The sequence below is a fragment of the Bidens hawaiensis genome, unplaced genomic scaffold (genome assembly GCF_021521415.1).
Source record: "Bidens hawaiensis isolate Kalapana, Puna unplaced genomic scaffold, B.hawaiensis_p1.1 tig00008893_1, whole genome shotgun sequence".
Lineage (NCBI taxonomy): Eukaryota > Viridiplantae > Streptophyta > Magnoliopsida > Asterales > Asteraceae > Bidens > Bidens hawaiensis.
This window is the reverse complement of record NW_027491644.1, coordinates 177,943-250,031: the sequence shown is the minus strand read 5'-3', so window position 1 is coordinate 250,031 and position 72,089 is coordinate 177,943. Positions and strand designations below refer to the sequence as shown.

General features: G+C 36.3%; 3 protein-coding genes and 2 pseudogenes across 4 annotated transcripts; 3 read left to right on the top strand and 2 right to left on the bottom strand.

Annotated features, from left to right (window-relative positions):
• The first annotated feature begins 14,486 nt into the window (after positions 1–14,486).
• LOC143530303 (DNA damage-binding protein 1b-like) lies at positions 14,487–20,576 on the top strand. The gene is made up of 14 exons (XM_077025870.1): positions 14,487–14,771; positions 14,835–14,928; positions 14,995–15,106; positions 15,181–15,268; positions 15,410–15,564; positions 16,216–18,136; positions 18,231–18,541; positions 18,620–18,908; positions 18,975–19,130; positions 19,216–19,357; positions 19,453–19,529; positions 19,868–20,010; positions 20,092–20,200; positions 20,287–20,576. The coding sequence occupies exons 1-14, from the start codon at positions 14,487–14,489 to the stop codon at positions 20,482–20,484; spliced, it is 4,080 nt and encodes a 1,359-aa protein (XP_076881985.1). The 3' UTR covers positions 20,485–20,576.
• A 3,041-nt stretch (positions 20,577–23,617) lies between these two features.
• LOC143530290 (lipid phosphate phosphatase delta-like) lies at positions 23,618–25,633 on the bottom strand. The gene is made up of 8 exons (XM_077025862.1): positions 25,469–25,633; positions 25,249–25,344; positions 25,079–25,153; positions 24,855–24,985; positions 24,645–24,748; positions 24,431–24,559; positions 24,189–24,304; positions 23,618–24,041 (listed from the first exon to the last, which is right to left on the bottom strand). The coding sequence occupies exons 1-8, from the start codon at positions 25,631–25,633 to the stop codon at positions 23,628–23,630; spliced, it is 1,230 nt and encodes a 409-aa protein (XP_076881977.1). The 3' UTR covers positions 23,618–23,627.
• Positions 25,634–36,375: 10,742 nt separating this feature from the next.
• LOC143530289 (myb-related protein 1-like) lies at positions 36,376–38,494 on the top strand (annotated as a pseudogene).
• Positions 38,495–55,459: 16,965 nt separating this feature from the next.
• On the top strand, positions 55,460–61,979 carry LOC143530316 (uncharacterized). Of its 2 annotated transcripts, none has more exons than XM_077025880.1 (15): positions 55,460–55,624; positions 55,690–55,821; positions 57,717–57,833; positions 57,935–57,985; positions 58,153–58,242; positions 58,355–58,501; positions 58,593–58,703; positions 58,805–58,873; positions 59,014–59,592; positions 59,676–59,840; positions 59,928–60,081; positions 60,727–61,109; positions 61,214–61,348; positions 61,455–61,636; positions 61,735–61,979. In XM_077025880.1, the coding sequence occupies exons 1-15, from the start codon at positions 55,532–55,534 to the stop codon at positions 61,799–61,801; spliced, it is 2,475 nt and encodes an 824-aa protein (XP_076881995.1). In that variant the 5' UTR covers positions 55,460–55,531; the 3' UTR covers positions 61,802–61,979. The 2 variants fall into 2 exon arrangements, with proteins under 2 accessions (XP_076881995.1, XP_076881994.1); XM_077025879.1 differs by having other exon boundaries at positions 57,696–57,833.
• Positions 61,980–63,604: 1,625 nt separating this feature from the next.
• On the bottom strand, positions 63,605–69,222 carry LOC143530301 (pentatricopeptide repeat-containing protein At4g13650 pseudogene; annotated as a pseudogene).
• Between the last annotated feature and the right edge of the window lie 2,867 nt (positions 69,223–72,089).

Genomic DNA, 72,089 nt, shown 5'->3' with positions numbered 1-72,089 from the left:
TTGGATCACCATTTCGAGATAAGTTTTACATCGGTCGACCTGTATCCTTCTTCCGATCAAAAGTCCTAAAACATCGATTTGAAACTAGGAAAAAACTTAACGACGTTAAGTATTTTTTAACGAAGGACCATCGTGACAAAAATAGTTGAAAGGTGGGACCATTGGTAGTGATTTTTAAATGTGAGATTATTATCTGCCAATACACAAAAGGTGAGATTATTTATTTCCAATTTGCCTTTAATTAAACTATCACACCCCGATCAATGAAGACGGAAACATCGAGGCGCGACAAGATTGTTCATTGCACAACAACACCATAAAGTGAAAATATTTAAACAACTCATTTAAATCCATATCATCATAAATAACACAACAATTATTCATACAAAATGCCAAATAGATAGATAAACAAATAACTTGTTCTTTCATTTTCTAATATCCTAAAGCCAAGATGATAAGTTTCTTCAAGTAATCCAATGAAGCTAACATCAAACCTGTAACATTGCATAAAATAGAGTTTGTCAACACAAAGGTTGGTGAGCAATTTTCATAGTTTTGGACAATAAGTATATAGTATGAAATCCACAACTAGTTCATGAAAACAATAAATAATAGCAACAATTTAGATAATAAAACCGTCAATAAGAATACATTGACGACAATAATGAAATCGTCAATAAGAATACATTGACGACACCTCTCTATATGAGGATACCATATATACTTAGAATTAACGTATGATCATACTTTGATGAGGCTACCCGCCTTAGCATTCAAAAGTTTGCACATAATCATGTAAAGCATATAACAACAAATCGAGCATTTATTTAAGCAAACATATACAATAAGTGTGTGGTTTAAGACTCAAGTATAAATCATTTGAATTTGAATAAGTATGCAATGTCACCCCCAAAATGAAAGATGGAAAACGGGGGATGAAAGAGTACTCACATTAACAAGTAACTTGAAAGATAGTGTCGTGAATAATCGGAGAGATCGGTTTAAAGAGCAAGACCTATATTAAACGAGTCTTGTGTTAGTAGGTAATCTTGGAAGGGTTTAAAATAAAATACATGACAAATAAAGTAAATAAATAAAGTTTAGGGTTTAAAATGTAAATATTTGAGAAATTAAATAAACGAGTTTGTAAAATAAGTTTAATCGAAACCGGGTCTCGGTATTCTATTTGTTAGTTTTTTTTTTACTCAACCTATGTTAAGTAATAATGTGGGTTAAAATGCAATATTGCAAAACCCTTGGTTATAGGAATACCAAAACGAGGTTTAAACGAGTGTTCGGGTTTGTCGGTTCGAGACTTGATAATTGACTAAGCTTAAAGTTAACTTCCCAAAATAATAAATGTTATGAGATAACTCAATAAAATCAAAATAGACTTAACCAAGTATGTAGTTCTATTGTGAAGAACCTTAACGTTCGTTAAGTGAGTATACGACTTTATAGGTCCGAACTTGTTATAAGATCAAGTTGGTTACCGACATGCCAAGTATGTTTAGAAATAAAATTGTTTTAAAATATAATCTTGAATAAAAATATGAGTTTTGGTGGCTAACAACACACTTGTGTGTCTTAAGCGAGTGAACTCGGTTTAGTTCGGTTTTTGGTTCGGTCCTTGACTCGGAATAAGACCGAGGATGGTTACCACATACCCAATTACCATGGAACTGGTAAAATAACTTATAAATAATAATACTCAAGTTTTACATTCAAAAAGTTAACAATAAAGCTTTTAAATAAAAGTTCGGTTTTTGGTTCGGTTCTCAACTCGGGATGAAACCGAGGCTAGTCACCACATACCCAATACCATGGAACTTGACAAATATGAACAATAAACTAAAATATGTAGAAGTTAAGCAAGTATAACAAGTTATATGGTTAAATTTGTTAAATATATAAACAAGGACTACAAAGTCCTCCATGTAACCTTGCCTTACTAGCACGATATTTCAACCGGCCGAGATCGGAGAAATGAAAGGCCGAAGGTAAACAAGGAGTGTATATTATATATATGTTATATATGTTGTAGCATCAAGCTTTAAGTATCGAGAAGTTAGTTAAAATGAAAGATTAGCTTAGTTTGACCTTGAGAGTCAAACTATGAAGAACAACCTTAGAATTCAAGAATTTGAGAGAGAAATGAGGAAATGAGCAAGCACAAATGAAGAAGATGGGTGTGTATATATAGAGTAAGTTGAATAGGTATTTCATAAAGGGCATTGCATGAAAATGGGTTGGTTATAGACCCAAGAAAACACAAACTACAAATGGGTCTTTCAAGTCTTCATTTTGGTAGTTTTAGTCTCTGGATTCGTTTTGAGCGTTTTCGGGGCATTTTAAGAACCGAAAATGTGGTTTTTTTAGATCCGACAACTATAAAACAAATATGTAACATAAAATTCATCATTTTGATAATATCGAAAAGTTTGGGATACAAAACGGGTCGGGTTTACATTAAGAATACAAGCATAAAATAACCCGAAATTGACAAATGTCACATAACCCCCCCCCCCGGTCAAACAAATATAAATTAATAAGTTATGTCTGTAATTGAGTCTAATTAGCTAATAAACGTAATTTAGAGAGTCTCGTGGGTTCGATATCCCGGACTTACTTAGCTTTACTAGAGTCGATCGGTTTACTTGCCGGGTAGTAGTTTTAGTCGAGTTAAGAGTCTAGAATTATTATTTAGTGTCTAAATTAGCGTAATTTTAGTAAATAAATTTATAAATACTTTAACACATCAAATACACAATGACATTTTTTTTAAATGTCGAATGAAAAAGCTATAGACGTTTTAAAATGATTAGGGAATTGACATGTGTGTGACTAGAGAAAATACGTGTTTTTTCTTTTATACATTTTCTCCTTTGATCCCCACTTAACACATGACAATAAATTATGACTTTATATCATTCTCATTTTTGTTAACTCTTTGTAGAATAACTCAACCATTGTACCTAAGTGGGCGAAAATAACTTTAAATGGCACACATACAAACAAAAGATATAAAATACAGCATGCAAATAAACCTATATACGTCATTGTCATTATTGTTACAAATAATTCTTTATTTTAATATGATACAAACACAACTACTTCTCTAATTTCTTTTTATTTTCGTTTTATTTTTCTGTGTAACCTGCCCACATGAACGCCATGGTTCTTACACTTCCCGACTCAATAGAATATCATGTATCAATGGATACTTAAAAGCACCACTCTCTTAGACATTGTTTGAACTGGATTGTTATCATTATTTTTGACTTTATGTTAGGATTTGTAGTTGTGTATGATGTTTCTTGAAAGTATTTACCTTTTTAGGTTTATATTATATATGGTTTTGGTAGAATATAAACATGCGGGATTTAAACTTAATCCATCTGCTAATCTAAAAGTTGTATAATAATAAAAATTACGTCATGATCAGATGCTAAAATTTAAAATACGATTATGCTGCGTGTAAACTTATGAAAATTATTTTAGATGCCATATACGAATACATAGATCAAAAAGTTTAAGTATGTAAATAAACCTAAAATCTTCATTAGAGCTAAGAACAATTATTTAATCCTATATATTTATATAAGAAACATAACCATTTCTCTAGTTTATTAAAATTTTCCCATTTTTTTAAATTTCCACACAAGTGTCATAGTTTATACTGGTTTTAATAGCAGTGAATGCTTACCATTTTTAAGTTTATACCGTATTTGGTTTTGATCGATAAATCCACACACACTCTAAATCTACACCACTTTTCCATGACGGGACTAGAGAATGGGAATTCATTAGGCCAAATCTAATTTGTGAATAATAATACGGATTTTCTAGGGACACAGCCTCATTTGCTAAAACACCGGCCTATACGCCGCGTACAGACCTATACGCGGCGTATAAGTTGGTGTTTCTAGAAAACACCACAAATTTTGTCTTATTATGTTTTTTTTTTATTTTTTTTCTTTGTTATTTTGTTATTATTATTATTATTATTATTATCATTATATATTAATTATTTATTTAATATTTAACATTATTTCGGTGAAAAACAGTTAACACATATATATTTCAAAAATCATTATAATATCTGTACAAATAAAAGAAAATACGACAACTAGAACATAAAAATCTACATGAAGTCGTTGATGTTCATGCTCATGTCGTCGTCGTGGCCGCCGAGCCCCCCGAACGCGTCGCCAACGTCGGCGTCGTCCTCTCTCCTGCGCCTCGGCCCCGAACCGTCCGCGACATCCACGTCGTCGCCCCGTCCGCATCTCACGCCAGACGTGCTCGCCTCGTGGTCAAAACTGGGAGGGGGTGGTGGTGGCACGCTGTAGGGCTGTCCAGACAGCTCCGCTACCCGACTGCTAACAAGCCAGTCGATCTGGCGTGACATTGGCCCCATCCCTAACTCAAGGGCCTGCAACCTGGCGTCAGTGGTGGGACCTAGACGCACCGCGCGATATGTGCGTGGAACGTGCTGCGTCGGCCCATAACAACAAAACAACAGAAATACGTTTAATACGTGTGGACGAATTAAAAGAAACGATAAAACGATAATATTAAAACGTAACTGAGATGCGCCCGGATCCTCAAGTCCGTCACTACAATCGTTTGAATCCCCACCGGCCCCCTCCCCCGCGTCGACAGGCTCATGGACAAGCTCCACCTCCGGTGCCGCGCCCATGGGGGGCTCGACTAAAGGCACCAGGACGTAAGGCGCACGTGCCCCCGCCCTGGCCACCAGTCGGTCGTGCGGTCCGTTGGATCCGGGGAACAAACGCACAATATGCATGCCGCTGCAACGGAGGCGATCCAGCTCGCTCGGAGGGGTCGGAGCGATACGCAGGCCGTCCACCAGGGCTCCATGGCCCAGAGATATCGCAAGCTGGGTGACGTACCCGCCACCCATCAAGGACCCTCGTCCATGCCTGAACTGGTAGCCGACAAAATAGTCTGCAAACCCCCTAGCGAGGTTGCAGTGTGTGTGAGTCAGCAGACACCTAAAAAAACAGGTCGCGCAGGCTGCAGTGCTCCGCGCCCTGGTTGCGACCCGCGATGGACATCGCAATCAGCCTGTGAAGGTACCTGTGTAATATAAGATAATAAAATTTATTAACAATAATAATAATAATATAATGTTATATTGTATTATATTATACTATATTATAATGTAATATAATATAATATAATATACTTTATTTAATTATCATTATTATTTATTATTTATTATTTATTATTATTCTTATTATTATTTTTGTCATTATTTTTATTTTATATTATTAGTTATTAATATTAATATTAATTTTTTATTTAATTATTATTATTTAATATTTATTTATTATTATTATTATTATTATAGACTTTCATCCATTGATACATTGTCTTCTATAAGGTGTCTAGATCTACGTAAGAGGGTTCACTTCGCCAGCCCGTGCGTATCTGTTTGTACTCCTCCATACGTTGTCCGTACAGTGTTTTCCATTCGAGGGCCGCCGGTACGGCGCTTCTTTCTCAATTAAGGTTCGGCGTAGGCATTGGGAAATCTCCTACTAGTTTGATATATATCCCAGTTAGCAATGCCTATAACCACTGGATCCGGAATCAAGTCAGGACCGATTATCAATGGGAAGTAAGATTCGGTCTGATTGACAGCTAGGTTAACTAACACACACTCGTATATCTGAGCAGCCACGTGCCCGTGACCGGGTACGCTGAACCAACGACTCGACGGCGCCGGTTTGACCGTGTTGGAGTACGAAATGCTGGAATGAACCCAGCCGTACAATCTTTCATCCTCTTTGCTGAACATCGCCCTCCACCACCCTTCGTTCGTTTCCAGCTCGTTCTGCATTGCCCGCCTAATATCCGGCCAGTGTTTCTCATGTATCCCCAAACCCACGGCGATTGATCGGAAACCGTAGTTACCGTTTGGGCGTACGTTTTTGATGTCTGTGACGAACGGCTGGGCCCAGCCAGGAATGACGCTCCTAAACATTTCTATCGCCGGTACTTGCGCTGGCGAAACCATCAAAGGAAACCCGAGGTGAGCTCCAGTAGGTTTTGATGTCTTAGGTCGTCCCCGATGAATATTAAACCGCGACGCTGACCAGGACAACGAACGAGACAGCGAGGATGGGGTGGGGGTTTCGTTGTTGGGCACCTGTGGCGAGAATGGGGTGTAGGAGCTGTGTCTGGGGAGATCTGGAGCGGGGGTGTAGGAGCTGTGTCTCGGGGGATCTGGTTTTTTGGGACGCCCCCGAGGATCCTCTCTTTTTTCGGGTGACTTCTTTTTAGATCTCCCTGGAATAGCAGATATGAGCTTCGCGAAAAAACTTTTATTTTGATTAGGGTCATTTATGGACGACAGCGTATCGTTGATTTCACGCATACCTGCTTCGTAGTCTGGCTCTTCGTTTGGCGGATAGGCTGGATCAAAATTAAGCCTCCTCCAGAACGGGTCATCATCCTTTATTGGGATACACGTGTCGTTAACTATGTATCCCTCAATCCGACAAGAACATGGCAGCCCCGAAGACGAATACAAATGGTGGTCGCATGAAGCCCCGCCGTTACGCAACTTGTGTATCAACTCATACTTGTTCACAAGTAGACCCAGAGTGTGAGTCGACACCCAGTTTATTAATTTCTTCAACCAGACGTGCTGTCAATGTCCTTCCATGACCTTGGAACGGGATTCGTGAAAAGATTTACCGATCTCTTTCATCTGCGAGTCGACCATTTTAAGGATGTGCCTGGCAATTGTGTCGAGCGAGTTGTTACTTCCACTGAGGTACCTTTTGTCACACCCTGACCAAAGGCGACGGAACATGCCGAGGTGTAACGATTGTCCATAGCACATGACACTAATTAAAGTGACAGTATTTAATAAACTTATTTCATTTCACAATATCGAAAATGTCACATAACAAATTATCCATAAAATAACCATAAACAAGATATCACAAAATATGGCAAATTTGACATTGTTCATTTTTTTTACTAATATCCTAAGGTCTTTGATGTCGTTTTCTTCACAATCATAAATCAACCAAGATGCAAACCTGCAACATTTCATAAAATAAAGTTTGTCAACACAAAGGTCGGTGAACAATTCATAAGTTTAATCATATCAGTATATAATAAAGATAGCCACAAAACTTGCATACGAAACGATAAATAAAAGTGGTAATTTGGATAAATAGATATCGCTAAACACATTAGCGACACCTAGCTATAAGGGGATGCCAAATAGTCTAGGATTTTATAGTTATCGTTAATTGCATTACGTTAACGACACCTTGCTATAAGGGGATGCCAAATAGTCTAGGATTTTATAGTTCCACCAACCAAAAGCGATAAACACATAGGCATATAAGCATAGAACACCAAATCGAGCAATTATTTAGGTAAAGTATACAACTACGTTTGTGGTTTAAGATTCAAATATAAAGCATTTTGTTGAATAAGTATGAAATGTCACCCCAAAATAAAAGATGGAAAATGGGGTATGAAGTACTCACCTTCAAGTAGTAAACTTGAAAGATGATAATTTGGAGATTTGTCGGAACGACGAGTTTAACGCACAATGCCTAAAAAGAAAAGAAGTCTTGAATTTAGAAAGGTTGTCTTGAAGGTCTTTAAACAAAATAAATGTTGAGAAATGTAAATAATTAAAGTTTCAAGGTTTAAAATGTGACTATTTAAGAATTTATAATAATAACCCTTTAAAAATGTAAGTTTGCTCGAAACCGGGTTAAAGTATCTAACCTTAATATTTACTCAACCTATGTTAAGTAATAAGGTGGGTAAAATGCAAGAATCCAAATCCCTTTGGAATAAAGATGCTAAAACTGGTTTTTTTTATCGAGTGTTCGGGTTGTCGGTTCGGGTCTTGATAATTGGTCAAACCCAAAGTCAACTTTCCAAAATATTGAATGTTATGAGATAACTCAATAACATTTAATAAGACTTAACCAAGTATGTAGTTCCATTGTTTTAGAACTAACAACGCACGTTTTGTCGGTCCAAACTTTGTTCTGAGATCAAGTTGGATCCAACATTTCCAAGTACTTAAGAAAATATTTAAAAATCAATTTGTAACTATTTTTAAAGAAATATACAAGTCTTGATGGCTAAAAAAAAACACACTTGTGTGTCTTAAGCGAGCAAGAATCGGTTTGGTTCGGTTTCCATCTCACAACAAGTTCATAGATGGTTTCTACATGTCCAAACACTAAAGAACTTGTATAATAATGTACAAATAGAAAAAAAATACCAAAAGTTAAAAATAAAGTCTTTAAACAAAAGTTTGGTTTTCGGTTCGGATCGTGTTTCGGGTTAAGACCGAGGTAAGATTCTACAAACCCATAACCATAGAATTTGTAAAAATGATTTTAAGATCTAACACTAAGTATGTTTAAACAAACAAAAACTAGTAACAAAGTTCGGTTTACGGTTTAGAGCTATTTACGGTTAAACCGAAGCATAGACTCTTAAAAACCCATAACCATGGAACTTGTAAACATGACCAACAAACTAAAATAAGCAAGATTAATATGTATGAACAAGTTATATAGATGTATATATATCAAGGACACGAAGTCCTCCATGAAGCCTTGCCTTATGGGGTCCGAAACCTCACCGACCGGAATCGGAGAAGTAACTACCAAAGGTAAACAAGGGGTGTATATTATATATATGTTGCACAACCATAAACAAGTATTAATAAGGCTACATAAACTAATTAAGATGAAAGACCAAAATCCTTCAAGAACACTTAAGAAGATAACCTTGAATCTTTGATGTTTGAGAGAGTTTTTTTTTTTTTTTTGGAGTTGTAGCAAGGGAAAATGAAGAGGAAATGTGGTGTATATATAGGGTAATGTTGGTGGTCAAATATGGGTGTGAGACACAAGAGTTTTCATGCAAAATGGATCAAGACAAAAACACAAAACAACAAAAAAAAAAAATAAATAAATAATAAATAAATAAAAATAAAAATAGGATGTTTTCAAGACCCAACAAGTGTGAAACAATATTGTAACATAAATCCATCATTTTGATTATAACATAAGCTTCGGTTTACAAATCGGGTCGGTTTACATAATAAACAGATACAAAAACGAATACAAACAAGACCCGAAATTGACGAATGTCACACCTTTTCAGATTTGCGTGCTGGCTCTCAACTCGGTTCGTCGTAGTTTCGGCATTCGTCGATCCAGCATGCTACAAACTTGTGTCTGTATGGATCTAGCCAGCTGGTGCGAATGTATTGCCAGACCTCTGAAAGATAAAGGGAAACGTTATTAACACGTATGTTTAGGCTATTAAAAACTGTCATCTGGTTCGAAGGACTCACTGCTCTATCGTCCTGTATCAAATGACGCTCCATGTTGATGCGACGGTTGTCGTAATCTTGTATCGTCGGATACTGATACAGGACCTTCCACCAGTACGCAAAGTCCGTCCCCATATCCGTCTTATATAGGCCCTTATTTTTTCTCCTTATATTCTCGGATATATGCCACCTGCATAAATTTTTGGTGGCATTAGGGAAGTTTGCGTCGCAGGCGTTCATGAGGGCCTGGTCCGCGTCAGTCAGGATCACGCGTGGCTCCATGCAGTCATCGAGCATTTGTTTAAGTTTCTCTAGAGCCCAGGTGAAGTTCCTCTCCCGTTCCCTGATAACAAACGCGGTGGCGATACAAAACGACTTTGATGTCGACGTCACACTGATAAACTGAACTAACGGCCAATCGTACATGTTAGTGTTGTACGTCGTGCCAATCATCAACACCTCGGGGAACGCACGCCACATCTTATGTGACTTATTATGACAGAAGAAAATTTCCTCCGTCCTGTCGTCGGTATCACAATCCTGGGTATAGAACGTGAAACCGTTGCCTGCGAGAAAGTTTTCCAACGCCTGCATTGGATGAAATAAAAGTTTAGTAAATATTACAATTACGGCAAGTACACATTAAAACGACAAATGTTTTGAACTACCTTCATAGGGGTGTTGCCTAGTAGCCCATCCCTCCTAATCTTGGCGGTGTGGTTGTATATATCTTTTATTACAGGTTGCACACCGGGAAACTTTTCGCGGAGGGCTACTTCGATTTGTTGCGGCTTAACGCCGGTCCTGTGTAAACTCTCAACCATATCCAGCTGGTCGCTGTTCATTTTTCTAAAAGACGCACACCTCTCCTCGAATTCAACGGGATCGTGGTTGTGAGTCTCGTTTACCACTTGAATCCTCCAACAGGCACCCATCGAGTCGTACTTGCCCAGGATCTTAAACGGACAACATTTTTTTATGCTGCCGGTACGTCTTATCGTCGCCTTTATTTTGGGTTCGCCCCCACGATTGCATGCAAGGTCCACAGCGTTTTTCCTTAATCGCTGGACCACAACAACAAACCTATACTCCCGTCCTCTAATTTTTACCCATTTCTCCAGCTCCTCGCGGCTCTAAAAAATTTGAAACAGTTTTACGCTATTTATTAGGCCGTTTATTAAATAACATACAAATAAATAATATTAACTTAAACAAAACACACGGTGTCTTACAGCATATGTTTTATACGAAACCTTCACTTCGCGTATGTAGTCGTCATCGTACTCATCTTCGTTATTTGGGTTTGGTCCGGCATGAACTTTTCGCCCGTGGTGCGATGAAGACTCGGTTCCATAAAAAGGATCATTTGCTACCGGTGGCTGGTACGATGATGAAGCCTGACCTCCATAATCCGACCAGGTGACAGGTAACGGGTACGCCGGCTGAATACCGTAATCCGACATGAATTACTCCTACAATACATAAATTAGAAATTCAAACAACAGTGCTAGTGATAATAATAAATAATAATAACAGCTATAACGAAACCGGGTTCAAGTTTGGCAAGCCCGGCGAGCCAGTGTTACCATAAAACTGTTCAGGCTAACAATAAGGTTGTTGGGGCTGGGTATCATACCCGACATACTCCTGACAAAACGTAATGTAGCATGTGTTAGTAAAAAAAAACTACCAAATTCATACTAAATAAATATATACCGAAACCTGGTTCAAGTCGGGTAACCACGACGTGCCAGGCTGATCGTTAGCGGCGTAACCCGGCTCCTCCTTCGAAAATAAATGGTTAAACCAAGACATTCTGTTTTAATACAAATGTTATATTGTTTTTTGGTTGAATGTCGATCAAACACGCATTCTTTATAATAGAGAAACGAAAGGAGGGGAAGGGAGGGGAGCCGGGCTCCAATAATTCAGCAAAAGTAATACGCCGCGTATAGACCTATACGCGGCGTATAAGGTACGAGTTGACAACCTAGCCTAGCTTTTGCAGGGCAGGTTGTAATCACACTAATACGCCGCGTATAGACCTATACGCGACGTATTATTCAAACCAATACGCCGCGTATAGGTCTATACGCGGCGTATAAGGGAGCTTTTCTAGAAAAACCCACCAGTTTGTCTTGTTATGTTTTTTGTTTTTTTTTCTTATCTTTTTTTTTGTTATTTATGATAATTATAATTAATATTATTTTAATTATGAATAATATATTATTATTCACAATTCGGCAAAGCGTGTTCGGTAGCAGGCCTTATATGGGAAAATTGACATTGCAAAATGACCTTTAATTTATTGGCTGCTATCGTTATGGACATCTTGAATCAGTTACGGTGATTACCTTGGGAAAAACTGACAGTGCCAAACGAACCCTTTCTTGGATGCTCTCGGTATCGGCATCTCAAATCTGCCTCTTCGATATCTTCAAACTCCAACGGTCTTGACCTTCGGCCACCACCGGAACCGTAGTTGTGTTCACTCAAACACATATCAGTCGTCACTAAGCTTAAGCTTAGGCTTGTTATTAGTTTTATTTTTAGTTGTGGGTATTCTAAGTTGGTCATGTTGCGTATATTAAAGAATTATCGGCGTATATATATACGTATACATATATAGTAGATGTGCGTTATAAGAATTCATTGCGCCTACATAACCAGCACCAGATCGAGACGCTAGTTTGATGAGTTTCAATCTCTCGGATCCGCGGTATCCGTTAATGGCAGCGAGAACGTGAGCCCATACTTTGGACAGATAAGTGGAAATTGCTCCAGCTCCACGAGCACCAGACTGAGATATTAGCCAGGACTTACCTGAACCGGTTGACACGTATGCTGACGTGGATTTAGGCTCCGTGTTGGCGCTGATATTAACACGTTTGCATAATACACAATGAAAGCACAAACTCAAACAACAATTCATACAATAGTAATTCTCTTCAACGACCAGTCAAACAAGAAGAAGAGAAAAATAACAAAGACAATTGCTCTTGTATGGATTGTTGTTTGAGTTTGTGCTTTCATTGTGTATTATGCAAACGTGTCAACGAATGCTGTAAACAAACGTGTTAATATCCGGGTCAACACCGAACCTAAATCCACGTCTGCATACATGTCAACCGGTTCAGCTAAGTGCGAACTAATAGCTCAATCTGGTGCTCGTTATGTTGGAGCAATGACCGAATTTCCACCTATCTCTCCAAAGTAGGGGCTCCCGTTCTCGCTGCCGTTAGCGGATACCGCGGATCCGAGAGATTCAAACTCATCAAACTAGCATCTCGATCTGGTGCTGGTTATGTCGACGCAATGAATTCTTATACCGCACATCTGCTCTATATATATACGTATATATATAAGCCGATAATTCTTTAATATACGCAACATGAATAACTTAGAATACCCCCAACTAAAAATAAAACTAATAACAAGCCTAAGCTTAAGCTTGGTGACGACTGATATGTATTCGAGTGAACACAACTACGGTTGTCAGTGGTGACCGGCGGTCAAGGCCGTTGGAGTTCGAAGAAATCGAAGAGCCAGATTTGAGATGTCGATAACGAAAGCGGCCAAGAAATTGAAAGTTCGTTTGGAAATGCCAGTTTTCCCAAGTAAGCCACTGTAACTGATTGAAGATGCCCATAACGAAACCAGTCAATACTTTAAAAGTTTGTTTCGCACTGTCAATTTTCCCAAATAAGTCCTGCTACTGAACGCCCTTTATCGAATTTCCAATAATAATATGTTATTGATAATTAAATAATATTAATATTAATAATAATCATAAATAACATTAATAATAACAAAAGAAAAGAAAAGAAATAAAAAAAGAAAAAAAACCATAATAAGACAACACTGGTGGGCTTTTCTAGAAAAACTCACTAACATAATCAGCACCCGTTTGATATAATACAATATAACATAATATAATATAATAATAAAATATTACATTATATTATATTATATTATATTATACAATACAGTATACGAACGTACCTCCAAACGTCTTGCGTCGCCGCCTAACCCCGACATCTGAATCTCTGGCGTACATCACGTGCCTAATAATAATAATATTTTAGTACTAATAATAATATAAAAATTAATACTTTAATACTAACAACTATATGTTTAGAATAAAAATAATAATAATATAATAATTAATATTATAATAATATTTTAATATTATTATTTTAATAATAATAATAGTATTTTAATAGATACAATAATAGTATTTTATTTTATTAACAATAAAATTTTCATACAACAATATCTTAATCATAATATTAATATTTTAATAGTAATAATATAATAAAAATTTTAACAACAACGGTAACAGTACGGGATATCTATTTTAAGTTTGGGAGGCCCGGCAAACTAGGGTTACCATAAAACGGTCGATGCCTAGACAAATTTAAAAGTAAACCATTCACCAAATCTCTGTCCTAATATCTACAACTATGTCCTAACATGTACTAAATAAAGATAAAAAGAAACCTGGTTTACTCCGACTGACCGTTGGCACCGTCCGGCATCTCCTCGTCCGACTCCGGAAACATATATGGTTGTTGGTGTTGGTTGAATGAAGAGGGTAAGGGTGAGGAAAAAATAAAAAAAAAAGGAAAAGAAATGGTGGAGAGGGAGGGGAGGGGAGGGAGCCTGGCTCCAATAATAAACAAAACCCAATACGCGGGTGTTTAGGATACGATCCGACAACCCTATAATAGAGCTAGGCTAGGACATCAAATCGTACCCTAATACGCCACGTATAAGCCTATACACGACGTATACATGGGTGTGAAGGGTGTCCCTAACCGTACTTGTGGCGTATATGGGCGTATTGTGGGTGTTTAGAATACCCAAAACTAAACACGAGAAGATACTAAAAACAATAAAATGAATTATTATTATTATTATTATTATTATTATTATTACTGTGGGGGCTACACATGACAGTACTCTTGTTTGTTGTTCATCCATCCCAAACCCGTCTTCGTCAAAACCTGTTTGCTGTTATTGAATCAATCAACCAAAATTCAATCAATCGTCAACATTTTGTAATCAGATATATATAATAAATAACAATTCATCTTAATTTCCAATTATCTCGTCAAGTAACCCTAACATGGCGGTTTCCGAAGAGGAATCATCTACGGTGATCCCTCACGGCGCCACTAACTACATCGCCAAACGTGTCCTCAAAGGCAGCGCCGTCCTCCAGGTCGTCTACGGCCGCATCCGATCCCATTCCTCCATGGATATCGTCTTCGCAAAGGAAACATCATTGGAGATGGTCATCATAGATGACAATGGAGTTTTGCAGTCTTTGTGTGACCAGCCTATTTTTGGGACTATTAAAGATATCGCCGTGCTTCCCTGGAATCAACGCTTTCGGAGAGCAATCCCTCAGGTACTATCTTGGACCTTATAAACCCTAATTATTATGCATTTCACTTGCTGTATGTTTCTGCAGTTACAAGGAAAGGATCTTTTGCTTGTCACTTCGGATTCTGGAAAACTTTCGGTTCTCTCATTCCACACTGAGATGCACAGGTTTATTTTCTTAGGCTTGCTATTACGCGAATATGTAGCCATTACCTAGGTTTGTTTGGCTGCTATATGTTTTCTGATAGCTGATGACATTCCTTTCTTGCTTAGGTTTTTCGCGTTGTGTCATCCGCCACTATCTAGCTCAGGTGGAAGCCTAAGGCATCAAATCGGAAGGATGTTGACTGTCGATACCAAGTAACTTGCAATTTTGACTATTTTGTTTTGTAACTAAGGACCTTATTCTAACTGTTTTGATATTCGTTTTTCAGTGGCTGTTTCATTGCTAGCAGTGCATTTGAGGGCCATCTGGCTCTGCTCAAAGTTTCTAGCTCCACCAGTGCTGACATCATCGATAAGGTTAACTAATGCCTAATCGTCTGCTATTATTGTGGGTTCTAAATGACACATGAGTTGGATTCTTTAAGTAAACAACTAAACAAGATTATACTCGTGCGTGCTGATCATGAATTATGACGCCTGATTACTCTTTGGCTGCAGAAAATATTTTGTCCTTCTGATAATGAGAAGAGTATAAGCACAGGCATGGGAGTTTCTGGTATACATGGTACTATATGGAGCATGTGTTTTATCTCGAAAGATATGAATCTATTTAGCGAGGAGCACGACCCTTTGTTAGCCGTTCTTCTAAACAGGTATGGTATTGCATTTTGTCTACTTGTAGATTTGTTAAGCAGATTGAGTAATAGTAGATTTGCGTTTTGGAAATAACATCTGTTTATTGTGTCTTGAAACAAATTATCAGTTTTATGCTAAGTGCAATAAAAACGAATATCTTAAGGGTAAATAAAGCTAAATGTTCATTTCTTATTTAACCTAATTTGAGAGGAAATTATTTTCCTTTTAGTTATTTAGAACACACCTTGTTCTTTTCTGCAAAAAAAGTGTCTTTTTTGGTCATTTCATAAGGTTACATATTTGTTTCTTAATTAAAATGTAATTTGAGAGGATTTTTTACTCTCAGTTAAGTTATTTAATGACGCGCCTTGTTCGTTTCGCAAAAAAGTGTCTTTTTTGGTTATTTCATAAGGTTACATATTTCTTTCGTAATTTAATCTAATTTGAGAGGATTTTACTCTCAGTTCAGTTATTTAACGACGCGCCTTGTTCGTTTTTGCAAAAAAACATCTTTTTAGGTTGTTTCATGTATGAAGTTCTTAAATAACCAGAATTTGTCAAAGACTTTGACATATGATTATTGAGTTATTACTTGTTACTACTTCAAAAGTTCAAATAACATAAGCACATTGAAGAACTATAGTTAATATTTGCTTTTTATTTTGCAGAAAGGGGTCACTACTTAACGAGCTTTTGTTATTAGAGTGGAATACTAAGGACAATTGTGTCAATGTACTTTCTCAATACGCTGAGCTTGGGCCACTAGCACTTGATATAGTTGAAGTTCCATATTCTTATGGTTATGCATTCCTCTTTAGAGTTAGTGATGCTCTTTTAATGGATCTTAGGGACCCACACAGCCCTTCATGTGTATATAGAACAAGCCTAAACTTTTTACCCTCGGCATTGGATGATCATACTTTCATTTTGGAATCATATAGGAATAATGATGTTGATGAAGAAGGTAATATTTGCAATGTTGCTGCATCTGCTCTTTTGGAGCTAAAAGACATAATTAAAGATGATGACCCCATGAATATAGATGATGATAATGCTTATTCATCAAAGTCAACATCCAATCGTGTTTGCTCATGGTGTTGGGAACCTGGAAATTTTGTAAACCCGAGAATGATTTTTTGTGTGGATACCAGGGAGCTTTTTATGGTCGAGATTTATTCAGAGTCAAACGGTCTTAAAGTCAACCTCTCTGATTGTCTTTATAAAGGTTCACCATTCAAAGAGCTTTTATGGACTGAAAATGGTTATGTGACAGCACTTGCAGAAATGAGTGATGGTATGATATTAGAATTTGAAGGTGGAAAACTAAATTACAAAAGCCCGATTCAAAATATTTCACCGATTCTAGATATGTCACTTGTGGATTATCATGATGAGAAACATGAGCAAATTTTTGCTTGTTGTGGGATGGCACCTGAAGGGTCACTAAGAGTTATCCGAAACGGTGTTAGTTTAGAAAGCCTTTTGAAAACCGCCCCAGATTATCAAGGGATCACAGGTACTTGGACGGTAAAAATGAAAGTAACTGATTGTTATCATTCTTTTCTTGTGCTATCATTTGTAGAAGAAACGCGGGTGCTTTCAGTTGGTGTAAGTTTTACCGATGTAACCGATTTGGTTGGCTTTCGACCCGATGTATGCACTTTAGCATGTGGTCTTATCCGTGACGGGTTGTTAGTTCAGATTCATCAGACCGCGGTTCGACTCGTTGTACCTACAACTACAGCCCATCCTGATGGCATTCCGTGCCCGTCTCCAACTTACACATCTTGGTCTGCTGACACTGGCATTAACCTTGGGGCTATAGGAAATAACTTTATAGTTGTTTCGACATCAAATCCGTGTCACTTATACATTCTCGGTGTTAGGCGGTTGGAAAGGTTTCAATATGAAGTTTACCAAATGCAAAATGTCAGATTGGAGCACGAATTGTCATGCATTTCAATTCCTCAAAAATTGACAGAAGAAGACGATCTGTCCAACTACCCTGTTGACTACATTAAGGTTGACCCTACACATGCGGTCAAACTTGGAAATACATTTGTTATTGGAACACATAGGCCTTCAGTTGAGATTATATCTTTTAAACCTGGTCAACATGGCTTTAAAGCTCTTGCGGTTGGAGCCATTTCGTTAGTAAACAGCACTGGAACAACTATCAGTGGTTCTATACCTCAAGATGTAAGGCTCGTAAAAGCAGACCGACTTTATATTCTCTCAGGGTTGAGAAATGGTATGCTGCTTAGATTTGAATGGCCGTTACCTTACGCTGATTCAGTTAATATGCGTTCGTCTTTAAGATCTGGGGTGGTAAATGACAGCTGTCCGGTTAACCTTGATTTGATTTCAATTCGCCGAATTGGTATCACACCGGCTTTCTTGGTTCCATTGAATGATCATCTGGATGCTGATATTATTGCTCTTAGTGACAGACCTTGGTTGTTACAAACTGCAAGACATAGTCTTTCTTTAACTTCTATCTCATTTCAAGCATCCACACATGCAACTGCTGTATGTTCAAGTGAATGTCCAAACGGGGTTTTATTTGTGTCAGAAAATAGCCTCCACTTGGTAAGTATTTTGACGTTTCATATGCTTTTTGTATCCATTTTATGTTTATCTTATACTTAGATTATCATTTTAATATATTATGCGGTGGGTGCAGTTGGAGATGATGCAAAACAAGAGGTTAAATGTCCAAAAGTTTCCTCTTGGCGGTACGCCACGTAAGATTTTGTACCATTCTGAAAGCAGATTGCTGCTGGTTTTGAGGACAGATTTGAGTGATGATTCGTGTTCATCTGATATTTGTTGTGTGGACCCCGCGAGTGGGTCGGTTTTATCTTCTTTTAAACTTGATGTTGGAGAAACCGGGAAGTGCATGGAATTATTAAAGGTGGGGAGTGAACATGTATTGGTGGTTGGTACTAGTCTCTCATCAGGTCCTGCTATAATGTCCAGTGGGGAAGCTGAAAGGTTAATATTTCTTTTTCATATCGACCCCTTTTAACTTTTATTTGTTTTTTTTAATGTGTTTAGTTTTATTTTTAACAGTACAAGAGGGAGATTGATAGTCCTGTGTCTGGAGCACAGGCAAAACTCAGATAGCGGTTCAATGACATTTTATTCAAAAGGTGGCGGTTCATCTTCTCAAAGAACGTCTCCTTTTCGGGAAATTAGCGGTTATGGAACCGATAGTCTGTGCAGCAGCCCTGATGATAACAGTTTTGATGAAACCGAATCATGGAACTTAAGATTAGCTTATTCTACCAACATGCGCGGGATTGTACTTGCCATCTGTTCTTATCTCGACTGTTATTTCTTGGCCTCTGCTGGCAATGCTGTAAGTTTCTTAGATGCGGTAAAAAGAGCAAGTTATCTGATTAAGTTTTAATTTTGTTGTTTTCAGTTTTATGTGTGCAGCTTCCAAAGCGATAATTTTCCTAGGGTAAAAAGATTGGCAGTTGGAAGGACACGATTTATGATCATGACATTGACAACCCACTTTACCACAATTGCTGTTGGTGATTGTCGTGACGGTGTTCTCTATTTTGCATATAGTGAGGTTTGTTAACAATATCACTTCTATTAGTTTGATTTATGTTATGATTTAATGATTTAAGTTATAAAAAGTTGATCTTTTTTAATAGGATTCTAAGAAAGTGGAGCAGTTGTATAGTGACCCTGTGCAGAGATTGGTTGCTGATTGCCATCTTGTGAATGTTGATACGGCTATTGTTTCTGATCGCATGGGAAGCGTTGCAATTGTGTCGTGTTCACACCACTCGGGCGGTGAGCTTTTGATGTGATTTTGACTTTGGTTATTTGTTCTAATCGGTTAATGGCTCGTGTATTAATATTTTGGATCATTTATTGATATGATACAGATAATGCAAGCCCGGAGTGCAACTTGAAGGTTTGTTCATCCTTCTACATGGGTGAGATTGTAATGAGCATTAAAAAGGCAAGTCCATTACTCCTTGGACATAATCTGTTACTTATGTACCCCTGAAAACTGGCATAATATCTTGTTTTTACCCAACACAAATAATTAATATCAATTTCATTAAATACAACTTATAATTTGGCCGTTATACACTTCTCTTTTTTCTTACAGTCCAAACACTCATATCCTATAAATACCGTATTTTGAAAATGGGTATATTTGATATTGTGATTTTTATTAGGTAAATGTGATATTATACCATGTTTTGTGGGGGATATAGGAAACTATCTCCTTTTTTTCTTTCTATTTTTATAATATTTTATGTAACAACTTCCAATTCTTGTTGATATTTCCAGGGTTCCTTTTCGCACAAACTTCTCGCCGATGATGAAATGAGGGACGGTCACATTGCAAGTTCAATTATGGATTTATCACAAAGTAACACGATAGTGGCAAGCACATTGTTAGGAAGCATAATAGTCTTTATCCCTATATCAAGGTTTATAATATTTCACTTTTCCTATATTAATTTCTAACCTATCTTTAGTAATTACTTTCTTAACTGATCGTTACATTTTAGGGACGAATATGAGCTTTTGAAAGACGTAGAATCGAGGATTGCTGAACACTCGTTGACCGCTCCTATTCTCCGGAATGTTCATGAAGTGTTTCGCAGCCGTCAAAGCCCGGTAACAGAATTATAAATTTATGTCATAATTATTGCACTATCTTTTATATATGGAAATTAATCATATAATATTATATGTTTCTGCAGGCGGGCGCAGAAAGGATTCTTGATGGGGATATGTTAGGGCAGTTTTTGGACCTTACAAATGCCCAACAAGAAGATATATTAGCTGTACCTGAAGACCCGCTTGCGATGTACAGAACGGTACCAAAGCCACAACTCAAAAAGCTTAATGTTAGCCAGGTTGTTAGGCTTCTTGAGCGCGTGCACTGTGCTATAAACTGAAACCCGTATAAAAATAATCATGGTGAAACGGGTCGTTTTTGTTTGCAGCAGATTAGACCTCTTGTGATATATATATGTTCTAGCAAGTATCTTGTCAATTACAATAAGCTCTTCTTTGGTTCTTTTTAAATCTTTGACAGAAATTGAAGATATGCGCACAGATGAATTTCTTTTTCTTATGTTTTTTTATTCTTTATCATTGTAATTGTTTTTATTTTCATGGGGTGGTGTTTTTCCCACATGTAGATGACTAGATGCTTAGGATTTGTGGTATAGAATGAGAACTAAAACGTGTTTATTTTGTTTGAAGTTTTTTTTTTTCTTAAAGTTTCCGTGGCGTGCTTAATGACACATCTAGGGCTATTAAACAGTAAAACGGGTGATGTTCGTGGGTTGGAAGGTCAAGCTCGATGTGAACCCAAAGATAACCAGTTTAATCCAAAAAAATGTTTTTGCATTTAATACTTTTAAACTCTAAACTCTCGTAGTATTTTTTTTATGCAGTTATTTTTGAAATATTTCAACGGTTTTATAAACTATAAAATTTTGGCAAAAAAATAACCAAATAGTTTTGAGTTGTCACATAACATCTTAAAAAGAATTAAGTGAATGAGTAAAATAAGTTGCTCACAAACTTGCAAGATTGATACGGGGACGACTTATTTAGTTAAACACATAAACGATTCGACCTGAAATTTATTGGAACCTGTTTAGGCTAAACCTGAATATGCAAATTTTGTGTTAGGTTGAGGAAAGTTGTTCAACCCGCAAGTTAATAGGTCAGCGGTCTGGGTCAACATATAAAACTTCATCCCATTTGAGATTTTGGAACTTGTAAGAGGTCTTAAAACTGTAAAAGATATTGTAAACCAATAAAAAGGAAAGTGGACTAGGAACATATTGGCAAGATCATTAGAAGTTGGTTTTGAACCAAACATGGTTTTCATCTTTTTTCCACTTAACACACTAGAATAGTACAAAACAATTACATTAACAAACCGAAAAATGCAAACAACATTATGTAGTGGCTATAAAGGAACTCTATAAGAGAAGTCTAGCCATAACTATTATTCCACATGCTGGTATCTAATGCTTGATTTATGACGTTTTGTAAAAGATTCCCTCTGCATGAATAGGGAATAGATTTTATTACTTTTGTTTGTTTTCCTTTTCTTTGTCGGGTTTGTTTTGGGAAGATTCCTATGGCTGGTTTATGAATTAATCTTTGATTTTTTCTAAATATTTGTCCAAGTCTACATCTAGGTATGTAATATCTTTTGTATCTTAAGTGTCTCCTGCTATATACGATATTCTTGGGTATTAGACGAAATAGGCATTTTGGGTAAGCTAATGTTATGTTTTAGGTAGTGTTGTTTGTTTCATAAAATAGAACTTCAAGTGATTCAAATTAGAATAAAACAAGAATGTATGTAGCCTGCAGTCCTTGTTTTGAAACTCTTACTGCGGAAAAGGGGATGAGACCCCGGACCTGAGAAACATATTATAAATTTTGAAATGGCCTACAACTATAAAAGAGATGAGATTAGGCCATCTAAGGACATACAATCGAGTCTAAGTTACACAAACTAGCCACTTGATGGGTCCTAAACAAGTGACTATATAACCATGAAAACATTTGAACAAAATTTTGCTATCGCAATATAAGCTGCTATACGACATCAGTCTTTTATCAACCTCCCTCCTTTGACCACCACTGACTTTATAGTCAACTTTTGACTTTTTTTACCCGGTTAAAAAAAAATCTATTCATCATCAAACTTCCTTTTCTCTCATCTGGTCAACGATTGTTATCAAAAAGTCACCATTGTCATATAAATCTAGCAATTTATCCGTTTTCCGTAAAGGAGCCGAATGAAACCAGAGTTTCTTGTTCGGTGTTGAATTAGAGACATTTAAAATGATGAATCGACATTGACTATAACCCCTAGCCTTCCAAGCTAACGATGCGGGTTCGATTCCAGCTACCCGCTCTACCTCCTTACATATTTAGTCTATCATCTTACTATATATATCTATCTTAAATGCCACGTTAGCTTTTGATGCCCCCTTGCAACCCACCACAACAAGACTCAAGGAAAAAAGATGTACAACAGAAATGCACTTCCCTTTGGTAAACCGTGGAAACTTTTTTATAGGATGCAATTTGTGACCCATAGTAAGCCATAGGGGTGTGTATGGGTCGGGTTTACCATCCAACTGAATACGTAACCGAAAAATTTAGTTAAGAGGTTTTCAAACAGATCAGTTTAATAACAATCGGTTTTCATTAATTGGTTATGTATGTGTAGTTGGTTTTACAAACCTAAAAACACTACTACTTAATTTGGCAATTGGGAAAGATAAAAAAGGAAAAAATAGAACACAAAGAAGAAAACCTGGTCTAGAGATGGACAAATTGGGTTATGGGCCCGAACCGGTTCGGGTTGTAAACCAAATCGATTTGGTCAACTTTGGTCAAAACCAGGTTCGGGTCATAAACCGGTTTTGGTGGAAAATATTGGAAAAATCGTTTGGGTATATAAATTGGCGGTATGGCCGGTTCAAAACCAGTTTGAGGAGAATCAGGTTGGGTTACGAAGCGGTTTAAGTGACAAGAGGGGGAAACGATATACAAACTGGCCAGTTTGGGTCAGTTTAGAATCGGTTTAGCATAAACAGGTTTTAGAAGTGGCAGTGGGTTGCGTTACGAACCGGTTTGGAAATCCAAACTGGTTTTTTGTACAGCACTACTGATAGAGACGATATGTGGTGGAGCAAATCATTAGATGAGCCCTTGAGAAAAGTGATGCAATTGTTATGTTGATAAATAAACTATTTGAGTCTGATCTACTACAACCCATCAAGGTGAATCATATGTACTTTAGATTTCTATAATCAGAATTTGATCCATTCAACATTTTGATAACTTTACATAGAATCATACAACCATATACATTACTGTATCTATATATCAATTACTACCGGCCCATAAAAAACAATACATGTTTAGCGATCTAAAACCCCATTCCATACCAAATTTTAACCAAAACTTTAAAATGACGAAAATGCCCTCATGCAGTATCTTTGTTGGTTCAAGAACATGCTCTAGAAACAAGGATGGGCGTTTAACTATAATCAATAGATCATAAATTGAGTTGAGAAAAGATTGAAGGGGCAAGATCCACTACAGACCAAGCAAGACCAGCATATTGAACCAGCCTTATACCCGTATCCACATCAAACGACTCCTGATTACTGAAAAACAACATTTTCTGGAGATACCCATTTGATTGTATGACTTTGTTTGACTCTTTGACTGTTGAAGAATCGGTCAAAGCCAGGACATAGCCTGAAGACCTTATAGAGATCCCTAATGCATTAGCTGTAATGGGTAGAATCCATTTTGCTAGAGCCTTGCTACAGAATTTGACCAATAGTATGGTGGGAATGCCAACTAGGATCCTACAAGCAAATGCAGCAATCGGGAGTTCAGGTGTGAACACGCGGGCCACGTGTTCATGGTGGAAGTGATCGTATGTTTGTTGTACACCAGTCACCTGGATCACATGTAGATCAGTTAACTTTTAAAATATTAATAGTGTGACACCTTCCTCATATAGCATTAGGTCATGCCACATAGGATTCGTGGCACATGTTACAAATCTATTTATTATGTCTAGCATTTAATAGAGTTATAGCCTTACAATTCCCAAAGCGACGCCTGTGAATGCAGTGTGAAACTCAAAACTTGGAGTTGGAAGCTCAGGTGTCGGGTACGCAAATAGCAAAAGGAAGCTAAGTGCAACACAAAAGAATGTAACTGCAAAACATGTAAGAACTAGGCATTAACACTTTTAACTACTAAACAAATTTCACATGCTTGAATAATAACTTGTAACAGGAATTTGAAGCATTAAACTAAGTACAAGAAGTCAAGAAATCATACCATTTTGGTCCGATATTACAAAACTGTCAACACATTCATGAACACATAGCCAGAATTTAAGTATTGTTAATCCAATTGCAAGACCACCAATGATATCAATCACACTGTGCATGCCAAGATATATCCGTCCTGAAAAAAGGAGAGGTGGTCAGTTACTTAACTGTTGATTAAATATGGAGCTAAAGAGGTGAATATGATGAATATTGAAACATACCCAAGCCAATAAGGCCCACAAACAAGCAAACATAAGCAAATGCTGCTAGTTGAAAGGATGAATCTAAGTTTTCATTGCATGACAAGACATAATGCAAGAGGTACCTGTATATCCAAGAAAACACAAATCAATAATCATGAGTTCAACAAGTTATTATCTTTAAGGTCACTGAAAATGGATATTACCATTTAGCATGAACATATTACATACCCTGATAAGCAGACTGTATTAAGAGTATGTGAAGAGGGAAACCCGTACTCCATTGCATTTTCTTTCTCGTCTTTAGTGACTGTTAGTCTCCTCACAAGTGGTGATTTTGGTCTCGGAGCCGACACCACATCCTAGAAACACAACCAAATAACAAATATACATTGATTAACAATCAAATATAACCCTAAATAGCATTCACAAATATCGAACTCGATGTGTTATACCTTTATACAGTTTCCCATATAATCACAAAATGCCATCAAAAACGTCATTTGCCTCGCCAATTTCCCATGCCCACTCTACAACATCAATTCATTACTCATCACTGTAAAAAAAATGTCCTTTTTGGAACATAAATTATGCTTTACAGTATGTAAAGAACAAGATAAATTACCCAGAATAACAAAGGAAGAAAGCCGGTGTAGAAAGGGACAGAAACAACTGAAGATAGCCCGATAAACAATGCATCCAATAACTTATGCTGGCATTTCTGCGCAAATTCAACAAATGGTTTGGTTATAATAATATTAATGACATGGGTATGTACAAAATGCGGTAGAAACTAACAAAACAAATTTCTTGTTGACAAATGGTCGAACACTTGGTGGGCATACCTGGATTTGAATAATAACCGTGTTACCGGAGATTACATAGCTTGAAATACGTGGTTGGGTTAGGGATCTAATCAACCGGGTGAGATTAAGCATGGAAGAGATTAGAATCCATGTTAAGATCCCACACAGGAAGGAAAGTTGCCATGTGGGTATGAAGCTCTCCATTTGAAGTGAAGTTACGGAATTGGAGGATTATATTAAGACGATGATCACCGAATGGAAATGGAAAATTAAGAAATTTGGGAAGAAAATTCAAATAAAATATTATTATTATTAATAATCCCGTTGGTCGCCAGTCAGTCGAGGTCTGTAGGAAGGTTCCAAAAGAAGACGCTATTTCCACGAGTGCTTCTGGAAGTTGAAGTTGAAGTTGAAGTTGGATTTTGACCCAACAATTTTCATTATTATTATTATTATTATTATTATTATTATTATGTGATTCACATCACATGATGATAAATCTATGTCCGTAACTAGATTTTATCCATATTTTATCCCCGCATTACGAGAGTTGTTTTATATTATTCGTTTTAATATTTATATATGTATATTTGGGTTTTAGTTTTATTTATTGTAAGAAAGTTAATAATTAATATACTTAAGGTTTGATGATAAAATTGTTTCACAAATAAATGATATGTTATAATCCGGTTTAAAAGCTATCTGGGTTTGATGATACACGTTACCCGTTTATTTTCTTTATTATAAAATTATTTCTTAATTATAAATAATATCTTTTTTTAAATAAAATAGGATATTAATTTTTAGTATATCCTTATTTTATAAGATTTTAATATCAAATATTTTATGAGATTAATTTTTAATATAATGAGATGTTATAACCCATTTAAGAGCTATCTGGGTTTAGTGAGACCTTTACCCGTGAATTCGGGTCAAATGCGTGAGAAACATTCATTTACAAATAAAGCAATATAATGGCTTGAGAGAATGACTGTTTTACATTTTTCGTTTTTTAATATTTATTTTTTGGATTTTAATTTTCTTTAATGTAAGAAAGTTAATAATATACTTAGAGTTTGATGATGAAAGAGTTTCATAAATAAATGATATGTTATAATCCGTTTAAAAGCTATCTGGATTTGGTGACCCATGACCCGCTTATGTTTTTTACTATAAAATTGTTTATTAATTATAAATAATATCCTTTTCTTTTTAAATTGGATATTAAATTTTAGTATATCCCTATTTTATAGGATTTTCATATCAAATAATTGGTAAGATTAATTTTTGTGACATTCATCATTTTTCGATTTGTATTTGTATTCGTTAAAGCGACCCATTGTGTCGTTTTGATGTATTATTATTATTATTATTTACCATTAATAAAGTATCCCTAAAGTTTATGTTTAATATTCGTTGGTTTATTTCACTTTCGATTTATTTATAAAATCCCAAGTTTTATCGATAAACGAACTTCACGGGTTAAACGTACAAATATCCAAAAACCATAATTATATAGCATCAATTATAACATTCCCAAGGTTCAAGGGTTAGAAGTGAAAATATAACTATTAAATCTGTTCTGTTTAACATTTAATACTTCAAAGACCACTTCTGCAATTATTAAGTTAACTTAAGGTTAAAAGATTTATAAACCTCAGGGACTAAAGGTGAAAATATGAATTTAAAATATATTATTTTAATTGAAATATCCCAAACCCCCCACCCAAACCCATTTTCCCATCCGCATAATCCGGTGAAGCTGCAGCGGCTTCGGCGACCCTCGTCCAGCCATAAGTCAAGCGTCTTTGACCCATTTGAACTTAATAACGACTTTAATATTTGATTTTAGAATAGTTTGCCCGCCAGGTGTTTGACAAAACGCCTCAATGAAATAATCTTTGTTTTTGGTGTTTTGAGGAGGGGAGGGCAACGGGTGGTTGCTCTCCTCCTTCCTCTTTGGTTCGGGTGTTCATTCCTCAAACTCAACTCGAGTTTTGTTTTATTATTATTTTTCTTGGTGTGGTACTTGGCTACCGGGGTGTTTTGTGGGTCGGGGGTGGTATGACCGGGGCTATTGAGGAGGTTGTTTGGCCGTGTCCGTTTAGAGGCTTCCACTGTTGCCGGATGGATTACCGGGGTCCAAGGGGGTTCGATTGGCCGCACATATTAAGCAGCTTCATTTGTCATCGGATGACAAGAAAGAGACCTTACGGGAGGCGATCTCGACAAATTTTGATTTGTTTATTTCGGTTGGTGAGGCTTTAAAGGTCTCGCGTAGGTGGATGTGTGGAGCGTGTATGGAGTCACATGCTCTCCGTCGGGGGTGCCATCATGATGACGGGTCGGTCTGGTACAAGTGTGTCACGGGAGATGTGGAGGAATATATAGTGGGGATTGCGAAGCCACATGTTGGGAGGGAAGTTGTCGCGGTGGGAAGGGTGGAGGTGGATGTAGCTCTCCTTGAGCGCGTCTTCACTCTTCCTATTACGACTGTTAAAAACATTCCTCATAGTTGTCGTATGGCTTTTTCCCAAGCCTTAGTGGGTGCTCTGGGTAAGGTGGCGGCTATGCCAGAGTTTGTTGAGGCGTGGGTGAAACTGTTGTTGTTACCACGTTGCACCTTACGAGTTTTCAGACCTTCTAATCGTCAGCAACGCAGGTCTGGCAATTGAAAGTCTGAGCAATGCCGAATTATTCAACGGTCGCTATCCGCTTGGGGTGACCGTGACGGTTTCTTTGAGCTCCTTATATCACTTTTTAACCAACCCCTAGGAGATGCCCCGGGTGGTGATGCGTTTGTACCCGAGTCTGACAACGCCCAAAAAAGGTTGGGCGCCAATGTTAAACAATGTTTGCGAAAAGTTGCGGACGGGCATTTCACTGCTGCGGTCAAGGTATTATGATCTTCAGGGGTTGCACCTTTCGGTAAGGATACTTTGAACGCTTTGTTGTCTAAGCATCCCATCATGGCACCTCCGATTATGCCTGCTTCCTTGCTTTCTGAGTCTCCCCTTGTCGTGGACGTTGATAGTGTGCTTGGGTGCATTAAGTCTTTCCCTAAAGGGACTTCGTGTGGGCGGGACGGTTTGCGAGCCCAACACATTTTAGATGCGTTGTGCGGAGAGGGGTCTCCGATTGCGGATGGTTTGCTCAAGGCTATCTCTGCCGTGGTTAATTTATTTTTGGGGGGGAGGTGTCCTAAGGTGTTGGCAGAGTTTGTTGCATCTGCCCCACTTACGCCGTTGCTTAAACCGGACAATGGGATTAGACCTATTGCCGTTGGGGCCATTTGGAGGCGGTTGGTCTCTAAGGTGGCTATGAGGGGTGTCGGGAAGGAGATGGTTAAATACCTCGGTGACTTTCAATTTGGGGTGGGAGTCCCCAGGTTTCTAAATCAGTTTCATTCGGATGGGTCATTGGCTATGCTTACTGTTGATTTCTCCAATACCTTCAACTTAGTAGATAGGACGACCCTTCTACATGAGGTTCGGAGTCGATGTCCTTCCATTTCTCTTTGGGTGGATTTTTTATATGGGCAGTCGGCTAGGTTATATTTGGGTGATACTTTCATTAAATCCACCACTGGGGTTCAACAGGGGGACCCTCTTGGGCCTCTCCTTTTTGCCTTAGCTTTGCACCTACTTGTTCACCAAATCAGAGATCGGTGCAAGCTTCTCTTTCATGCTTGGTACTTGGATGATGGCACGATTATTGGGGATACTAGAGAGGTAGCCAAAGCATTAGATATTATCAGGTCTGAGGGGCCTCGTTTGGGTCTTGAATTAAACATTAAGAAAACAGAGTTATTTTGGCCAACATGCAATGGGGTGAAGGCACATGAGGGGTTGTTCCCTTGCGGGATTGGAAGGCCGGTGCTTGGCGTGAAACTCCTTGGTGGTGCTGTAAGCCAGGATGCGGGGTTTATCAGCAGTTTGGCTATGAAAAGGACATCTAGCGCTGTGGAACTGATGAGCTGTCTCCCAAGACTTCGGGATCCTCAATGCGAGCTTCTTTTGCTTCGCTCATGTATGGGAGTCGCCAAGCTTTTGTTCGGTTTGAGAACATGCCAACCTATGTATGTGGGGGAAGCTGTTTCTATATTTGACAATGGTCTTCGAAGGGCGATTGAGGACATCGTGGTTTGTGGAGGTCCGTTCTTTGGGGATCTCCAATGGAGGTTGGCATCACTTCCGATCCGTTATGGGGGGTTGGGTCTCTGTTCGGCCGAGGATGTATCTACATATGCTTTCGTGGCTTCGAGAGCACAGTCGTGGTGTTTGCAAGACCATATTCTTCGGGGTTGTGATATTTATGGGTTGGACTCTGATTATGGGTGTGCGATGGATCGTTTACGTACTTCACTTCCAGATTTTGATCTTAGCGGGTTCTCTAATAAGGACACCGCCCCCTAAAGCCCAACATGTTGTGGCGAGTGCCTTATTTAGTGGAATCGTCAAGAGTTTAGAAGTGAAGTTTGATCTATCCCCTCGCCAAAAGGCGGTGTTTGAATGCCTTCGGGCTCCTCGGGCTCAGGATTTTCTAACGGCCATCCCCATTGAAGGATTAGGCCAACGTATGTCGGGTTTGGAGTATCGGGCTATCCTTAAGTACCGGTTAATGATCCCTATGTTCCCGACGGATGAACCTTGCCCAATTTGTCGCAAGGTCTGTTTGAATTCTTTTGGTGACCATGCGGTGCATTGCAAAGAATTGCCTGGCTTTAAATACAGACATGATCTGGTTAGGGATGTTCTGTGTGATGTTCTTAAACGGGCAGGGATTTCTGCTAAAAAGGAGGCCCCTGTTAACTTTCTCACGGATCCTATTGAAGGGAGGTCTACTTTACGACCAGCTGATATTCTTGTGTTCGGGTGGGCAGGGGGGAAACACGCCTGTGTGGATCTTACAGGAGTGTCTCCTCTTGTTGGGCTCAGGGACCGTGGGTTTGTTGTGGGTCAGGCTGCGTTGAAGGCTGAATCGGGCAAAGTTGTTAAACACGAGAAAGCTTGTTTAGATAATCAACATGTCTTTCTACCATTTGCCTTTGATACATTTGGTTTTCTGGCTCCAGAGGCTGTGAAATTTTTGAGTAGGGTTCAGCGCGTCGTACACGGAACCTCTTCAGCTTCTAGGTCCCAAAGCTTCATTTTTAGCAGGATTGGCTTTGCTGTTCAAAAGGGGGTTGCGGCGCAGCTTGTTGCCCGTTTGCCTGCCACTTTATTGTAATCGTTTTATAGTAAATTATATAAAACTTCGATTGTGATGGAAAAAAAAAATAAAAAATAAAAAATAAAAAATTTTAGAATATAACCAACTAACTAATTTCGTATTAACATTCGTAGACCCCCGTGATTAACGTCCGTAATTTTCGCTGGAAAATGAGTTAATCAAATTAATACAATTAGCGCTCATACACTCCTATGACTAGTATAAATACACCACTAACCTATGACTAAACTCGTTCAATCACCTAATTAAGCTACCCATCCTCCCTAAACCCCGATTTTTCCCCCTGAAGTCCGACTCCGGCGAGGTGGTCTTTTCCGTCAAATCGGGTCATCACCAGGTAACTAATTATATGTTTATGATCGTAGTTAGCCGATTTGCAAAACCCCTATCATAATTTAATCGTTTAGAACCTGGTTTAATCAATTGAGAAACTAGGGTTTTTAGAGGAAGATGAAGAACCTACTGTTAGTTTATGATTAAAGGTTTTCAAAATCTTAACTGAATACAATTGGTAGCCCGCTGGTTTGAGTATGGACGTTTGAATAGAGAGACCCGGGTTCAAAACCCCGGGGTCAGTTTTCATATGGTTTTTATTTTTGTAATCTATAATTATTGTCATATCTTCATATCTGTTGATATATTTAAGCTTTAAGTCCAACATTCTTAAGGAATATGACCTGGTCAGACACCATATTTTTTTTATATCAGTTAACTAATATTAATGATCTCTATTTAATCATTTTAATAAATTAAAAATCAAAATAAATTTATAAAACTCTTTTTAAATTAAATAAAAATTATGTAAATTAATTATAAAATATATCTCGCAATTTCACACTTAAAAACCGAGCTTCTTGTTTTCGTAACCCGTAACTAAAAATCGTTTGCTAATCGTAATGTAAACTTAATCTACTAAAAACCGTTTCGTTAAAGCAATAATTTATTTTCGACTTATAAACACTAGTTCAAGTATTTCGAACGTTCGACTTCACATCCTCGCCGTTAAAATACTTATATCATATTAATAACCGACTTTCCGTTAAAACATAAATAATAATGATATAATCAAAGAATATAAATGATATAAAATATTCATTACAAGTTATACAATAAAACAACCCCGTACGATTATCGATTAAGTCTCGTTTTTACCTAATTTAGTTAGTGCGGATCGCTCGTTTCGGCTTTCGTAACGCGTTCGATTCTTTGCCATTCTCAACGCTTTCGGGTCTTCCTTTTTACCTCAATCCCTAAGGTGAGTTTTTCACAACCCCCTTTTAAACATTTTAATATTTTGGTGTAGCATATGTGTTTACTACAAAACTTCAAGTGTTTTGCTTTCGATTACAAAACTACAATTCCTATATGGACTTGTGTGTTACTTGAATTACTTGCTCAAATATTACTTGCATGTGGAAGCCTCATTAAGTATGATCCCCTTTGCACTGCGGTCCATTTGTACCAAGTGGGAAAGGGCCTCATAACCGAGTACGTTGGTTGCTACCAACTGGAAGGGACCTTACTTGCGCGATTACCCGAGTACGTTGGTTTACACCAACTGAAAAGGACTTACTTGCTCGTTTATCACTTGTCCATGAATTGTATAATTTTTATGTATGTATATAAAACTGTGGAAACTCACAACTATATTTATAACTGACCTTTATTTTATACATATGTTACAGGTACTGTGATTAGAGGATGAAGTATTGGAAGACACTTAGTTTATTTAGGGTATTCAAATAAACGGATTTTCATAACTTATCGTTTGTTTATTTATTTGTTACAACTTGTATCATTTGATAAACTTGTGTTACATGAAGATTTAAATGAAATAATGTTATTATGGTCACATAATAGTGTCACGTGTGTTGAGCAATCTGTACGTCACACTCGGGCGTTTCCGCTTTAGCCAGGGTGTTACAATTTTTAATTTAATGAGATGTTATAACCCGTTTAAGAGCTATCTGGTTTTGGTAAGACTCATACCCATGAATTTGGGCTAAATCAATGAGAGACCTCCATTTAAAAATCAAGCAATCTGGTGGCTTACATAAAAGGGGGGAGCGACTACATCGCGACACGTAAGATTTTAGGGGTTTCGTTTATATATATTATAGATTATTAATCAATTATTATACGAATATATGGTTTAATAACGTGCTATCCAAATCGATCTCATCATCACGTCTTGATGGCTGCGAAACGGAAACGTAGCAAGAACATTTTATAAAAGAAAATCCAAGGAACAAGGTATACGGTTAATCAATGAATATGTTATCTTATAACAAGGTTTACTTTGTTGTGATTCAGAAAACTGAAATGGGTGATGCATCAAGCACACATATTAAAAATCTACGACGGCAATCGACTAAAAAGATGGTGTGTGATGTGAAGGCCTACTCATTTCTATGGTTGAAATACATTAGCATGAGGGCGAGCGTCAATTAGAATTTTTCCTTTATAAATCATGGTGCAAATTTAATTTTAAAAATTTTCCTTTATAAATGTAGGTTTGTTGTTAGTTACTTTTCTTGGTTCGTTTGTTGTATTTTAGGCTTCTTACTATTTGCATAATGTTCTATTTGTGTTTTTTTAATAAAATTTAGTCTTTCATAAAAAAATAAGTATCAACTAAATAATCAAATGGTTTTGTTTTGTGTAATCACTTTTGTTTAGAAACGGGGCTCCTTTTTTAAGCCTTTAACCACAAGGGATGGCTGAGAAAATTTCCAATTACAAGGGGCCTTTCACTTTCGCGAATAAAAGAAAGAGCTAGGGGTGTAAGAAATATCAGATGGTGATTTAAGTTAGTAGTTATATGGTGAAATCTCAATTGATGGTGGTGAATTGATGGGGTGCGTGATGTGGTGGTGATAGGAAAAACGGGGAGGGGGTGAAAGTGTGTGGTGGTGGTGGTAATGGGGATCAAGATTTTTTTAAAAAAGATGAAGTGTTGGTGTGCGACCCACAATTTTTATTTACTTTATTATTAAAAAGTGTCACGTCAGCAATATACTAACGAAGTTAGGGTCCCTTTAGTTTGGGTAGCAGAAGAATATACGTTGAAAGTTGGGAGTAAACATTTTGTTAGTTGATAGTATTCCAGAGCAACAAATGAAAATCAGGATATAAAATTGTCTACATCCAGTAACTCAAATAATTTTGATGCATTACAATTCTTTAAGAGGGGTTCGATATGAAATATCTTTAAGGAATTAGAATATGTCCCAACCAAACATGCAAGGTATGAAAAAGTTATAATTCCATCGGAATCTATGATTAGAATTCTACATACAAAACAACACTAAATATAGGGATACGGATGAATAAGATTTAATAACCTAAAATTATACCTAAAACTACATTTTGGTTACTGATAAAGTGGTACTTAGATTCCAATCTTCATTTCGATTGACGATGATAGTTATTTTAGTTGTTGGTCGCAACCTGTGTTTCTTTGTTTAAGTTGGTTTTAACCAATTTGCTTGGAATCAATGATCAATTATGCAAAACAAATCGTCATTAGCTTCGTCACAAGTAGGGAGATTACCCTAAAATATTCATCCTTCGGAGTGAGAATAAGCCACAGAGTAAACGAAATAATCAATTGAGAAAGAGAGGGAATAGTGTGTCACACCAAAAATGTGGTGTGAAGAGTTGGATTTATGCAAAAAGCAACACTTTTTATTATAAATGACAATGAAATTCTAAATCTTAGACAAAAAAATTACAATAAACGTGAGTAAGAGTATGTCTATAAGAGTTAATAGTATGAATTAGACTTTTTAAACATGCTAATTTTTCTTAAATCCCTAAAACCTATTTTACTTGGTAATACTTATTATCATGTTTAAACTTAAAAGGTTTCAAGAATTTGTTGTAAGCCTTTGACATGATGTAAGCCTTTGACATGATTTTACAAGTTATTGGGATCTTGATAAAAAGAACCTTTGATCAAAAAAATAAGTTCTAATGTTGTATTTGTGATTGCCTTTTGTCTATTATAGATTTTAATATTTAACGTCATCCTTAAACGTTTAGTTTGGTATTATCTTAACCATCTTAAAGGGATACATTGAAACTTCAGGATTAAAGATTTAGTTATGTAATTTTAGTTGATCCTTCATGACATCGTTCAAAAGATGTAATAACATACTATTTTATTTTTGAAGCTTTCAACTTTAATTTTCTTAGGCATGCTTGATCTACAACTCTATTATCGTCCATCTAAAAGCGGAACAAGTGAACATGTGTTCCTTTGCATATCTGAGATCGGCCCATCTAGAACCGTGAGTAACACTATAGATAACCTCAACTAGCTACACCAACACAACAACACATTTCGGCATATTAGTTGTCTATGAGAGAAAAACTGCACAATTAAACATGCTTGAGTGAGGTTTTCAAGGATGGGTGGCCAGTGGCCTGGTGGAAGTCTCTACCCGAGTGATTAAAACAAAGTTGTGAGGTCTTTGTAAAAAAAAAGAAGCTAATATTGGTTAGTATAAAGCTTGATGTCACATTGCGCTTGAAGTCAATATAATCCAAGATTCCAAGCCAATTTAAACCATATTTTAGCTTGAGTTTGAACTGTCTATTTGGTCAACTCGATATTGACCAGTAAAAGATTGGGCATTGGGCAAAGCGTTCAAGTAGAATGAATGACGTGACAAATAATAAAGTATTGGTGAGAAACTGAGAACCCATTTTTATTTTAGCGGCATTGAGAGTAAAGAATAAACCAAAATTCTCAGTCCATTGGCTTATCTTCAAATAAAAAGTTAAGATTCTAATGTTCCATACATATATATAGGGTTTGGATCAACTAAAAATAAAATTAACGTGTTAGTTGTGAGAATCAAGTAGAGTAATTATATATACAAGGAGATTAATTATATAATTACATCATAGAGTAATTATATAATTACTCTATTTGTATATATAATTACTCTACTTGATTCTCACAGTTAGCACGTTAATTTCATTTGCACATTTCCCCGTATACATATATATATATTTGTTTATTTTCTAGATGTTTGCATTTGTTCAAGGTTACTTAAAAGTTAAAAAAAAATAAAAACTATTATGTTATTGTTTGCCAGACAAATCCCCAAACTTTAAGAGATCAAAAGTTATGCCTTGATTTTCTAGCACACTTGTTTATCATGTTGTTTAAATACGAGTCTGCTAGTTATTAATCTAATAGATTTAAAGTTCTTTTGATTCTACATATTAGTTACAACTGATATTTGATCTATGCAACTCATTTTTGAACTCCTCTTTTCATGATGTATTGTTAAGAAGAAAATGTAATGAACTCAGAAAAAAAAGCACACTAAATAGAAGCGTCGATAGTGGATTCCTTGAAATCCATGTAACAAAATCATTGAATGAGGTTCGTCTACTTTACAACGGTTGCGAATCTATTCGGGTACATATTGTAAGATGTTAAGTGGTTTGTTGTGCAAAGGAATTAGAACTTAGTCCAAGAATAGAAAGTCAGTGATGTGTATGATAAACCTAAAAAATGTGATATTTTATTCAAAGATTCTATGCTTCACTTCAATCACACCTATCATAACCCCCAAGCCCTTATTCTCCAAATGCTATATAATGGCATTGGCATATTATATAGGATACACACATAAGACAATAAAGATTGGAGAGAGATAAAAATTACATGGGTTTGCATCTTTTGGGGATATAGTCTAAAAGAAAAGAACATCTATACATAAAAATGCCCATTACACAAGAAAGACGCATGTCTTTGCAAGGCGGAAGTGGTAATTCAGGACTTGTTCTTTCAAGTGATGCAAAGCCTAGACTCAAATGGACAGCAGACATCCATGAGCGGTTCATAGAGGTGGTCAACCAACTTGGTGGAGCAGATAGTGAGCACTCAATCTTCTGTTCTTTTTCTTCTCGTTTTTGTAATAACCGAGTTTATTATCTATTACAGTCCTTCATTATTTGATTTATCATTTATATTTAAGTTGGTTTGTCAGTCACTTTATTATATATAGTTTGAAAAAGTTTGAAAATTAGGATAGCTAGCTATTAACATTTTATCAGCATCTTGTTTGAAAATTAATTGGTTAGCATAGCGTTATCATTTTGCTTTTTCATTGTAATCTCTCGGTATAAAGAGAGATGATTTTCATTTATTCATACAAAGAAATATTATTCACAAATACAGTTTTTCAGTTGTTTTGAATTATTATGACAAGAATAAGCATAAAGAAGCATTCTAAAGAAGTGTATGTACGTAGTACTATTTAGTATGTATTCGAGGTGTTCGTGTTGCCTGGTTCATTGAATTGTTAACTTATTTGTTGTAGAGGCTACTCCAAAATCAGTCTTGAAACTAATGGGGATTCAAGGGCTTACATTGTACCACTTAAAGAGTCATCTCTAGGTGGATTACATACAAACCAAAGTTTTCTTAATAGTTTATCACGATTTTAAGGTGTTTATCCAATGCATCCTCCTTCCAAGAGAAAATATTAAAGCATTTTTAACAATTTTTGTTTGAAAAGCGCGATTCAAATATGTCTTAGAAATACAAATTATCATGCCACCTTAGTTTGCATGGTTAGAAGTTTAGAACACTTTCAAGTTAAAACAACTTATTATCTGATTTTTTTTTGGTCATTTTTGTTTGACAGAAATACAGGCTTGGTAGAAATCTTAGTGGGCGGCCTAATAGCGGTGGAGCAAATAAAACTAGTAAGACATCCAAGCATCTAATAATTTCTAATGTTACACAAAGTTTATTAAGAGATTTTCATGATAATATAAATATGTGGGATTTAGGTGTGTCCACACAAGCAAGAGGCAGGATGAATGAAACAGATCAATATCATATGACCACTTCAAGTGTTGGGCCTCAAACAAACAAGTACTTATTGTTGTCAATTTTAAATACCAGTTCTTCTATAATACTTGATCTAACGAAAACTTATTCATACAGAAACATACAAATAAACGAAGCACTACATATGCAAATTGAAGTTCAGAGAAGGTTGCATGAGCAACTTGAGGTATAATCATACATATATTTGCATTTGCATTTGCATTAGTCTTATCACTAAGGTGAAGGTGAAAATTCGATCCCTATAGTTATGAATGGAAAAATATGGTTTATTTGATCTCTAACCGGCTAAACACGTGAAATCGAATAAATTAACTTAAAGGGTTTTTCATGCCTAAAACATCCAAATCATTAAGCCCAAAAAATAAGATTATTATTGGAATAATATGATGTTTCAGATCTCTTTATTTATGAATGAAATGGAATAGGTACAAAGACACTTACAGCTCAGAATAGAAGCACAAGGCAAGTACTTGCAGCAAGTTCTTGAAAAAGCACAGGAAACTGTTGGAAGGCAAGACTTAGGTGAAGCGGGACTAGAAGCCTCCAAGCTTCAACTATCAGAATTGGCCTCTAAAGTGTCAACCACATACCACCTTACTTCTGCACTTTCAAGAGTGAATTATTTGTCAAACCAACCAACAAGTTGTTCAACAGGCAGTTATGTGACCTACCATGAAGGCAAGCAAATGGATCAAGAGAGGACGTGCTTGAACTACTTACGCGATGATAATGACGCACATTTGAAGCCAAAGAAGGGCAATTATGAGCCAGAAAACGCGCGTGATTTGAATCTGGAAATATCACAAAAGTTTCGGTCGCCAAATTTTGAACAGAAGCTAGACTTAAATTACCATGACGAGTATGATCCTGCTTCTAGAAAACAATTTGATTTGAATGGAGTTAGCTGGTGATGATTACAAAAACAGTCCACAAAATTGATCATTATTATACATATATGATATACTTCATTTTGTTTTTTGTCTATTTACATAAAAGGTAAAAATGTATTACACATGAATTATCTGAAAGTCAATCACTCTAATTACAATATTCACCAAATTTCCAACATTCCAAGCGCACACTCGTTATTATGTAAAGTGGTAATACATAGTTCACAATCTCGCTTAACCCTCACTATGATTAATATTTGCATCAACTGCATGATATATGTGGTGTAAGTTTGACCTCAACATTTGATATGACGACTGGTGTTAGCAAATAACGTGTGATACAAGATTAAACGAGCTTGATTGCAATCCCATTCTGTCAACAAGAAAAAAGCTTGAACTATGCTATAAGAGATGGAAATAATCACTGTACTATGGATATGTATATTGTTAAAATAGGTTGGTATATATGCATACCTAGTAAATGAATTATTGCCCTTTTTTTAGCAAGATCTTCCTTTTTGGACAAAAATAGATTCAGCCAAGCCATATATGTGCTCATATATATGCTCAAAACGACTTATAGTTTAGACATGTTACTCATAGCTAAAGGTCTAAAGACAAAGATGAAACATCATTTTTAACCTGATAATCGTTGATTGACGTTATATTTATATGTAATTAAGGTTGTAGAAGGACATGCACCAGCTAGTGGAGTTGTCGGTCAATTTTGTTTTATAAGGCTATGAGTAACTTGAAAAGAAATTGCTTACTGAGTAACATGTCTAAAGCATAAGTCGTTGGTCGGATTATTTACATGTGATTAAGATTGAGTAACATTGCTTTCATGTAGCTATGAAATTTGGTTCAAGTCTATTATTATCACTTTGTTTATTAATATCGCAATAGAAAATAGACAATTCATACATAATTATTATTATATAATTATAACTACTAGGATATAGCCCGTGTAGTATACGAGTGGTTAAAAAATTAAAATAAAATGAAATGTTGTGAATCTATAACAATTAAGAAAAAGAAAAAACTAACATCAATTCATTCTAGTTGAGTTGATAAGCCACAAGTATTTTAAAAACAAGGTAGTGAGTTTGATTCTTACCAATAACATATTTTTCATTTTATCATTCATGAAGGAGAAATTGTAAAAATGGAAACTTGTAAACTTTACAGCTTATGTGGAAACATTGTCTTGCTTTAATAATATAGGTAGGTATGTAGATTACTATTATTACTAATAACAAATGAGAGCTTTGGTGCCGCAAAGCCATCATTGGGCCACTTTCCATCACCCTATTGGTTCTCGTCATTTTCTTTTTTTTTTAGTTTCAGCAGTGTAACAAACGTAACGAAAACGAACCGAATGCCACATTGGGCCACTTTCCAGCACCCTATTGGTTCTCGCCATTTTGCTTTCTTTTTTAGTTTCAGTAGTGTAACGAACGTAACGAATACGGACCGGATGCCAATTTTTTTTTTGTTTTAGTTATGTGAAATGTAAATTTTTTGTTTTAGTTCGTGTAGACATTTTGCCCTTCGTTTTAGTTCTGTTACCGTAACGAAGATAACGAAAACCGGCTGAATGTCAATTTTGTTTTTGATTTTTTTCTTTTTTGTTCCGGTATCGTAATGAAAGTGTCGCAAACCAACCGAATTTGCGTAGATTCGCCGCCTCAATGGTCGGGATTGACAACCCTCAGGTTTTACCAACGTTCGAGTTTTACCGACGGATGTTACCTCATTGGTCCACTCATTTTTTATATTTTTTTAGTTTTATTTATGGTTTTAGTTCCGGCACCATAACACTTGTAACCGAAACCGACCAAATTCACTTTGACTTACCGCCTCAACGCTCGAGATTGACAACGTTTGGGTTTTATCATCCCCAACTTTTACCGACTAGCCCCAGCGTAACGCACCGGGTAAAGCTCCAGTATAGTATAAATAAGTAGTTTGGCAACGCACTGTCACACCCCAACCGACGGCGGAATATGTCGGGCCGCGATACAATTGTATCATAGCTCAAAAGACACTAAAGTAAAATACACGTGTCAATATCTAAATTATTCATTTCATAGATCAAGTACTCAAAGCACAACATTGTCTAAAAAATAATATGCATTACAATTTAAATAATTAAAATAAAAATAAGTAAGTCTTTATTCGTCATGCAACCTAAGGTCCAACTGTTTTTTAACTTGTTTCTTCATCTCAAAAAGTTACATACGTCATGCATGAAAATATATAGTTTATCAACATAAAGTTGAGCAAGTAATCACGGCTTTGAGTACATATAATATTGAAAAGACAATTCCTTGCGATATATATGAACTACAACAACTATCATAACTAGGGATGGCAATGAAACCCGAACCCGAAGGGAAAATGTAACATCCTAAAAGTTATAATGTTGAATAAAGAAAGTTACGTTTAGTGATTTCGCGTTTTTAATTAATTAATATCGAGTAAAGAACGGATCATGGATTTAGATTAATTGAGATGAGTTAAATGAGAATGAGCCTTAGGTCCATGGGCTTTAAGGGATATAAATATCCCCTAAACCAACCTAAAACCCTAAACCCTCATTTCATTTCCATCATAATCTCTACACACTCCAAACACACACACACCATAAACGAGCAAGATCTGAGAGAGAGTAAACGTTAGTTGGTATTAGATCTTATTACACGAGATCTAGAGTGCATAAACAAGCTAACCAAGATCGAACGAGCGCTAAAGGTATGTTCTTGACCTTTAAAGTTTACGTAGTATTGAACGTTTTTACTTAAAGGTCCAAGCTTTATAGTATATACGGGATATATATACGACCGAAAACGGTTAGGGAACGTAGTGGGTGATGTCGAACCATAACAAGGGTATTAAAATCGCCAAAATGCTTGATAAAAACTAAACCCGTAGCGGAACTGGGTAACTTCGCCTTCAAAGCTTAACTTCGCCTTCAAAGCTTAACTTCGCCTTCAAAGCATAACTTCGCCTTCAAAGCTTAACTTCGCCTACGGCCAAGTTCGCCTAACTGGTAACTTCGCCTAAGGCCAAGTTCGCCTAATTGATAACTTCGCCTAAGGCCAAGTTCGCTTAAGGTTTAACTTCGCCTAAAGCTAAGTTCGCTTAAGGTTTAACTTCGCCTAAAGCTAAGTTCGCTTAAGGGTTAACTTCGCCTAAAGCTAAGTTCGCCTAAGGTTTAACTTCGCCTAAAGCTAAGTTCGCCTAAGGTTTAACTTCGCCTAAAGTCAAGTTCGATTAGAAAATAAATTAAAAACCTAATGAAAAATGTGTTAAGACAGTTAATAGAAATAAAATTTTTCCAAGCTGACCTGGCAGCTCGACCCCAGCCAGGGGCTCTGCCCCTTGGACCCTGCTAGGGGCTGCCGTCCCTAGACCAACGCTGCTAGGGGCGCTGCCCCCGGACCCCCGTTCGTTGTGGGTACTAGTTAAGACTAGAAAGATGATATGAGAAGTGATAGTTAATTTATACGTATACTTGTTATACAGTCAGCCGTGCACAACTGAAGAAAGGGATTACGATTAACGGTGAACGTAACCGTGTTCAGGTGAGTTTCTAGCCCCAATTATGTGTCATGTTTTCGGGGCTGTGTGCATACTCAATATGTTTGTTAATACGCTTATCCTAAGAGATAAGTGTATGCCTTATGTGAATAATGTGAAATGTATGAATGATGGCTTGACGGTACGTGAACGATCTTCGAATATTGCACGTACTGTCAGGTTGTAACGCTAAGTATAAGGTAAGTATGATATGTATGCTTATGTGTATGAATGTGATAAAGTTAATAAAAGCAGGAAAGGATGGATGTACGGTAACGAAGAGGGATTCGACTACTAATATTCGAGAACTAGGAAACCGAACCCTACTAATATTCGAGGAAAGAGGGAACCGAGCCCTAATAATACTCGAGGAAAGAGGGTACCGAGCCCTAATAATACTCGAGGAAGGAGGGTACCGAGCCCTAATAATACTCGAGGAAGGAGGGTACCGAGCCCTAATAATACTCGAGGAATGTAGGGCGTAATGCTCTTTATAACGTAAGATATGAAAGTAAGTTAGTACAAAAGAAAGTATGAAAGTATGAAAGTATGAATGAAAGAATATAAGTTTATGTGTATTGCATAGTGTATGATTAACTAGAACTCACTCAGCGTAGCTGACTTTTAGTATGCACGCAGGTGAGTAGGATGAGGCAGCTCGCTTGAGGAGACACGTGGCACTGAATAAGAGGCTGGCATCGGAAGACTCAAGACGTTTAAGTTTAATGTTTCGTTTATTTTGAAAGACAAAATGATGTTTTAAGACAAGACGTGTTTTATTATGAAATGTTTTATGAAAGCTCTTATATTCCGCGAATGTTTTAATTAACTCTGATATTTAGAACTGCGTTTATGAGTAAATCCAACACGAAAGTGGGGCTACCGGGTTCGGGGCCTTACAGAAAACCCGAAACCCGATATAAATGGGACGGGTAATACTCGACCCGTTAGGGTTTGGGACGGGTTTGGGAATAGTTTTGAAATTTTTCGCTGGTTTGGGACGGGTTTGGGATTTATAATATACCCGATTACCCAATAACATAGACCGATTTACCCGGTTATATATCTGATGTACCCAATATAGCTTATTATATTATACATATACTATATTCCAAATATATTATTTGTCGAATCTTGTTTATGTCAATTATTTGAGATATTTTACCTTTATGGTAACCATCTTTGTAATCGATTAGTTATATTTTGTCGAAACCCCGGTAGAAACCCGGCGGGTTTTGAGCCAGGTATACCCGACGAGTATTTTGTCAAAACCCGATAGGAAACCCGAAACCCGATGGGAAAACCCGAAACTCGACGAGTAATTACCCGATTAAAACCCGACGGGTTTGGGATGGACTTTTATAACCGGGTATGGGTTTGGGAATACCTAAACCCGACCCAAACCCGACCCATTGCCATCCCTAAGCATAATAATAATATAAAAGTTGTCTTTTCACTCTAATCGCATAGATAAAGAACTACTTCGACGGCGTATGATCATACTAATGAGGATGAGGATGAGGATGAGGATGAGGATGAGGATGAGATACCAACAACCATAACGCAAGAATAAACACATAGTCATATTGGTATGTATAACTAATTGGGCAATATCATACAAACGCAAATAATGGAATTGTAGTGTGAAATAAAATAGTTGAGTTGTGAATGCATAACGCCCCCAAAAATAAAAAACGATAAAAGAAGGAGACGTGAATTACTTACATCAACGAGTGGATAGAAGATGATACGACGATAAAATTAAAATTAAAGCGGTCGAGCTCCTCAAGATGCGTCGACAAAAGTTCCTAGTTGTTACAACAATATAAATTAATTAAAAGCAGTAAATTATCAAGACTTATAATGGTTTTAGGATTCGATTGGGTTCTAAGTTTGATTAAAATATTACTAGTCTAATTATCATAATTATTAAGGTTTTATTATGATTATTATTATTGTTGGATAAATAGAAGTAAACATTATATAATATTTATGTATATGTATATTTTGATGAAGAATGTATCATATCTATCTATATATGCATATTTATTAAATATTAATTATTGATTATATAATACATATATATATACATACACACACACTAACGAAGTTAAAAATGAATTTATTTTGAACCACTTAAGTTAGTTCGATTCATCTTAATATATGATGAAAATATATATGTTTATTGGTATTTATATAACAAAAAATATATTTATGTATGTATGTATGTGTGTGTATATATATATTGTCGGAAAAAGTTTAAAGGTCCGGTAATAATAGTTTGGGGTTCGGTTTTAATAAAATAAGTTTATTGGATATTATATTATAAAAAGGTTTAAAAATGAAAAAAAAATTAGCAAAATCGGACCTGGGGAGTTCGAACCCGCGCCCCCAGGTCTGTTTGAAGTTAACTTATCATGCACCTGCCATCATGGCAGGTGTCTAACTCATTTAGAAACCCAATATGAAATAAATAAGTACACAGATTTAAACGTTCACCATTATACCCATAAGCCCTAGATTTTAAATTGGTTTATTTGATCATCGAGTGTTGAAATTGATTTTGTGTTTGTTTATGGGTTAAAAACGAACTAAAAGCATGATTTAGTTACCATAAGTGATTACGAATGGGAGGTTAACGGATGATTATACTTCACGGCTCAAGCTCGAACTCGTTAAGGGTCTAGAAGGCTTTTTTTAGCGATATTGAGTTAGGGTTTTGCTTCTCAAGGTTGAGATGAAGGTGTATACAAGTTTAATTGAAACAAGGTCGTGTATTTATAGTGTAATTGGTCTACTAAGCCACGATTTGTTAATCATGAAATTAGCTGTCAATTCTTCATTGTTTACCAAGATTAGAGTGTCAGTTGAATTGTTTTTGATTAAGGATTGTTGAATTGTTTTTTGATTAAGGATTGATTTGGCAAGATCAATTTATATGATTAACTCGTGAATCAGGGATCAAGAAAGGTAGGATTTGTGTGTGTGTGTGTGTTGGCAACGGATTGAAATGAAAGGAGGGAAAGATTTTATTTTAATTGCAATATGGTCCTTGGTCTTTGGTTGTGGGTGCTAGAATGGTAGGATGTTAGTTAGGGGGTGTTTTTTTGTATATTCTATATAGTTTTTTTTATCATGTTGAAAGCGGGTCGGGTACAATTATAATACAAGAAACGAATAACCGAAGTGCTACAACATTCCATACTTTTGGAAATTTCGTCCCGAAATTAGAGATTAAGTTGTAACGAAGAGGTGCAGGTACTTAGCCTCCATTTGGTCTTCCCGTTCCCAAGTGAACTCGGGACCACGCTTAGATTCCCAACGAACTTTTTACTAGTGGAATGCAGCTATGCTTAGTTTCTTTGTCTATATGATCCATGATCTCAACGGGTTTCTTGATAGCATGCATAGATTCGTCAACTTGTACTTCGTCAAGGGGTATGTGGATATTCCCCTCGGCTAAGCACTTTTGAGATTGGAAACATGAAAGGTCGGATGAACATTGGAGAGTTCCTCGAGAAGATCGACACGATACGCCACTCTACCAACTCTTTCAACGATTTCAAACTGGCCAACAATAACGGGGAGATAGCTTATTCCTTTTACCAAAACCAACTACCCGAACTCGATCAGCAACGTTGAACTCGAGAGGTTTACGACGCTTATCGGCGTAGCTCTTTTGACGGTTACGAGCAGCAAGAAGATTTTGACGAATAAGAGCAATTCGGTATGAAGTTTCTTGAACAAGCTCGGGACTGGTGATTTGCGATTCACCAATCTCGTTCCAACAAGTCGGGGAACGACTTTTTCGACATAGAGAGCTTCAAATGGTGCCACGCCAATACTAGTGTGAAACTATTATTGTAGGAAAACTCTACAAGTAGTAAGTGAGTATCCCAACTTCCACCAAAATCTAACACGCAAAAACACAAAAACACAAAAACACAACATCCATTGATACTTTTTGATCAAACCATTGAAAGAATCCACTATTTTTCACAAAATGTAACCACTAGATCAAAATTCAAATAAAATATTATAATTTCAATATGCATCTTCAAGATAATTCACTAATGTCCTAACCTCTAGAATCTTTAAAAATAATAATAATAATAAACTTTAAAATAACCATAACTTAAAACACCAAAACACATATTATATCTTAGAATGAAATTGGTTCATAACCAAAATCCTTTCAATTATACATATGATATATGGTGATATTGAGAATGAAATTTCTACTAGAAGGAGCGTTTCCAGGTATGTTTTGTACGTGTATTTTTTTTATTAAGCTCATTTAAAAGAAAAAAATCATTCTGTGATACATTTTTCCATATACGTTATGTAATTATTTGCATTACTTGTAGTTTTATAATTTGGATCATCCCGTGTGTTATACGGACTCTAAAACTAGCATAAACGTATATGTATAACATAACTAGAAAGAAAAATGATTACTTTTATGAATTTCTCTTAAAATTGTTGCATATAAAAAAAAACTGAATATTCACACCAATATATGGGTCATCATAAGCCAAGTAGCCAAGTGATGCGTTCGATTATTACTTGCGCGTATATGGGAGCAAGTACAATCCGTCTTAATTTTTCTTTGTTCCATTTTCAAAGGGTCTTGAAATTAAGATTCTTATACCAAGAGAAACAGAATAGAAAGGTTTTGATTGCAGGTCCTCTTCCATCCATCTTATAAATAATTGTGTAGCCTGAATAAGTACCTAACTTATGGTTGGAGAAAAAGGCCATTAAAGGAATATGTACCTTATTCATTATTCTATAATCTATAAAAGCCATTCAAACAAATCCATTCACAAAGCATCTTTTTTCTATGTAGTATCTAATTCCAGGTTTCTGATGCTCTAGTATTATTGTAAATAACCTAAATATAGAAAATTGAAATTGCTCAAAAGAAAAGGGATCAAATTTTACTCAATATTTTCAATGCATTACATTCCTAAACCATTTTATTAAAAATAACATATTGTAACTGGAATAATGTAGCTTTTGTAATCACCCACACACGATATGCTTTTAAAAATACTTGGGATAAAAGGTATATCGGGTCAACCTTACTTTACCCCGTGTTACCAACCGGCTTATATAGCCACTCACAAGTAAAAGTGATACATTTATAAGAAAAATAAAAATTAAATGACTAACTCACACATTCTGTAAGCCTACTATTAAATCTACACAAATGTTTACAATAGGGCTAGAACCCTCGACCATTTGAGAATGACACATTTACGACACATGATACTTCCAGGCTTCAAGCCCTTGGTGTGACATTTGTCAATTTCGGGTTATTTTATACTTGTATTCTTAATGTAAACCCGACTCGTTTTGTATCCCGAACCTTTCGATATTATCAAAATGATGAATTTTATGTTACATATTTGTTTTATAGTTGTCGAATCTAAAAAAAACACCCTTTTCGGTTCTTAAAATGCCTCGAAAACACTCAAAACGAACTCCAGGGACAAAAACTACCAACATAGAGACTTGAAAGACCCATTTGTAGTTTGTGCTTTCTTGGGTCTATAACCAACCCATTTTCATGTAACACCCTTTATGAAAGATCCATTCAACTTACCCTATATATACGCACCCATCTTCTTCATTTGTGCTTGCTCATTTCCTCATTTCTCTCTCAAATTCTTGAATTCTAAGGTTGTTCTTCATAGTTTGACTCTCAAGGTCAAACTAAGCTAATCTTTCATTTTAACTAATTTCTCGATACTTAAAGCTTGATGTTACAACATATACAACATCTATATAATATACACTCCTTGTTTACCTTCGGTCTTTCATTTCTCCAGTCTCGGGCGGTTGAAATGTCGGGCTAGTAAGGCAAGGTTACATGGAGGACTTTGTAGTCCTTGTTTATATATTTAACAAATCTAACCATATAACTTGTTATACTTGCTTAACTTCTGCATATTTTAGTTTATTGTTCATATTTGTCAAGTTCCATGGTGTTGGTATATGGTGACTAGCCTCGGTTTCATCCCGAGTTGAGAACCGAACCAAAAACCGAACTTTCGTTTAAAAGCTTTATTGTTAACTTTTTGAATGTAAAACTTAAGTATTATTATTTATAAGTTATTTTACAAGTTCCATGGTAATTGGGTATGTGGTAACCATCCTCGGTCTTATTCCGAGTCAAGGACCGAACCAAAAAATCGAACTAAACCGAGTTCACTCACTTAAGACACACAAGTGTGTTTTTAGCCACCAAAAACTCATATTTTTCTTCAAGATTATATTTTAAAACAATTTTAGTTCATTTCTAAACATACTTGGCATGTCGGTAACCAACTTGATCTTATAACAAGTTCGGACCGATAAAGTCGTATACTCACTTAACGAACGTTAAGGTTCTTCACAATAGAACTACATACTTGGTTAAGTCTATTTTGATTTTATTGAGTTATCTCATAACATTTATTATTTTGGGAAGTTAACTTTGAGTTTGGTCAATTATCAAGTATCGAACCGACAAACCCGAACACTCGTTTAAACCTCATTTTGGTATTCTTATAACCAAGGGTTTTGCAATATTGCATTTTAACCCACATTATTACTTAACATAGGTTGAGTAAAAAAAACTAATGAATAGAATATCGAGACCCGGTTTCGAATAAACTTATTTTACAAAACTCTTTTCTTTAATTTCTCAAATATTTACATTTTAAACCCTAAACTTTATTTATTTACTTTATTTGTCATGTATTTTATTTTAAACCCTTCCAAGACTACCTACTAAAACAAGACCCGTTTAATATAGGTCTTGCTCGTTAAACCGATCTCTCTGATTATTCACGACACTATCTTTCAAGTTACTTGTTAATGTGAGTACTTTCTCATCCCCCGTTTTCCATCTTTTCATTTTGGGGGTGGCATTGCATACTTATTCAAATTCAAATGATTTATACTTGAGTCTTAAACCACAACACTTATTGTATATGTTTACTTAAATAAATGCTCGATTTGGTGTTATATGCTTTACATGGTTATGTGCAAATTCTTGAATGCTAAGGCGGGTAGCCTCTTGAATGCTAAGGCAGGTAGCCTCATCAAAGTATGATCATACGTTAATTCCGAGTATATATGGTATCCCCATATAGAAAGGTGTCGTCAATGTATGCTTATTGACGATTTCATTATTGTCGTCAATGTATTCTTATTGACTGTTCGTCAATGTATTTTTATTGACAGTTTTATTATCTAAATTGTTGCTATTATTTATTGTTTTCATATACTAGTTGTGGATTTCATACTATATACTTATTGTCCAAAACTATGAAAATTGCTCACCAACCTTTGTGTTGACAAACTCTATTTTATGCAATGTTACAGGTTTGATGTTAGTTTGATTGGATTACTTGAAGAAACTTATCATCTTGGCTTTAGGATATTAGAAAATGAAAGAACAAGTTATTTGTTTATCTATCTATTTGGCATTTTGTATAAACAATTGTTGTGTTATTTATGATGATATGGATTTAAATGAGTTGTTTAAATATTGTCACTTTATGGTGTCGTTGTGCAATGAACAATCATGTCGTGCCTCGACGTTTTCGCCTTCATTGATCGGGATGTGACACTTGGCTATATGTGTCAAATGAAACTTAATGGAAGAAAGAATACTAATTTTGGATCAAGCTACATGAAACAAAAAAGAACCAGTTAAACCAGAGAATTTGGATATATTATAATAGTTTCGGTAGCTATATTTGAACAAAAGTTAGGCCTTGATGCTCGTGATGAAAATGATGTCTACTTCAGGTAAAGAACAATTTGAGCCGGATGGGCTTAGCTGATAATGATAATGTTGAGTCAATTATACTGCATGGCTAGATATTTAGATAAAAGTTGTAGGGACATGGTTGAAGAAATCATGCCTAGGCTTCAATTACTCAACGAGTAATCCCCCAGTACTCCCCAGCCTGCCTAGGTTGAGTGCTTTGCGAGTCATCTTTGGGTACTCGCAACTCCTCAGTCGATCAAGTTGACAACGCCTAATGACTTATGCAGCCATGGTAGACTACTTAGAAATAATTGTTGTCATATGCTAGACATATTATCACGTAAGTGAATAAATTCTAGAACAAATTGACACGTATCCCTACTAAACAAGGCTTTGGCTCATTCATATTTGTCACAAGGTCAACAGGTTACGTGTGTATATGTAAGAGTAACCCCTTGCTTCCAAAATCATGTTCAATGCATAATTTTTTTTTCTCCTCAACCATGTTTACAACATCTAACGTAGCTGGCCTCATTGACGAATAAATGTATTCAACATAATTACTACTTTAACGTTAGCTTCCACTTCTTGTTGGTTATCCACTCCAATATAATGTAGAAAGTTGTTATATGATCTAACTGTTTCCCAGGGCCGTCTCCGAGAATACAAAAAAAAAAAGAGTGAGCCTGGGACATGAAAAATAAAAGGCCCTAGAATATGAACTTAAAAACTCTTACATAATTTAGACAATTGTGATAACAAATGATACAAAACCAAAGTTTTTTTTTTTGCTAAATAATGTAACTAAAAGACTTGAACAAATCGTGATGGTCTTCTAGCATTTTTGGAACCGAAGCCCTCAACTAACTATTTGTAATATATGGTCTCTAAAACGTCATTCTCAACATATACATTTTTTTTCGTTAGAATTTTGAGGTTGTTATTGGAAAAAAACATATGTATCATCACATTCTTCTCGATTTGTGTCTTTCGTAATTCTTTTTCTATTTTCCTCTATTTACGTTTTTTACTACAAGGTAAGTGTTTAAATTTGGGAGGTATAATATAAAAAAATAGAAATAACATACAAACCGATTCGATGATTCATAACATAAACTGATTCATATAATAGATAATTAACTTATTTATTGATATTATTCAATAATCAATACAAAACCAATAGACAATACTAAGTTATACTAACTAATTGGTATAACTAATTAATAAAAATTCAGAATTTAATACTAAAAATCTAAGAGTCTAAATTCTAAAACAATAAAAGTGGAGACGGGGATTCGGAGACAGAGTCGGACCTTGGCTACAACGAACAGAAGGCCATCGACGACGTGCGTAGTGTTTGCGTTAACTTGAAGTTTCTGATTGTCTTCTACAGGTGAGTAGTTTATTGTTATTATTATTTAATTTCTTTAAATATAAAATTTGTGAATTACCAATACCTAACGAGAGGTGGACAACAAAACCGGTTCCTGGAACCGGTTCGGTGGAACCGAACCGGAACCGAACCGGTTCCTACCTGTTTTTCGTAGGAACCGGTTCGGTTCCGTTTCAACCCGACGATCCGGGACCGGTTTGACATTTTTGGAGGTGGACCGGGTAGGAACCGGAACCGAACCGGAACCGGTTTTGGAACCGGTTCGACCGGAACCGGTTCTAGCCGTTGGAGTAGTTCTAGCCGTTGGGAAACGGTTTTATGGCCGTTTTTTGACCGTTGGGGTCAAAAATGGCCGTTTTTTGGCTCCCCAAACACCTCACTACTAGTATAAATAGGTATTTGGTGTAATGAGTTCATCACAACACTCAAAACGCAAACCCGAACGCAAAAAAATACAAAAAAACGCTATTACAACGTTCTGAGTTCTCTAATCTCTTGTTTTCTCTTCTTCTATATTCATATTTGTTGTTATGGCTGCCTCACAATCATCGGTTGGTCAAGGTTCCACCGCCGGACCAAGTTTCGTTCGTATTGTACCTCATAATCGTAATCAAGAGATTTGGTGCAATTGGGATTTGGTTGAATTGAGTGACCATTCATTGAAGGCTCGGTGCAAGTTTTGTGGATTTATTTAAACCCACTTTCGAATTCAAATTTGAAGAAACACATCGAAAGACCGTATTGCAGGGCGTTGAAACAGAACGTCGAGTCGCAACAAACGCAAATGGATAGTGAAGGCGGAATATTTACATACCAAATTGATCGAGTTCAAGATCGTATGGCGAAGTTTGTGATTCAAGAAGCTTTGCCGTTTAGCCACTTCGACAACCCTCGCTTAACCGCCATGATTCGAGATACGCTTCAACCACAATACACTCACGTAAGTCGTCATACTCTTAAACGTTATTGTTTAAAATTGTGGAAGAAGGCCAAAGAGGTACTAATTGCATATTTTGAAAATATAAATACGGGAATAAACTTAACTAGTGATGTGTGGTCGGCTCCACATGGTCTACCCGAATCTTATCTTTGTGTCACCGCTCATTGGGTAGACCCGTCATCGTGGGAAATGATGAAACGCACCATTGCTTTCAAACTCTTTGAGTATCCACATACGGGAGATAATTTGTTTGAAATTTTAGATTATGTTATAAAAACTTATAAACTAGAAAATAAAATATTTTCAATTGCATTTGATAACGCGTCGAATAATACATCGGCGGTTGATAAATTAAAATTAAAATATACGCCGATTTGCAATGGTGTATTTTTTCACTCAAGGTGTGTTGCACATATCATTAATTTAATCGTGCAAGACGGACTTGCTTCGGATGAGGTTACATCGGTTATAAACGATTTTAGAGTAATGCTACATGAAGTTTTTAAGAAAAGTAAAAAAAGACAAATGGATTATAGAAAATTTTGTAAAGATACGGGAAGAAAAGCTTTGGGAGCTAATTGGGATGTACCTCATCGATGGAATTCCACTTGCATAATGTTTCAAAGTGCTTTGAAACAAAGAGAAACTTTACAAATGTTTCATTCTAGTCTTGCCGAGAATGATTTGGCAATCCCCTTTTCAAATGAGAAATGGGAAATTATCAATGACTTATCGACTTTTCTTGAAGTTTTTAAAACATCAACTACGAAACTATCGGGAACGTATTATCCGACAAGTCCCTTGGTTCTTTCGGAGTTATTTTTAATCGTTAACAATCTTAAAGAATTTGAAAATAAAAGTCCAATGTTTTCAAACATCATATTACCAATGAAGTTTAAATTAAAAAAAATACTTTCTTGAATTGCCACCGATTTTTACTTGCGCCGCCGCTTTAAACCCAATGTTAAATGTTACGGGGGTTGAATGTGTGATAGACGAAATTTTTTCAGCCTTAGATATGCATGAAGTTGACCCAAACTTTTCAACAGAGGCACAAAATGATTTTACCTTGAATTTTAAATTTATGTATGACTTTTATATAAATAAATATGGGTCAAACATACACATGCCTACGCCGGGGGGGTCTTCATCAAGTTCAAGTGCTACTAGAGTACGAGACCCCATGATTAGCCTTATGAACACCGTTCGCAACGTAACGGCTAAAAAACAAAGGGGTAACACCCCTTCAAGCGAACTAGGAAGGTATAGTGCATATGATTTCTCTACCGGTTTATCCGAAGAGGAATATGGCACTTTTGATGTTTTGGCTTGGTGGAAGGTAAAGGAAACCGAGTTTCCGATTCTTGCCACCATGGCCCGTGATTTACTAACCGCCCAAGCTTCTACGGTAGCTTCGGAATCTGCTTTTTCTCTTAGTGGCAGGGTAATATCGGTGAGAAGAACAAGACTGAATTCGGAGTCGGTGGAGATGTGCATTTGCTTGAAGGATCACTTGGACTCAATCGATCGTGTTCAACACATAACCACTCTAGAAGACGAAACACCACTTGATGTTCGAGTGCACGACGAACAAGAAGGCGTTTCTACAAGTAATTCTGATGAATAAGTCGCCACTCAATAATTACGACGAACAAGAAGGCTTTTCTAGAAATAATATGTCACAACTTTATATTTATAAGTTTAATGTTTTGTTAGTTTGTTTTTGAATATTTTAAAACATGTAACCTTTTTTTTTTGAACTTCTTAAAGTAAATAAAATGAATTTTATGTTAATTGTTTTTTTTATTTAACATGTTATACAAATACGAATCGTATAACACCGCTCTTGATTATAATTCAGCATTTGACTTGCGTAAGCCAAAAGACTATAATACATAGCAAACTCAACAAATGTAACACGATACAGATTTAAGTTCACCATTACACGATACACGATACAGACTAATCAATTCAAACACGCTGACACTCATAGCATTAAGTTCAATATGTTGTTTACCATTGCTCTGTGGGTGAACAACAAAAGTAGCATGAGCCTCTTCAGAAATCAGAAGAACACAAATCATCACCTACACAAGCAGCGGAAACGAAAAACGAAAAAAAAAAATAATATTTTACACTGTAACCGGTTGGAATCGGTTACAGTGTAAGAACCGGTTTAGGAACCGGTCAGAACCGGTTCCACCGGTTCCGGGTCCGAGGGTTGGGGAACCGGTTCGGTTCCCAACCGGTTCCCCAACCGGTTCGACCATGGAACCGGTTTAAACAGTGATGTTGACTAATGGAACCGGTTTTGAACCGGTTCCGGTTCCTTTGACCAACCCGATTTGATCACCTATACCTAACCGTCAATATGCTTGGTAATTGTGACTTGTGAGCCTTTTATGAAATGGGTCAAAAACTATATTATCCATATACAAAAACTTTAAAGTCCATGGGCCCATTAGGGGGAGTGGGCCTGGGGCTTGAGCCCTCCCCCATAGCCGGGCCTGTTGTTTCCAATAGACAAGCGTGCATAATCGCTTCATTATACGAGTATGAATAAATCCATTTAGAGTAACATAACCGGCCATGAAAACTTGAACCATACCTATTCTAGACAACAAATCAGGCATTAGGGTTTCTTTTATGGGTTTTGTTGCGAACAATTAACAACGGCAAAAAATAGTAATTTTTAATGGATTTAACAGATTTGTTATCGTCCCAATAAAAATACAAACGTGTTATCCGTAAATAGGCCTGTAAACGAACACGAACAAAACACTCGCTCATTTAACTTTAAATGAACATGAACACAAACACTTAATCGAATGAATATTTGTGTTCATATTTGTTTGTTTAAAAAATGAACATGCTCGTGTTTATTTATGTCCGTTTGTTATAAATCTAAACGGACAAAAATGAACATAACTCAACAAAGATAAAAAAACTATATATGAACGAACGTCAACGAACACAAGCAAACATGGACATAAATGAACGCCCTTAAATGAACAATTATAAAACCAGTGAGTAGATGACTCATCCAGATAATATGGTAATTATTTTCTGTTAATATGTAAACAAACATAAATTAACAAACGTAAAAGTATGATCACAAACCTAAATGAACGAACGACACACGAGTTCATGTTCGTAAATAAACGAGCTTTCTGTCAGTTTTTTTTAAGAAAAAAAAAGACTAAAATTATGAATACCAGAAGGAGCATTTCTGTAATAACAGACATACTTTTCATTTTTTCTCTCACAAAAATGCGCATATCCCCTTTTCTTCATTCATCTTCTTCACTGAGACCAATCGAACCCTAGAATTGCTTAAAATCAGTCTGTTAGCTCATTAACCTATTGGATGCTAATTCTCCACAATTCGAATAATAATAATAATTCAATAGATTGAATCTAAGGATGGGAGCCAGTAGAAAGCTTCAAGGCGAGATCGATCGAGTGTTGAAGAAAGTGCAAGAAGGCGTTGATGTTTTCGACAGCATATGGAACAAGGTACTCCATTGATTAGGTTATTATTGGTGTAAGTAATCTGTACGTAACGGAGGTTTTGGTTTTAGGTTTACGATACGGATAATGCGAATCAGAAGGAGAAGTTTGAGGCGGATTTGAAGAAGGAGATTAAGAAGCTGCAGAGGTATAGAGATCAGATTAAGACATGGATTCAGTCCAGTGAAATCAAGGATAAAAAGGTCCTTTTCTTTTCTCTTACCTTAATTGATACAACAATAGTATTATTATTATTATTATTATTATTAGATGTCTTGTTTAGCTTCAGGATATTCGATTTAATGTTGCAGGCATACTTTTTTAGATTGCTCAAATTGTCTTTGTCTATATACCTTAAGAGTATTAGATGTACTGCTACAGATTATATTAACCAGACTTGTTTAGATGGCTCAAATTGTGTTTGCATTGACAATAACTTATTATCTTATTCTGGTGCATACTTTATTTTTCATTGTTTTTTTCGTATATTCATAGTTATCAAAGGCGCTAGGCGCACTCAAGCATAGTTGTCAATAGCTAGAATAGCGCATTTCATAGCATACAGGTCTTTTCCCGCTATTTATGTTTTGCGCCTTAATAGCGTGATATGGCGATAATTAGGTTTTATTTTTTATTACAAGTATAAAAAAACCTGACTTTTAGGCATTAAAGTCGATTAAACAGCACCAAACTCAACCGGTTCCACCATAAAAACTCGATTTTGTGAATGACACCCCAATTTTTTTAAAACAAAAATTTTCTAACACCTTATCGCTAAACATCAAATAGCGCCTGCTATTTCATCACAATCGCTTGGTAGCGTATAGGTGGGTCATTGCTATTGACCCCTATTCGCTATTGACAACTATGCTCAAGGGGCATAGGCCTCGCCTAGGTCCTAGGCGCAAGTCACAAAAAAAAGTGAAGGCCTAAGAAAAAACACGCACTTAAATAAAAAAGTAAAATATATTATGTATTAGAAATTAATAATATTCTCCATATAAAATAAATAAAAGCTATTATATAACATTTAATATCATGTTAGAATTAAAAGTTCTAAAAGCAGCAAGATTCAAATGTTATTCCAAAACTTGAATAACAAAATGTTCAAAGTAAAGCACTAGAAGTTCAAAAAGTAATAAATTGTAAAGGTTCAGAATTCAGATGATCATTGTTCTTGATCCATCAGTACCAATAGAGGTGTTGTCAACTTCAAGAAGCGAGGGCCTAGGAACTAGGACATATACTGGGCCTCAATTGGAAAAGGGGCCTAGGCGCATGAAGCGAGGGCTTTTAATAACTATATTTAGTTCTACGGATTCTATTAAGCAGACTTGTTTAGATAGATCATATTGTGTTTGTGTATATAGCTTGAGGATATTAGATGTAATCCTAGTTATCAAATGCGTTAGGCGCACTCAAGGCGCAAGGTGCAAAAAAAGAGAGGGCCTGAGGAAAAATAAGCGCACTTAAATAAAACAATTAAAAGTATATTATCATTATGAAAAATAATACCTTTAAAAAAAACAAAAGCTATTATATAACATTTAATATCATCTAATTAGTACCAAAAGTTCTAAAATAGTCAAGATTCAATTGTAATTCCAAAACTTGAATAACAAAAATAATTCAATATAATGCCTTTGACTTCTCAAAGATGTAAGCTTCAATAGCACCCGGTGCATTTCTTTTGCTCCTAATGTTCTTCGCATAGACAATGCCGAAGCGCTCGCCTAGGAACTAGAAGCGCATTTATTGAGCCTCGCCTGAAAAATGGGCCTAGACGCAAGAAGCGAGGGCTTTTAATAACTATGGATGTAATGTTACAGATTATATTAACCAGACTTGTTTTGATAGCTCAATTTGTGTTTGCATTAACAATAACTAATTATCTGATTCTGGTGCATGCATTATTTTTCATTGTTTTTTGTATTTGCACTTATATTTTCTGTCAATGTAGGCACTGTCCCAAGTTAATTCTGGTTTGAAATTCTATTTGAAAGTTAGATTCTTACATTGTGTTTCGGTTGCTTCCTTATTGACATAAGGTTCTTGTTTCTTATATGTGTTGACGTAGGTTAGTGCCTCTTATGAGCAGGCTTTAATGGATGCACGCAAGCTTATTGAGCGTGAAATGGAACGGTTTAAGATTTGTGAAAAGGAGACAAAGACAAAAGCCTTTTCCAAGGAAGGCCTGGGACAGCAACCTAAAACAGTATGTGTTGTAATTTGATACTTTTTTATTTTGATAAATGTGATTGGGTTTAGGGTTTAAATTCAGTATATCGAAGTTTCTTTGTTGGTTATCTTTTTTAGGATCCAAAGGAGAAAGCCAAGTCAGACACTAGAGACTGGTTGAACAATACGGTATGACACTATTCATCTGATCTAAAAGCCTGTCATTTTTGTGGCTTGAGTTTCGCCTTGGTTCTTTTATCGTTAAGTTACTAAATCTTACGTGATTGTATTGCCAGTTGGAAGACTCGAATCTTGTTATTTAGACACTATTTATAAATTTACTTGTACCTGCTTAGGTGTCTGAGCTGGAATCTCAAATTGATAGCTTTGAAGCTGAGATGGAGGGGCTGTCCGTTAAGAAAGGAAAGGCAAAACCTCCTAGACTGGTAAACTGTTGAATCATAGATTCAGTTTATTTAAATATCACCTTGTAATAGACTCCGTATGTTATAAGTTTACCTTACAGTTCATAATTTATTGTATATATTTGCTTTGTAGACGCATTTAGAATCATCAATTACTCGGCACAAGGCTCATATAATGAAGCTAGAGTTAATATTGAGGCTGCTAGATAATGACGAATTGAGTCCTGAGCAAGTCAATGACGTGAAGGAATTCATTGATGATTATGTGGAAAGAAATCAGGTTTTCTTAATCTATCTTTCTTGTGTTGTTTTGAAAGGAGTTTGTTGTGAATGCCACTTTATGGATGCTAATTTAAGTACTTTTTTTGCAGGAGGATTTTGATGAATTTGAGGATGTTGATATGCTATACAACTCCTTATCGTTGGACATGGTAGATGCACTAGAAGATCTGGTTTCCATTGTGCCACCTAGCCTTGTTAAGGTATATAATTTCTGATGTTGAAAACTTCACTTACTGAATGTAACTTTTATTTCATCATTATGAATTTAGTGGTCATTATTAGTTTGATTTGTTTTTGACAGGGTGTTGGTGCTACTGGTGCTGCTCTAAGTATGAAAAATGTCGTGTCTTCACCTTCTGTTCAGTCATCGGTATGCTGAGAAACTATTTTGCCAACAATATTACCCTTGTTGATTTTATAAAATTTTAAGGCATCACCTTTTGAGAAAAATATGCAAATATAAACCAAAATAGAGCACACTGGTTGTTAATTACTTGTTCACTTCAACAGGTGGTTGCTTCTGTTCAAGATCAAGTAGAGGAAACCGTGTCTCAAGACAACAGTTCAGATCATGGGCCAAAGACACCAGCTCCAAAAACCAGTGCAATCATGTCTTCTTCTCCAACACCAGCTGGCAGTCATGCAACCACCCCTGTTGCTGTTGCTGCTTCTTCAATCCTTCCAGGTCAAAGTCCTGTCAGGGGTATTTTAGACAATACACCCTCCGCCGTTCCTTCTTCACCTGTAAACAAGGAAGAAGAAGTTGGTGGATTTCCTGGTCGTAAAGCATCTCCAGCTTTCAATCTTGGTAGAGGTGGTTTGACCCCCCAACCTTCAGTTACTACCAGTAGTAATATTCCCACCAACATTGTTTCTCCTTCAGTTTCTGAGAGAGTTGGTGGCATGGTGCACGGGTCACCAGTTTCATCTTTGAGTAACAGAATGATGATGTCACAAGGTGGAGCTAAAACCAGTGATGGCGGTGATAATGGCAGTGGCGGTGATGCTAGCGGTATGACACCCAGAGTCTACTCACCTTCTGGATTACAATGGAGGCCCGGTAGTCCTTTTCAAAATCAGCATGACGGGGTACGTAGGTTTTAAAAATTTGTTATTATTATCGTTCTACAAAGGATAATGAATCGTTTTGACATTTGTTGTTTGTTTGACAGGCACGTGCTAGACCCGAAATTGCACCAGATCAGAGAGAGAAGTTTTTGCAGCGGTTTCAACAAGTGCAGCAACAAACTCAGAATAATAATACTCTTCTTAACATGCCTCCTATTTCTGGAAACCATAAGCAATTCCCAGGACAGCAGAGTCCTCTTTTGCAACAGGTGAGTCTTTATGCATTTAGATAGTTGCAAACTTTGTTTAAATACAATTCTTTGTTTGATTAAGATACACTCGAATATTATTTGCAGATCAATTCTCAAAGTTCAACAGTGTTGCCCCAAGGTGGATTAAGTGGAGCATTGTCAGCAGGTTCTAACAATGTTACATCTGCACAACAACCAAGTTTGATTCATTTGCAGGCTGGTCAACAAACGTTTATGCCTGCAGGATCTAAAGATGCTGGTATGTAGTCATAACTAAATATACACAGATTCACCTTTGACATACGCGCATCTAGGCCTGCAAATGAACCTAACGTTCAGTGTACCGTTTGACGGGAAGTTTGTTTATGCCCGTTTAATTAATAAATGAACGGACATGAACAAGTTTTTTTGTCCATTTTGTTAAATGAATGAACATGAACACGTTTCCCATATGTCCCATTCATTATTTTATGTTCGTGAACACTCATTCATTTGTGTCCGCTTATCTTCGTTCATTTATGTTCGTTAATTTACAGTTGTTTTAAGTTTGTTTTTATACATATTCATTAAGTTTTTTAGGCCCATTACAATTTTGTTTAGTTTCAATAATTTTTTAGGTCATTATGTGCTCGTGTTTACTTATCATTGATATACACTCTGAATTATGTCTGTCTATGTTCGTAAACTGTTCGTTTATACTATTAACAAACAAACATAAACGAACAAACTCATTTTTCTAATGAATGAACTCGAACAAGAAAACTATGTTTGTTTAATTGTTTGTGTTTGATCGTTTGTTCTGGTAAAGTTAAATGAACGAACACGAACATGCTTTGTTTGTGCTTGTTTAATTTGTTTGTAAGCCTATGCACATCCTTTTGATAACAATATACACTTGAAGCAGAAATTGGCAATGCAAAGACTGATGACATGGAGCAACAGCAAAGCCTGGTTGATGACTCAGCTGCTGATCCTGCTCAAACTGCTGAACTTAACAAGAATGCTGCTAGTGAGGAAGATACAAAGGCGTCATATGCATTAGATTCAAAGGTGTCTGATGTTGACCTCTCACCTGGTCAGCCTTTACAACCGAACCAATCTGGCACCCTTGGTGTTATTGGTAGAAGAAGCCTTTCTGACCTTGGTGCAGTTGGAGACAACCTTGGTGGCTTAGCTGTCAACTTAGGTGGTACTCATGATCAGCAATACAATCTACAGATGCTTGAAGCTGCCTTCTACAAACTTCCCCAACCACGAGACTCTGAAAGAGCCAAGAGTTACACTGCAGTATGAAACTTTCTCATATTATTATTCCTTACCATATCCCATACGCATAATTTTTTTGAAGTACATTTTAAGTAAATGAATTTGATTTTCATTTTCATTTTCAGAGACACCCTGCTGTGACCCCTCAAAGCTATCCTCAAGTACAAGCTCCAATTGTGAATAATCCCGCCTTTTGGGATCGTCTTGGATCTGATAATATTGGAACCGATACCTTATTTTTTGCATTCTACTATCAGCAGGTATTTTTTATATATTTTGTATATTCTGTAACTTATAAATGTGCTTCTTGTTAAAAATCATTGTTAGAGTGTATAGACATGTTCTAAAGTGTGTCATTTCATGCAGAACACTTATCAACAGTATTTAGCTGCAAAAGAGTTAAAGAAGCAATCATGGAGGTACCATAAAAAGTACAACACTTGGTTTCAACGACATGAGGAACCGAAATTTGCAACCGATGATTTTGAACAGGGAACGTATGTGTACTTCGATTTTCATATTGGCAATGATGAGATGCAAAATGGATGGTACGATGGCTCATTTTTTAAAAAAAATTTTATATTATTATTATTTAAATGATATAATTTGCACACATTCGTGACATTCTGTTGCCAATTTCTGGCAGGTGTCAGAGAATCAAGACGGATTTCAAGTTTGAGTACAACTTTCTGGAAGACGAGCTGATTGTGTAATTATAGAAGAATTCAATGACATGGCGGCTAATGCAAATCCTTGGTCATTTAGATTCCAGATGGTGTGGTCTTATTCTGCAATTAATTATCATTTGCTTTTGGTTTGAAGTTGTGTATCATGCTGCTAATGATGACGCCATAAATTCTGTCCCTGTTTTTATAGGTAAACTTTGAGTTTGTATATGCTGTTATGCTTTACTGTCATGATTGAAGATTTTACTCTAATTAGGTGACATAAATCATATGATATGATTAACAAATGTTTTTGTTTGGATGAGGTCACTCTTGTAATTTTTATTTTTAATGGCTTAAAATATCATAGGTGTGATTGTGTATAGATACTCTCTTTTTTCACCCAAGTTTTATGTCTATAATATTATAAAAGATTTAATTATTTACTCAACAGATAAATACAATAATAATTTCTTTTGCTGTCTATCCTAAAATCCACTTGTCACTTTGTGGAACTCGAATTTACAGCAATTTAGTAGGGTAAAACCAAGACCAAAGAGGCGACAGGCTGTTAAAATAATGAGGTTTGATTTTTTATTAATTGAAAGTTTAAAATAATAAAACTTACCTCGAAACGTTGCTCCAAACGGCTTTGTTTTTTATAATTGGAACTTTAAAACACCTAAATTAAAACACCATTTTGTTGTTTGGAGCATCGTTTTAAGGTAAGTTTTACATCAACTCGTATCATTCTTCCGACCAACTTGTATCATTCTTCTGACCAAAAGTCGTTTGAAATTTGAGAAAAGCAATTAAATATCGGGAAAAGTGAATATGGTGCTGTCATGCGTCTAAGCTTAGACGTAAAACCTTTTAAAACTACGTCGTTTTGATTAAAACCCTAAATGATAAAACTAAAAGGTTGGTTTTTTCATTCTATGTGTTCTTCTGAAATCTTTTGAATTTTTATAATAGTTCCTGTAAAAAGAACCGGAACTAGATAGATTTGTAAAAGAAAATGAGCGATCAATCACAAAAAAACAATAATCATAATAATAATAACCTTCTATGTCGCATAAAAGTTTCTAACACACGTTGAAAGAATGTATGGTAAGCTACTTTATTATTATTATTATTATTTTTTTCTGTTTTTTTTTTTTTTTTTTTTTTGTTTATATGCATAATGCATTTCAAATAACTTAACATGTAACTAAGAAAATCAAAAAGCAACAAATGAATGGTAAACTATAGTAGTAACAGATTAAATCTATACGTCAAGACAAGCAAGAATATATTAAACACGCTTTCTTAAAAAAAGTCTATACGCCAAGACAATGTTGAGGCAAGACTACACTCTCTTGAAGTACACAAATAGTGTTTTTAAAATAAAAAGATTACCTATTTTTATTATCTTACTCAATTACTATATTCGAAATAAATATGAAACGAAAAATAAATGTGTATAATTGATTGATACATTACAAATAAACTTGGGAAAAAAAAAGGACATAATAATAAAGCAGACGGGACCCACAAAACCTACGGGTACGGCCCTTAGACAAGGGCTTCTCCTTGTCTAAACCGAACCCCCAGCGCTGCCCTTGTGGCGTGTGCTGCCACCTCGGCCGAGCACTCTCCAACAGATGCGTTGGAGATAGCTTAACAGAGACTAAATTGCACTTGCAGCATGATACCATTTAACTTTGAAACTTGAATGTTGTTGATATTTACTAAAATGTTGATGCACCTTCACTGGCCAATTTGAGGTTGATAAATATTATCATCTTGCCTCTGGCACATAACTCAAATAACAATATGACCATAAAATAACAACTTTTAAGTTCACCAAAATCACCAATGATCTTTGCATGAACAAACCCCCCTCCAAAATGATGAAACCGATACGAGTCTCTAACAATAATCTCCCTCTCACAAACCTTCGACACATACTTCATCCAACTATGACAATCATTACACACACGAAGATTCTTCATCACACGCAATGGAATCTTATTCGACAAACTCAAAAGTCCAAACGAAATCGCTAGTTTCTCACTATGTATACAACTACTCGGGTCCTTTTGTTCTTGCTCCAAATCATTCAAAAGACTGTAACGGTCCTGCACATACCCCATTTCAGCAGCCCGTTTATTAATAACATCCAAATATTCATAAATTTCATCCGCTCGTGGATGAAGACGATCACCAACATAAAACGCATGAACTGTGTTTTTAATCTCAACCCAGCTTCGACCCGGAACCTTCTTTACGCCTCTATCTTTCATCAACTTTCGTGTTCGGTTTCTATCGTCCCATTTTCCATTAATCGCGTACATATTCGATAATAAAACATAAGTAGCTGAATCTTCGGGTTCTAACTCAAGAAGACGTTTTGCTGAAATCTCACCAATTTCTTTATTTTTATGAACCGTACACGCGCTCAAAAGTGTCCGCCACACCATCGAGTCGGGCTCGATCGGCATTGACTCGATAAAGTCAAGTGCACGGGTCAAAAGCCCGGCCCGACCCAGAATGTCTACAACACACGCATAATGTTCGGCACGTGGGACTAGCCCATAATCTTGGCTCATGGATTTAAAATACTCAAGCCCTTTGTCTACCAACCGTACGTGGCTACACGTGGTTAAAACACCCACGAAAGTCACATAGTTTGGTGTAAACCCGACCCGTTTCATTTCTTCAAAAAGCTTTATAGCTTCATCACCACACCCGTGCTGTGAATAACCTGTTATCATCGCGTTCCAAGAAATCTCATTTTTATCATTCATTTCAAGAAACTCGCTTTTTGCATCATCAAGACTCCCACATTTTGAATACAAAGTTATCAAAACATTAGACGCTTCGGGTTCCAAATTATAGCCCGTTTTTATCATTCTTCCATGGATTTGTTTACCTTGTGTAACGTTTGTTGTATTTGCAGATGCACTAACCGCGGACCCGTATGTAAACATATTCACTTCGACACCAAAACTAACCATTCTCGAGAATACTTTCAGTGATTCCTCATAATTCCCGCTTTGTGCAAAACCCGACACCAACGCATTCCATGAAACATTATCTTTCAAATGAATCTTTTCAAATGCTAAATATGCTTCGGTTATTAAACCACATCGAGCATAAAGACAAACTAGTGCGTTCCCAATAGAAAGATCGGATGAACATCCGCAAACAACCGCTTGGGCATGAATTTGATGGCCTTGATTAACCGCTTGAATCCCCGCACACGCGCTTATAGCACTTGAAAACCCAATATTATCCGATTGGATTCCTTGATGTAGCATTTCATGAAATGTTTTAAGAGCTTCATTAAACATATCATGTTGAGCATATCCTGCTATCATAGATGTCCAAGAAACAACATCTTTCTCGTTAAGACGGTTTAGAATCTTCTGTGCAGTGTACAAGTCTCCATGCTTGGAGTACATGTCGATAAGCACGCTGCAAACGTACACATTTAACTGAAAGTCCGTCTTAACAACATGAGAATGAATCTGCTCACCAATATCTATAGCACCGACTGCAGTACATGTTCTTAGAATACTAGGATACGTGTACTGATTCGGTCTCAACCCGTGAATCTGCATTTGTGAGAAAATATTCAAAGATTCATCAAGATCCCCTAACTGTCCATAAGCCACCAACATCACATTCCATAAAACCACATTTTCCTTTTCAGTTGTAATAAAGAAATCATGCGCGGTTTTCACATCCGAACATTTCACATAAAGATCAAGTAAAGATCCTTCTATTATTATATCTGCACACATTCCCGCCTTTATCGCGTAAAAATGTAATTGTAATCCTTTAATAAACGCCCCGGTTGATGCACACGCGCTTAACAAACTAGCAACCGTGACAGAATCCGGTTTTAACATATCAGACTGCATATGTTCATATAACTGTAAAGCTTTCTCATTTAACCCTTGTTGAGCAAGACCCGAGATAAGTGTGTTGTACGATACCCCATCCCGATTATTCATTTTACTAAATATTTGTTCAGCACAGAGTAACGCGCCACAACGAGAGTACAACGTGACAAGAGCATTGCACGCAAAGGTTTCACATGTAAAACCCCATTTATGAATTAAGGCATGCAACTGTTCTCCTAGGTTAAAAGACAAAATCTTTGTGCAAGAACTTATGACACTCGAGAACACATAAGGTGTCGGTAAAATACCCGATTCGTGCATTTTGGTAAATAACAAAATGCTTTCTTCTTCATGTCCATTTTGGGATAATCCAGATATCATAGCAACCCAAGTGACATTATCTCTCATAGTCAGGCCTTGAAACACGTGTCGTGCAGTCTCTATATACCCCTTTTTCGAATACAAATCAATCAACGGGTTGCATACAATATAGTTAGTACCAAAACCGTGACGAATGATCTTGGTATGAATCTGCTTTAGATTCTGATGGTCAATACTATCTGCACTAAATGCCCGTAACACGCTTGCAAATGTAACTTCATCGGGGTTAATATCGTCCATCAACATTTTCGAAAACAGGCCCAATACCATACCCGGTGACCTCTTTTTGATCAAGCCCGATATTAAGTTATTCCAGAAAGATAAATCTCGGTCAGGCATTTCATCGAGCACCTGGCATGCATAACTCAAATCACCCTGTGCAACATAAACCTCGGCAAGCCTACTGCAAATTACGTTATCCGTGTCGAAACCCGATTTCAAGATCCTCCCCTGAAGCTTCTTGGCGTGTATGAGAGACCCAGAATTTAGGTAGCCGTCTAAGAGCCAACAGTAGGTCTGATGATTAGCATGAATTTGGGTAAACCCTTTTGACTTCTTGTGACTGTTGGGACTCAATTCATCTTCTTCAATGGCAGCAGCTAATCTTAATCCACTCAATTTCCTGCAAAGATTCTGCAATTGGGGTGTTCAAGAATGAACCACGTAATAATATCATCGGCCTTGTATAGCAAAACAAAACGGAGTCACGAATATGGTTTCGTAGACTTCACCGACTAAGATATAAACCCATTTCTTTTCTCATGCAATCTTTCTAACAAAATATATATTTATTGTTTTGAAGACGGAATACTTTCAAAAATGAATCCGGATCCACAGAAAATGATAATTTATATGTTACTAATCAACACTGAGATTATTCTATTCTCTATTACAGAATCTTTGAAGGAAAATCTGGTATTGAATGTTAGTCGATGTAATAAAAAAGATTTGGGAGTTTATTGGAGATAACACAATTCCACCAGATGTTATCATATACATTCGTTTAGCGGGTTTTGAAGGTATTGGCGATTGCGGTTGTAGGTCAATTATTAGTACCGCTTTTGTTGTATTGAATGTTAGTCGATGTAATAAAAACACACACCTTTTACCTTTTATTCGGTGAAGCAACGATAACTCTACAAAACATATAAGTTTTGTGGGGTTTGCCGGTCAATGGTGCCACAATTACCGGTGTTAATTGCAAGTTCTCGCGAAAGCAAATGGTTAGTATGTGTGAACAACTTTTGGGTTTTACGTCTGAAACAAGAGATATACTTGGGTGTAAGCCAAGTTGACTACGTATCTTAAGCAAAATAAAAACCAATTTTCGTGAAAATCAAACCGAGGAACAATATATACAGCGCACGAGGTCGTACATATTGCATTTGTTTGGTTCTACCCTTTATGCTGATACCGCGAACAACTTGGTACACTTGTATTTTTTAAATCATTTAGGTGCTTTAAATGCACGCGGCCAGTTAAGTTGGGGGAGTGTAGTGTTAGCATGTTTATACAAAAACCTTTACAAAATATCATCTAATTTAGCTGCAGAGATTTCTGGTCCTACGTTCCTGTTGCAATATGGGCATGGGAGAAGATACGTTGCATGGCTCCAACAATTTATTATGAGGTCCATTTCACCAAACTGTACGGTGCTAGGCAGGCCCCCTATACCTTGGGAGGGAAGCCGTGAATATTGAGTGGTGGTATCTGTGTTTATTAAAATAATTTGCAGCGGAATATTTCATCAGGACCGTAGTTAAGAAAAACAATGAGAGTTATAAAAACACCATAATTCTTATTTCATAAACTGGGATAAAAACCTATTTTTATACACGCATAGATTTTATAGGGATAAATCCTAATTTACAAAACACGTTTCTTTATTCTTGTGACAAGCCACTTATTTAACCTGGAAGCCCGCATGCATCATTCCTTTGTCTCTAACAAGTCACTTGAAACATGTTTAAAAATATTTTATTAGCAGAAAATACTGTTGAGCACATTCATTTATAAATGACACATTTTACAGTTACAGCATTAAGATGTTTTTATATCTGCCTGCTTACAAATTACCAAAAGGTACTTGTCACTCGATCGTATCTGTGACTGTATTCATATTACTTATTGGCTAACACTTGTTCAATAAGTAATGCGTAATAGCCCAGTAAGCAAGCCTTGTATACAAAACCCCACAATACCAGTATTAACCATCTCGTAAATTTACAAAAACTTAATCACTGTAATGTAGTTTAAATCATTTGAAAATATATTTCAAAATATTTGGACTATCTGTCATACGTTTAATGGGTTTAGAAAGCATCATGACAGTATTGGAAAATCAGTTGTCTCACGCAAATGTGAGTTGTGCAAAAATTCGAATGTCTCACCTTGAAAGTTTACAAGCCTCCTAATAATAAGCACCTAGGTTAAGTACAATCATAATGATAATCATGAGACATGAAACTTTACACGATTGCACAATGTCTTACCTTGTTCAGGTAGAGCTTTTGGATTCGTGTATACAAGTTCCTTTCAATCGGAGAGGTACCGTTACAACTACTCGGGTATAATACCAATCTTATATAAGAAACACAAGAGAGAAAATATGAAATTTTGGACGATTTGTGAAGTCCAGAATCCTAACCTGTTTATGCTTGAAATTGGAAATCTTCGCGTCGCGCGAATGGATGTAGGGTTGTCGAGTCGGCCCTAGCTATGCCACGTGTTAGGTAGCGTGTCATCGTTGCGTGACTTCCACGTCGCGTCGCGCGAAGAATATCTTCGAGTCGCGCGAAGGACAAAAGACTTTTTGGGTAACTACTACTAGTTCGCATAGCGCGAAGAATCTTAACCTCACGCCTTCGCGTCGCGCGAAGGAACAAAAATACTAAGGTGGACCTTAAGCGGCTCGCGGCGATACGAGTGTGCGCCATCAAAGCGCCACATTGCGCCCATCGCACTTCGCCCGTGGGCGTCCGCGTCGGGTGCTTCGCACCCTCCGCTAGGACTACTGGGTGCGATTTGGCACATAAGAATAATATGTGAGCTCTCTTCCTTATAAAGAGCTTACAAGTTTTGTAATCTAGCGATGTGAGACAAGAATTATGAATCCTATTTACACCATGGTAGAAGCCTTTCATTTTCTTTCCTCCACCAATGTGGAATGGAAATTTTTACTTCCTTTACCTTCTCCATTCTTCCTTTGTTTTATCTCTTCTCTTTTCCCTCTTATTTCTTCACTTCTTCTTTTGATTATTTTATTTCTATTTTAATTATTCTTGTGGTTTGTTATAAAGCCCCAGGCCCACTTCCCTTTAAGGGCCCATGGAATTAAATTTTGTTTTTGTATATATATTTATTTTAAGCCCATTTGTATTAAGAGACCCATTTCTTTGAAATAATAATAACAATTAACAAAATTAAAATAGGCGAAGGGTTTGATTGTGAACGACGTACATGTTCCGACTGCCGACCATCGAACTTCCCACCGGCGATTTGAGACCTTCTGTTTGGTTGGCTTCAGCGACCAGAGACCTTCTGACCTTCATTCCTTCTTCATCCAGTGTTATTGATTTGTTGTTCTGCTTGAGTGTTCGCCTTTTACTCGTTAGGTCTTCATCAAGGAAAAACAATTGCGAGGTGAGCTAGTGAGAACCTGATGTTATAACTTATTAGTTACTTTAATTTCTTGTTTTTTATTGTTAATTTTCATTTAAGTTTTTATGTTAAATAATTTAATATTTGTTAACTTTTATGAGTTTATCGGTTGGACAATTGATTATTGATAGTTAATTAGTTATGCTAATATTTGGTTTTTAAATATTATGCCTCCTAAATCTAAACACTTATCAGGTAGTCAAAAAAGAAAAAAAAAAGAAAAATAGAAGAACAGTTGTTAAATACACCAATTAAGAAGAATGCGAAGATACATACGTTTTTCCAAAAGCAACCTCAAAGTTCTAATGTTAAAGAAAAAGATGTACATGTCGATGAATATCTTGAAGATGCACATGTTAATGAAGATAATCATGGTAATATTGAAGGGCAAGAAGTTAATGTCAATGTGAACAGAGACGCTCATGATAATGTTAGTGGTAATACTAATTAATGTGAATGAAGATGATGCTGATACTAGTGTGGAAGAGGAGGAAGTCAATGCTAATTTGGATAACGATGATGCTAACGTCAATCCTAAAATTGATATTTTTTATCCTACAACTTGGGATGGACTTAATCCTAACTTGATTAATGTTTTGGTAAAGAAAGGTCCAATACGAGATTTGACTATTAAAAAGGGCCCCGCGGATAAATTTGGAAGATACTCTTCTTCAAGTTTGTATACTAAGACTCTATCAAATAGAGAGACTTGTGATAGAACATGGTTAGTGTATTCAAAAATGGTTAACAAACTATTTTGCTTTTGTTTTAAGATATTTAGACAAGGTCCCCCGAAAGATTCGTTGGATAGTGATGGTTATGGGGACTGGAAGCGTGTTAGTGATATCTTACTTGTGCTTTAGATTTGATTGAATGAAGGTGGACGAAGCATTGGGTTTCGATAATTAGCAGACCTCAAACATAAAATGAACAGGGATTTTAAGCGGAATACGTCCGGGTGCAACATACAGAACACTCATAAGCTCGTAATACTATTAATAGTGACAATATATTTATTTTATTCCATAATTTCGCAAGTACACAAGTAATTCGATAATGAGATAAATAACCTATATAAAAAAGAAACAGTTATTATTCATTTAAATAAATCCTAAGGTCGATCTAGTTTTCTTGTCCTTGCACTTCATCATATCAAATCTGCAGCACGTTTAAAATAATAATAATTTTGTCAAGAAAATATGTTGGTGAGCTTTCATAAGTTTTGCGTATATATCTATATAAAAAGTGCTATTTGATGCTAGACTGTCGCTATCTAGTCAAAAACAAGTAAATCAGTGTCCTAGTCACCTAAGCAAGCTATGGTAAGTAGGGTATCGAACCACGAGGAGTATGTGGTCAGTGTGCGATGAAATTGATTCCTAACATTATGAAGTAGTTCAATTAAAAGTGCTGATCACACTAGCAAATGATTTGGGTTTTATAATAGACAAACAAGTAATCAAAGATTCAATCAATTAAACAAGCAAATCACACCCGGGAATTCAAGTAAGCAAACTAACAGCATTCTCATGCAACTTAACAGATTAACCATCTTGTGTCAACTACAGACCGACTAACCGGTTAAACCTTAGGCATCCACGATCACTAACACACGGCACTAGTTATCAAACGGTCCCTGCCAGTGTGACTCAACTAAGGGCAAACGTATGCTTTATTGCAATTAACAGGTCAAACAATCCTATAAGCAATTATTATAGCAATCGAAAAACTAATCGTTCTGATCCAAATAAACCTAAACCGACTGATTGTACGAACATACTAAACATCAATACTCATAGATTAATATCAAAACAATTATAATTAGTTGTTCTAGTACATGAGAAATAAACTGAAAGATTACAAACTATACATCTCGGGTATGACTCGAAGGGTCTAGCCACGTCTTGGCATCTCTCGGTCTTCGATTCGGATGATTTGGATCATATCTATGGACTTGAGATGAATAGGAATGAAGGGTTTCTCCTCTTGCTACTCTAGAAACTGCTTAGAAACTGAATGTGGGCGTCTAAAGTCGTCAAAACAAGATATAAAAACAAACCCTAACTTTCCCGACTGTGGGGACCATTGCGTAGCGCGATGGTCTCCTCTCTGGTCCATCGCGTAGCATGATGGACCAAAAGTCAACATCATTAAATATATTAAAGGGCATCGCGTGGCGCGATGCCCAGCCTTCCACATCCATCGCGTAGCACAATGGGTGGCTTCACACAGCAGATCTGTTTTCCTTCCTTGATTCGCGTGCTGGACATCCCGGGTCTTCATTCCGTGCTTGTACAGGTCCAAATTAACCGCGTTAAGTGTCTGTGACCTGAAACATAATAAACACGTATGAAGTACCAAAGTTCCTAAACTAAACGAATAAAACAACTAAGTTAGCGAACTAA

What these genes read in the sequence shown, in the direction of transcription:
- LOC143530303 (XM_077025870.1), top strand. Translation starts at nt 14,487, where the DNA reads ATGGCGGTTTCCGAAGAGGAATCATCTACGGTGATCCCTCACGGCGCC. An exon ending in GTGCTGACATCATCGATAAG is followed by an intron (nt 15,269 to 15,409) that starts GTTAACTAATGC and finishes CTTTGGCTGCAG; the next exon opens with AAAATATTTTGTCCTTCTGA. An exon ending in TTGTAATGAGCATTAAAAAG is followed by an intron (nt 19,530 to 19,867) that starts GCAAGTCCATTA and finishes TGATATTTCCAG; the next exon opens with GGTTCCTTTTCGCACAAACT.
- LOC143530290 (XM_077025862.1), bottom strand. Translation starts at nt 25,633, where the DNA reads ATGGAGAGCTTCATACCCACATGGCAACTTTCCTTCCTGTGTGGGATC. An exon ending in ATATGGGAAACTGTATAAAG is followed by an intron (nt 24,986 to 25,078) that starts GTATAACACATC and finishes TTGTGTTTCTAG; the next exon opens with GATGTGGTGTCGGCTCCGAG. An exon ending in CAGGCGTCGCTTTGGGAATT is followed by an intron (nt 24,042 to 24,188) that starts GTAAGGCTATAA and finishes CATGTGATCCAG; the next exon opens with GTGACTGGTGTACAACAAAC.
- LOC143530316 (XM_077025879.1), top strand. Translation starts at nt 55,532, where the DNA reads ATGGGAGCCAGTAGAAAGCTTCAAGGCGAGATCGATCGAGTGTTGAAG. An exon ending in TCGACAGCATATGGAACAAG is followed by an intron (nt 55,625 to 55,689) that starts GTACTCCATTGA and finishes TTTTGGTTTTAG; the next exon opens with GTTTACGATACGGATAATGC. An exon ending in AGAGTCCTCTTTTGCAACAG is followed by an intron (nt 59,841 to 59,927) that starts GTGAGTCTTTAT and finishes TATTATTTGCAG; the next exon opens with ATCAATTCTCAAAGTTCAAC.